Source organism: Vigna angularis, chromosome 4 (genome assembly GCF_016808095.1).
Source record: "Vigna angularis cultivar LongXiaoDou No.4 chromosome 4, ASM1680809v1, whole genome shotgun sequence".
Taxonomy (NCBI): Eukaryota; Viridiplantae; Streptophyta; class Magnoliopsida; order Fabales; family Fabaceae; genus Vigna; species Vigna angularis.
Window position 1 is genome coordinate 19,479,637 of NC_068973.1, and position 72,089 is coordinate 19,551,725.

Genomic DNA, 72,089 nt, shown 5'->3' on the forward strand with positions numbered 1-72,089 from the left:
TGAGGCATCTAGCATCAATTTAGTTTGTGAACCAAGACCTCCAAGGAAGAGAATGACTATTATTGCTTCGTCAAAGCCATGAGTGAGCGTCTTTTACAACAAGCTCTTGTATTTATCCCATGCTTGACCTAGTGTCTCCTCCATGCCTTGTCTAAAAGAAGAGATTTCTTGCTTTCCTTTATTGATTTTGGACTATGGGAAGTACTTGTTTAAAAACTTTGACACCACGGCTTCCCATTCAGTAAAGCTATCCTCTGGGAAAGAATTCAACCATGGCTTAGCATTGCCTCCCAATGAGAAAGGAAACAAACTAAGCTTTATTGCATCATCCGGCTCACCATTGATCTTCACAGTGTTGCAAATCTCATTGAATGTGGTTAGATGCTCATATGGAATTTCATGAGACAATCCATTAAATTGGTTGCTCTTTACCAATTGTATAAATGTCGGTTTCACCTCCATGTTTGCAGCATTGACCCTCGGCCTAATCCTATTAAAGTGATGAGGGCCAACAACATTGGTGTAATCTACCAAAGTACGTCTACCATTGTTCTCTCTGGCCATCTCTTCAGTACTTTGGTTAGATATTTGTAGTGAGGGTTGTAGAATTGTCTCCGGAGAAGGAAATAATTCTCTAGATGTTCGGATTCTCCTTCTCCGTCTACTCTCGTCCAATCCTTCAAGAAGAGGTTCCGTTGTTTTCGTGCTCCTAGTCCGAATTGTATCCTGCATACACAAGAAACTAAGACCCTAGAAACAATTGTTAGCACAAAAAGATAGAAAAGATAAACTAAAAGGATAAAAAAAAGATAAAACAAAAAGATAAAAAATCAAGTCAAAGCTAATTAATAATCACACAAATAGAACAGTTAAACCACGAGTCCCCAGCAACGGCGCCAAAAACTTGATAAACAAATTTTTAATCCCTGGCAACGGCGCCAAAAACTTGTTAACACTCGGCAAGTGTACTGAATCGTATCAAGTAATAATAAAATGGTAAGACCAAGTATCGTTTCCAAAAGGACTCACGGCCTAGACAGTTATGTGATTTCTTGATTAAATTAGACTTATAAGCAAAATCATTTTGTTTGAATTGCGGAAAATAAACATGAATGCAATTGAATAAGTTAAACCAAGCATGCATAGAGTATAGAGGAAAAACCCTAACAATTAGTGAAGTAAAGCATATATAACCAATAATCAATTCAATACATGAGAGTTTCAAAGGATTACATCGTTTCCCCAACAACAATGGAGGTTTAGTTCACCATAGACATGGTGAAACTAGATGAAAGTAATGAAAAGAATGAAAGATATAACCGTAAAAGTTGAAGATCGGAGCTTCCGCATCCAAAATCCGCCTCCAAGGGGTGAAAAGTGTGTAATTTCGCCTCTTTCTGTCCAAAGATATCAACCCTAGATCGATTAAAACCTTATATAGTTTATTAAAAATTATAGAAAATAGGCCCAAGCCCAATTAAATGGCCCTCAATGGCAGAATTGCGCTTTGCGGTAAGTGCGGTTCTTCAGAATGACGCTCAGCGACAATTTTAACCCTCAGTGGTGACTGTGGTGCTTCAGAATGCTGCTCAGCAATAAAAGTTACGCTCAACGGTGACTGCGGCTCTTCTTTTGTGCACTTTTACTTCCTTTCCTGAGTCCAACTCCTTACTACTTCAACTTCTTTCATCTAATTCATCTTAATTCCTGCCAAAACAAGGAAAACCAAGTATAAAACCCATCCAACTCTCTTATTTCCAAAACTTAAGCAAAAACATGATTCCAAGCTGGTTTCTAAGTCATAAAGATTGTTTTTAATATCAAAATTAAGTATAAAAATAACGGTTTTTCAACCGTTATCACTAGGCAATACTGCTTTTGGGATAGATTCCCCAGATCTAGATTTCCCCGTATGTGTCCATATCGACAAAATCAATTATCATGCTATGAATGAGTTAAACAAAGCAAGCATAGAGTATAGAGGAAAAACCCTAAAAATTAATGAACAAAGCATTTAAAATAAGAATCAATTCAATACATGAGAGTTTCAAAGGATTACATTGTTTTCCCAACAACAATTGAAGTTTAGTTCACTATAGACATGGTGAAGCTAGATGAATAATGGAAAAGAATGAGATAGAAAAACCCTAAAAGTTGAAGATAGGAGCTTCCGCCTCCCAATCCGCCTCCAAGAGAGTGTTTCTACGCCTCTTCTGTCAAAAGATACCAAGCCTAGGACGTCCAAATCCTTAAATAGAGCACAAAAAAAGTCCAAACCCACGAGACTGGCGCTCAGTGCCCCAACTTATGGCACCCAAGCGTGACTACGAAAGCATCTGCGCTCAGCGCCCCTAGAAGGGCGCCCAGGCGTGAGTTGCGGTACTAACTGGCGCTCAGTGGCACAAAAAAGGCGCTCAAGTGCTAAGGCGAGACTTCAGCCCTGAGGGCCTCCAAAAGGGTGCCTAAGCACCACCTACAATCCTTCTCCTAATGATTTTCCAGCTTTTCCTGAGTTCCAGCTCCTTGATACTTCAACTCTTCTTCCAAACCATCCTAATTCCAGTTAAAACAAGGAAAACCAAGCGTAAAACCAATAATTCCACCTTCAACTCTCTTATTCTCATAACTAAAGCAAAAGCATGATTTCAAGCTAATTTCTAAGTCATAAAGGGTGGTTTAGTATCAAAATTAAGTATCAAATAACGGTATTTTCAACCGTTATCACTAATAAATGGACGATTTTCATAGTCCATGCGAATCAAAAGCCCACGAAAATGTTATGCAGTACAGCTCAAGGTGGTGCCCTACGTTCCTTCTTGAAAGATCAATCATTTAGAGGTAGTTATGGTCGACCTAAATCCTAGGAGAAACATAGAGGAATGGATGGAACCGCAAGATAAGGTCAAACAATTGATTTTGGGATCACAGAAGGAGCAAGTCCCCAATGTAAGGAGGAGTCTTAATCCGTAGCAGGAACGATTGTTGACGAGAGTGTTCAAGGCCAACATTGACCTATTCGCTTGGACAACGGTGAACATGCTACGCATTCACCCTACGTGATGTCTCAGAAGCTCACCATGCTCAAAAAGCCCACCTAATGGCACAGAAGAAACGATGTTTGGGCAAGGAGAATAAGAAAGTTGTTGAGGTATAGGTGAAGAAGCTTTGAGAAGCATATTTCCTTCAGGAAATCACCTATGCCATGTGGTTGGCAAACGTGGTTATGGTCAAGAAGCTGAGTAGTCAATGAAGGATGTGCACTAGGGATGGCAACGGGTCGAGTCAGATACAAATAGTGCCTACCTGCAACCTAAACTGCAAAACGAAAATCCGTGGATACTCGCAAAAATTTTAAAAATAAAATTTAAATTTAAATACAAAATATATATGATATAAATCAAATTAAATTAAATATAAATTAAAATTCAATTTTTTAATTAAATTTAACCTAACTCCCAATTTGCAAGAACAAAATTGCAAGCATAGAACCCCAAGATCATAAACGCATAGAAAATCCATAAACACTACAAGACCAAGAATTCCAAAAAATCTCAAACTAGAAAAGAAGATCCGAAACTCTAAACTTGCTACAAAGTCAGCAAAAACCCTAATCGCAGGAACCCTAACCCTAAATCTCAAGAAACAACAACACTAAATTCCCAATTTTAAATCTCTCAATCCTGAATAAGAACCCTCAATATTTCTCCACCACCTACAGAGGAAAAATAAAGAAAACTCAATCCCAAAATCGTGAGCCAAACGTGAGAATCGGACCCCTGTACTGCAAAGTCGTTGCGATACGTAGAAGCCTCCTTGCTCTGCAAGACGAACAAGAAAAAGTTAAGGGAGAAGAAACTTCCCTCCTTGCACAGCAAACTAGCACAAAGGGAAGGAGAATAACAAGAAGGATCATGCGCCCTCGCGAGTCACACCATCGCTGCACCGCCCACTTTGCCTCCACGAGACCACCTCCTTTGCGCGAGCCACAAATGATTATCTCTAAGCTGAGTTGTGCGCGCGAGAACATACATAGAGAATAAGCTTGAAGCTTCTGAGTTTGCTCACTAGAAATGTAAAAGAGTAGAGATTGGGAAAAAAACTCTAAATACAGTTTTTAAGAGAAATCAACAATTAGGCAATTGAGATTTTTAATTAGGGTTACATAATTTTTAATTGAAAAACTTTCCTTTTTTTCAAGAGTAATAAAAAAAATTAATTTTAAGAAATAAAATAAAATTATTATTATTGTTTTTTGTAGGTAATGGATACTCGCGGGTCGAATACTATAAAACCTGCACCCAACAAGTTTAGAAGCGGGTATTAAAATATCCGCGGGAAATAACTACCCGTTGTTGATTTTATCCACGGGCGCGCATTTTTTTATCATCCCTAATGTGCACCAACTTCATTCACCTAAACAAGGCCTGCCCGAATGATGCTTACAAAATTTATCTGAGTGGAAGGCAACAAGGTTAGAAGGAAAAATCCCACATGAAAAAAACACTAAATTTGTCACCATGATGACACCCCAAAACCTCAAGAGAGCGTGATGCGACCAAGAGGACATGACACCACCACCTAATGAAAAATTGATTCTCTCCAAGGCTCACAAACTCACACAACAAAAGAATACAAAAATTGAATTTTCCCAAGTTTAAATAAACTTGGTGGCTCACATGATCCAAAGAAGGATTATTGAATCCTGGGAGAAAAACACTACCAATTTTAGTGAACTCTAGAAAAATCATAGAAGAAAATATTATGATGCATTTACATTCAATCAATCTTATTCATCCAATGGTCCACAACGCAACATATTCATCTAATCAATCACATTAAAATCTCTCTATCACTTCGAGTTCTTTGGACAATAAAAGCAATATTTTCTAAAGATTCTCGACCTCTCCTGAAGCCTAGGGGGCTAGTGTATATTGTATAACCGAGATGCTCTTGTGAGTGTGAACCAATACCACTTAGGATTACATATCGCTTAAGTATGGTTATCCTTAATTAATCAACAAAAAAAAGTAGTTAAGAATAATGAACTTGACTAATCTAGGCTCACTCAATTAGAAGGTCATTAAAATAATATAAATAAACATTGTTCACAACATAAAAGACTCTTAATTTATTATTACATTTACACTTCTGAAATTTGTTGACTTAAGGGTCAAAGTATTTTGCATACACCATCGTTATCTTCAAAGTAGGATTCATTTTACACTTACAATGTCAGTTCCTTATAAGTACATTATGAAAAAGAAAAATTAAATAATTAAATTAATAAAAATAATCTAAATTTGTTTATGAAAAAGAATTACAAATTATATTGTAAAATTGATTACAAATTTCGTATATATTTTATTTTCTTATCTTTAGGTGTTTTATTTTTTTATCTTTAAAACAAATTTTAATAGTTTTGTTATAAAAATTGTCAATAATTACAAATGTATATTGCAAGTTTTGTGAATTTGAAATATAAACATATATAAAGATATTTATATATTATGATTTTTAAATATAATATAACTCATTTCTTATAAACTTCCATTATATGAAATATAATGCAACTAGAATACTGGCTATATACATGTATATATTTCTTCACAATTGTTAACCTATATATTTTTTTCTCAACAATGATTACCTTTGGTTAAAGTGATAAATGTTTTTGGAGTATACACAGATTCCACAAAATCATCCTCAAACCTACTATTAACTATTGAAATCTGATCTTTTGAAAATCCATCACCAAATTTGAAGAGATATATGATTATTAAAAACAAAAGTAAACATTTATATTTGTGAAGAAAAAAAAAATGAAAGTTAAAATAATAGGTATAAGATGGGTGTAAAATTGAATAGGTGTAAAAACACTATAGGTGCTTCTCTTTTCTCCAATGATAAATCAGTAACGTAAAATCGAATCATGAGCTTTCTTAAAATAGAAACCTTCCCTTAAAAACAATACAAGCCGTAGAATTGAAGTAGAGTTCCCACTTGAAGTGGACAGCCACCAAAACCAAAGGAACCCCACTTCTTTTCTCTCTGCCTTCAATTCTTCTCTTATCCTTTTTATCAGACAAACCAAAACATAATTATCCTCCTTACATTATTTCCCAACTTTTTTGCTCCATCTTCGTAACCCTTTTGTACTTTCTAGTCAATTCATCTGCTCAACGCAACACGACTTCAACCACGTTCTTTTGCATGAAGCATTTGCATGCAAACTTCATCAGCTAACTATTTTCGAACATATATAGTATATGTATATATATGATGCATGTGGCTTACCAAGGTGATGCATGTTTGACGCATGAAAGAGTCATCATCTATAAGGGTTGCACGTAAGAGGAAGTGAAGGTTTTTGTAAGAAGAATGGAGATAAATATGAGAAAAATGGAAGAAGCAACCAATAAATCGGATGACTACATAGTATGTTATGCACCTACCATGATAACAACAAATGGGGTGTGGCAAGGAGACAACCCTTTGGATTATTCTCTCCCTCTTTTCATCTTGCAATTGACTTTAGTTGTGATTGCCACCCGCTTATTTGTGTTCATACTCAAACCTTTTCGCCAGCCACGCGTAATTGCTGAAGTCTTGGTTAGTTTTATTTCTTCAACATGATCGATAATTTCATTATATATCTGAGCAAATTTCATTCATGCAATCTTGTCTTTGTATGTGTTGCGTCACTTCAGACCTAAACTGTTTGGCTAAAAACATCTCCCAACTGTTTCTGTTATGGTTTTAAAAACATTTGTTTAGGAAAGTATTTTCAGAAGTTGAAATTGTTTTAAAGAACCATTTTTAAAACCAAGAGTGAGAAGGGCTAGAAGATTAACACACTCTGATTGGTTTTTTGCTGACAGATGTTATGATTTTGCATGGGTACAGGGTGGAGTAGTATTGGGTCCTTCGGTGCTTGGACAAAACGAAACATTTGCCAATGCAGTGTTTCCTCTAAGAAGTGTTATGGTGATTGAAACAATGGCAAATATTGGTCTCCTCTATTTTCTGTTCTTGGTAGGGGTGGAAATGGACATAACAGTGATGCGAAGCGTGGGTAGAAAAGCTGTGGCTTCGGCAATGGCTGGCATGATTTTACCTTTCCTCGTTGGAGTGGCCTTCTCCTACCTTTTGGCCAAAAAAACTGATACCCATATAAACCAAGGCACATACATCCTATTCCTTGGCGTTGCTCTCTCTGTCACTGCATTTCCTGTCCTTGCTAGGATCCTGGCTGAGCTTAAACTCGTTAACACAGAGTTGGGGAAGCTTGCTCTTTCAGCTGCACTCATCAATGACGTGTGTGCTTGGGTTCTGTTAGCTTTGGCCATTGCACTAGCTGAGAACAATGCAGCTTCATTGGCTTCTCTCTGGGTTCTACTCTCTGGTGCTGCATTTGTGGCATTTTGTGTTTTTGCTGTTCGACCAGCAGTTGAATGGCTGATTAGGAAAACCCCTGAAGGAGAAACTTTCAGTGAGTTTTATATATCTCTTATTCTAGCTGGGGTCATGGTCTCAGGCTTCATCACTGATGCAATTGGAACTCATTCTGTTTTTGGAGCTTTTGTGTTTGGTTTGGTAATCCCAAATGGACCACTCAGTTTTACTCTTGTGGAAAAGCTTGAGGACTTTGTTTCCGGACTTCTGCTACCTCTCTTTTTTGCCATAAGTGGGCTAAAAACCAACCTAGCACTCATTAATGGCTCATACACCTGGGCGATTCTTATTCTAGTCATTTTTCTGGCCTGCATTGGCAAAGTTCTTGGCACCCTATTGATTGCACTGCTTTATCAAATGCCAATACGTGAAGGAGCTGCCCTTGGTTTACTCATGAACACAAAAGGTCTCGTTGAAATGGTCGTGCTTAATGTTGGGAAGGACCAGAAGGTACTCACTAAAATGATAATGTTATACATACTTCCTTCAAATAATCCTCATATTTTATAAAAAAAATAAAATAAAATTGTTGCATGAATCACTTACAACTTTGTTTAACAAATAGGATAATTATACTTCTGGTTCCCTTAATTCCTCTCTTGATAAGTGATGCCGATCACTTACAACTGCATGCGTGCAGGTTTTTGATGAAGAATCATTTGCAGTTATGGTCGTTATAACAGTAATAATGACTGCCATTATTGTACCTGCCATATCAATCATTTATAGGCCCTCAAGAAGCAGCATATATTACAAAAGAAGAACAATTGAGATATCAAAATCAAATACTGAGTTCAGACTCCTAGTGTGCATCCATACCCCTCGAAACGTTCCAACAATGATAAACCTTCTTGAAGCCTCTAACCCATCAAAGAACTCCCCAATATGTGCCTATGTGCTCCATCTGGTGGAACTCAGTGGTCGAACATCAGCCATGCTCATTGTCCACAACACAGCAAAACAAGACCTCCCTGCCCTTAACAGAACCGAAGCTCAATCTGACCACATAATCAAAGCCTTTGAAAACTACGAGCAGCATGCTTCATTCATCGCAGTTCAGCCCTTGACAGCCATCTCTCCCTATTCCACCATGCATGAAGACATATGCAATTTGGCAGCAGACAAACGTGTGGCCCTCATCATTGTTCCTTTTCATAAACAACAAACAGTCGATGGTGGCATGGAAGCTACAAACATGGCCTATAGAGCCATCAACCAGAATGTACTAGCAAATGCACCTTGCTCAGTAGGAATTCTAGTAGATAGAGGCTTAAGTGGCTCTAATCGTTTGGCTGGAAATCAAGTATCTCATCACATAGCAGTATTGTTTTTCGGAGGCCCAGATGATAGAGAGGCATTGTGCTATGGATGGAGAATGATGGAACATCCAGGGATTAGCCTCACCATAATGCGTTTTCTCCCAGGTGAACAGGCAGAGCCGTCCTGCCCACAACAAGACAGCAATAATATGGATGGACCAAGGATGCTGACAGTGCAAACAGATAGGGATATACAGAAGAAACTTGATGAAAAACTTCTAGAAGAATTTAGGATGTCATGTGGGAGTGAAGATGCAGTTGATTATGTTGAGAAGGTAGTTAACAATGGGGAAGACACAGTGGCTGCAATAAGGAGCATGGATGATGTTCATGATCTTTTCGTTGTTGGGAGAGGTCAAGGGATGATATCACCTCTCACTGCAGGACTCACTGATTGGAGTGAATGTCCTGAAATGGGGGCCATTGGAGATTTGCTAGCATCTTCAGATTTTGCTGCCACTGCTTCAGTTTTGGTGGTGCAACAATATGTTGGGCAAGTATATCCAGGAACGGAAACACCTAATGGTGATGATTATATCGATTTTAGCCATTGTTCTACATCACCTGCAGCTAAAGTATACAGTTAGACCATTTTAAACCTAAACCATGCAAAGTACAGAACATTTATTCTCTTTTCTTTTTCATATGTTCCCTCCATTTTTGTATCATGTCTCCTGGAGTATAGTTATTTTTGTTTGTAATATAACTTCTTCAATACGACAAATGTACATATTAAAACTATATCAGCACAATCGGTTATCTTTTCATAACTCTTTGCCTTTCAATAGTCAATTCAAGTTAATTGACATCAGTATTAGGGGTTGGAAGGTATACGAGAGAGAAGAAGAAAGTATATGAGAGAAGAAGAAAGTATAGGAGAGAAGAAGGACACCAAACAGTGGAAGCACTAGTAAAAAATATGTTTTTTAACTCGTCCAATAGACTTCGGTCTAAGAAAAACCGAAGCCTATCAGAAAGCGGTGGCAATTTTGTAGTTTTGATGAATTTATATGTCTCGGTTCAGTGAGAACCGAAGCATATAGCACATATTATGGCCTATTAGCTCGGTTAAAGGTGGAACCGAGGCTTGTGTTTTGGCGTATTGACTCGATTAAAGGTGGAACCGAGGCCTATTACCTCGGTCAAATCTCGCACCTCACCTACTCTCATCTCCCCTTTTTCATTTTACACGAAGCGGTTTTCTTTTCTCTCGCAGAAGCAAAAACAAAGAGGGCAATCTCTCTTCTCCCACTTGACAGCCACGGCGCGAGAAGGTTCTTTCCTCCATTGCAGCAGCTTTTGCGCTCCGGCAAGGATGACGATGGTGGCCGGAGTTGAAAGCGGAGGGGAGGCGCGATGGTGGAGACGAGTACCGCGGCGGCGATGATGGGAGGCTCGCCGATCTAAGGCGTTTGGCGAGCAGAGAAGATGGTGCCTTGGAGATGATGGGAGGTTCGTCGATCTAAGAGTTGAACAAATCGCGGTGGTTTCTGTGGAGGCGAGGTGGCGGCGAGGTCACAGTGAGACCACAGCGAGGTCGCGGCGAGGCCATAGTGAGGTCGCGCGAGGTCGTGGCGAGGTGGCGGAGAGGTCGTGGCAAGGGCGTCCTACAGCGGTGGCATTGGCGAGGCACGAAGCGGTGGCGGCGAGGTCGTGGCGAAGTCGCGGTGAGGACGTCCTGTAGCGATGGCATTAGCGAGGCACGAAGAGGTAGCGGCAAGGTCGTGGCGTAGTCGCGGCGAGGACGTCCTGCAGCGGTGGCGTTTCTGCGAGAAGGGGAGGCATCAACCTTCATCTTTTATTCTCTCTGTTCTAGTTTGGCCATGCAGGAGTCTCCCTTCTTCCCCAAATCGTTCTCAGAGTTGGTGATGACAACCTCCGCAATGCTCATTGCATCAAAACCCATACTTTTTTTTCTGTATTATTTTGGGAGCGATTTTGTTAAGGCTAGTGTAATTGTTGTTGGAGTGCTTGCTTCTGAGATTTGGTTCTGTATCTTTTGAGATTTGGTTCTGTGAAAGGGAAGGAAAATTCAATAACCCTTTTACTTTGATTGTGGACTGTTTTGCTTGGACTGTGGACTGTGCAACGAAGAGGGAGAAGTGGATTGTGCATACCGAAAAAATAAAAAAAAACACGTTATTACCTTGGTTATCTAAGAACCGAGGCATAATCCTATCTCGTTTTAACCCAGTTCAGAACCGAGGCATAAAGCCACCCCCTTTTTACCTCGTCCATATATGCCTCGGTTGCAAAACCGATGCCTATAAGCAAAATTAACCGATGTCATTTCCCCTTACTGCACTAGTGAAGGTGGGGAGAGATTGAGCCGAAACGGTGGAAAACAGTGAGGGAGAAGAAGAAGGGCACCGAATAGTGGAAAGCGGGGAAATGTCAAGCCGAACGATGGAAGGCGGTGAGGAATCGAGTCGAACGGCTGAAGACGGTGAGGGCTCGAGCCGAACGATGGAAAGAGATGAAAAACCGAAGCCCGATCAGTTGAAGAGTTACTATCCTAACGGTTGTAGCAGTTAGGACGAGCGGGAAATAATTATAGTAAATAGAGTTATATCATAGGGAAATATTTGGTATAAGATAATTATAGTAAATAGAGCTATATTCTAGGGAAATATTCAGTATAAGATAATTATAATAAATGAGCTATATTCTAGGGAAATATTCAGTATAAGATATTTACAGTAAATAGAGCCATATTCTAGAAAAATATTTAATATAAATAGAGCTAGATTCTATTGTTAGGGTTATGTTTTTTATTATTGAGTTTGTTAACAGGCGGCTACAATCCTTTGAGGGAGGTTATGCTCCCAACAATCCTTGTTTAGATAATTCTATTACCATTAATAAGAGAAATTCATTCTTTCATTATCCTTTCTGCCTACTGTGATCGTGATTAATTAGGATTCCTACTCAGGAACCTAACAGTATGATTCTGATGTTGTATTTAATATTCTCTCTTTCTTTTCTGGCTACAATGGATAACAGCAACTACTGGGATCCTACAACTACAAAAGTGTTAAAATTGTTTCCACTTACCATTTTGGTTTGATGTTCTTGCCAAAACATTCACTTAATCTTGTTTAGTTCTTAGAACACTTGGTTATGCAGGAAAAACTCGTATAAATACCGTTGTTAATCTTCTTTTACATCTTTTTATCTAATTTTTAATTGGAGGAGGATTTAAACTGTGAAGTATTTCTTCTTTAAAGTTATGTCCTTTTTATCCTCTTACTCATCCTTTTCTAAAAGAATTTTTGAACAAAAATCTTTTGTTGTGTCCAATTGCTTTTAAAGATAACAAAACACAATGTATTCCCTCCAATGAGGACCTATTGCATTGTTATCATTTGAACTCCATATATATGTGCTTGTAGAACTTTATCTGTATCACTGCACAAGTTGTCATACACATAAGCATGTTGGAAAGAATCATATCCAACATCACATATCATTTCTTCTAATTGATCATCCATCTCTAAATCAACTTCTTTTGTTTTTACTTGAAACTCAGTTTGGCATGTCTATTAATTCATCATGACATGTTTACTTTGTGTAGCTCTTTAGGAATCCATCACAAAGAACATGTTTCCGAATAACTTCAGTTGGTAGTTTTCACTCATTCAAATAATTAACACGCAAAGCAATAGAATCTTTTGATATTGTCTAGAACATTCATTGCAAATTTAAGAAATTGTTATATATAATTTATCTAATTTCGATTCATTGTTATTGGTAAAAACCAACACCTCTATTTTTAGGTGGACTAAGAAACAATTAAACATGCAGTTTAATACGTGAACTCAGTCCTATTACCAAACCACAACATAAACCATTAATCAATAGATTTAGTTCACTACACTTCACCTCAAAGTATCTAAGAGACTAATATCTCATTCCTAAACAGTCCTACTAATTAAGACTCATTCCGATGTCCATTTTTCTTTAACCTAGAATTTATTTGGTGGTTTTAATCACCACCAAAACTCCACCACCTTTGGCATTAGATTCAACGAAACAAAAAACGAGATACATGGAGATTAAAATTGTCGGTTTTTGGTTATAGTGAGTAGACCGGCAGCTTCCAAACAAATTGGTGCCTCATTTGTAGCCTCACTATTTGCATGGATTCAGATCCATTGATTTCTATATCTCATTGTTTTCTCATCAATTCTAACACAAAAGGGTAATCAATCCAATTGAAGCAATAACACAAACACAGAAAGCTTCAAGAATTGGGGAAACTCATAATATAGAATTTTCCTCAACGTAAAAGTAAATAGCACGAAACACAATATCCTCCATAGTAACTACAAGTTTGAAAGAGCGTGACCCACCACACCACAAAAGAAAGCTTCAGCGTGACCTACCACAACACTACAAAAGCAACAACGACGACAACACTAACAACGTCATCACAACACGACCAAGCCTCTACAACAACGACAACCATCAAACTCCAGAACTAGCGACGACAACCATCGCAAGCAAAGAGGAACAACCACACACTGCAAGCAAAAAGGAATAACACAACAATGGATGAGAGCAAGTGAAGAGAAGATAAGAGAGAACAATGTAGTGGATGAAAGTGAAATGTGAAAGCAAGATGGAAAGGAATATTAAACATTTTATAGTAGTTATAGTGACTAACCGGTATAAAAAGTGTGTCCCAATATTACATTTTTTTCACTGCACCACTTTCTATACCAGTTTTAGGTATAACCGGTATAAAAAACGACTTCCTATACCAGTTCTAAGTGCAACTGATATATAAAATCTTTGTAATTTATTACAGTTAAAATATCGCATTACTTTCTATACCAATTCTTGGTTTAACCAATATAGAAAAAATTTCCATATATATTCGATAATGCCATTGGACCACTTTCTATACTTGATAGATTTCAATTGATATAAAATATTGCTATTAAAAACTTATTTTGCACCCGTGTTTGTTCAAATATATGGCTGCACCAGTGTCTTGGTGCTCCAAGAAACAAAATGTGTAGTAGCCCTCTTTTCGTGTGAGGTGGAATATATAACATATGTAGGGCAGCATGCCAACGTTTGTGACTGGAATATGTGTTAAAAGAATTAAAGATTGACTACGTGAAGCCTTGTAAACTACAAGAGAATAATAAGTCTGCCATAGACTTATCCAAGAACCCAATATGCCACGGGAAGAAGAGTAAACATATCGAGACGAAGTATTACTTCTTGAGAGATCAGGTTCTGAAGAACAAAATTGAGTTGATACATTGCAGCACAGAGGAGCAAGTTGCGGACATTTTTACAAAGCCTTTGAGGCAACAATGATTTCATAAGCTTAGAAGCATGCTGGGGTTGAAGCTTCTAGATAATTTGGATTAAGGAGAAGTATTGTTGTAAACCCAAATTATCTGTTATAAACTAACTGTCTATTACAATTAGTCTTACCTTTTGTTTCTGTATAAAAACTACATGTATACACCTTTACAAAGCTAATGAGAAATCTCTGCACTGCATAAACACACAGACCAACATTGTCATTGTCATTTCATAGCCCATTGTCCTACATCACCAATATTTGACCAATTAAACTATTTATTTCGTCTTATATTGGATAGTTATGATTGCAATCCCATAAATTGAATAGTCAAGATCTTTAAGTATTAATCGTAACGTGCTTCTATAAACAGAAGTTCAATTAAGAGAAAAAAAACACAACTTGTATAGTCTTATGTTGTAGTGAGTAATTCCAAGTACTATAGGAAGAGTTAGGAATGATGTAATGGAAAAAGGGTTTTCAACTTTGTAGACCGTAGAAGCTACCTAAATTTGAATATCCATGTATATGCGTCACAAAGAATCTTCATGGCAACGCATTCTTTACTTTACTATGCACTGAACTGACTTTTTTGTTTTCATATTTTGACTGGCCAAACTTTTCCTCCATAATCATCGTTGTCATTTTGTCAATGTTCCACTGCACTTCCTAATTTCACAAACTCTCAACTCATTGTTTTCACATTTCTATAACCTTCAGCACATGTACATTCCACATTCCAAAAAACGATTAAAATGTTCCATTTTATAAACATCTTTGTCAAAGTTAAATTAAGATGAAACTGCAAGTTGTAAAACAAATTATATGATGTTAAAAACTGTGATAGAACCTATTAAGAAGAATTCTTTCTCTAACTAAAACGAAAATGCTAGGATAAACAGTACACAATAAAAAAAAGTTTACAACTTCGTTATTTCAAAGTTTTTAGATGGAACGAATTCAAAAGTGCAAATTAGATATCCTCAGAGTAAAATGAACAATAAAATCAGTTATATATGGTAAAGTGGGTTTTGAAGGTATGTGAGTATGTTACAATTTTAATTTCATGATTGAGTCTATGCTTTTAAGTTGCTAATTTTTTAATTAAAAATAAAAATAAAAATTAATTTTAAAGATTAAGTTTTTATATTCTATCATTTTAAAAATATAAATATGAAAATTTTAAACAAAAATTAAATTTTAACTATTCAATATAAATAAATATTTTAAGAACTAAAGACAATCATTTTAATTTATCTTCTTGACATATTAAGTAATCTATCATTAAAAACTTAAAAATATGTATATAATTGAGTGTAATTTTAATGTATATATATATATATATATATATATATTCGTTCTTTTATAATTAAGTATGTACAAGTTAAACTAATTTTGTGATAGGTCAACTTCAAATAATTTCTTAAGAATATGAACGAAGTAAAACACATCAAATATGTTGGATTATTATATAAAAATATTAGGAGTCATTTAAAAAAAAAAGATAAAATATCGTGAATATAATTTTTTCTTCATGTTGAATTGTGATATTTGTCTCAACAACTTTATTTATCTTTTTTATTATCTTATCCTCATTCATTCCTTTCTTGAACAGGATTAGTTAAATTTGGAATCTGTCTAATTATAACATATCAACTTCTTCTAAAATGAATTAAGTCAGAATAATAATATATTGAAAAGGATAAAAATTTCATTTTTGTAATTTGCTGATTGTACTTGGTTTGGAATGATAGAATCTAAAACTGTATTCTCGTGAGCGTATTATACTATTCACATTAGAGTGATGATGATAGATTTAAGAGATTTATGATTTTGGTTTCAGTTGTAAGAAAGGGAGAGTGATGAATCGTGGGATGTATTACTTTTCTTTATCATCCGCTGAAATGTTTAGATATGAAGAGAATTGTGTCAAAATCTCATGTTTAGCCCTCTTTACTAGTTTTAGTTTTGTAATGACTATGTAAATTATAACCTTGTAATTTATTTTGAATTTCAAGAAATCGATTTAATTACATTTTGTGTAAGGACCTAAAAAATAAAGTATTAGAGTAGATCAGTGTATTAAAATAATGAGACGAACATTTTTATTTTACAATGATCTTATAATATAAATAGAAATTTTTAAAGTTCGATTCATTATCTAAATACATATCATCTCTCTAAAACACTGTTCCCTTTCCTTTTTATGCATTCTCTCTAACTTTTCTCACAATTGGAGTCTCTGATTAACGATCAGGTAGTGCCTAGATGATCCTGGCGTTAAGGGCAATAATCTAGACCGATCAATTTCTTATTCTGGGTCTGTAAGTCGTTTTCCCCTTTTTCCCGTACGTTCTTGAACCTTGATCATGCAGTTGTTTCTACTGCATGTGGATAGTAGTTTCTCTCTTCAATTCTCAGCTTAATTTAGGTTCTAAGAGCTATTTTCTATCACCAATAGGTGAATTGTAGGTTTCTATTGAGTTTCCTTGCGGTGCAAGTTTCAATCGGGGTTTTGTGAGCTGTGTACAGCTTGAGTGAGGTAAGGGAAACTGGATTTTCTTTATATTTATTGAATGATTTTCTGACATGTGTGAAGTTATGTAAGTATTAGAAGGATTGGGCTGAAACTTGGATGACTATGTTAGAATTCATGTATGCAATGTGGCTGTTTTGAATGTGCATGTTTGAACAATGAAAATGTACTAAATTGGATGATATTTAGACTGTTTTAGATGCATGAGAAGTGTTAAATCTGTGTTAGTAGTGAATGATTATGAAACAAAACCAGTGGTCTTAGTTTAAAGCTAATTTAGAGGAAGTGAGGTAGTGAAAATGAGAAATTGGAGTTGAGAGCTCAATTGGTCTGTTGGGACAGTTTGGGTAAGTCAAATGTGACTTGTTTGAGTCATCAAAATGGTCAAAAACATGTTCAAAGTGGTAGATTGTGATTTGGGTCCCTAAGTTGATAAATTTGATGTTCTAGAGTAGGAATTGATCCATAAACACTTTAGATTGATGTTAGGAAGGTTTAGAATCACTTAGTCAAGTCTAATTAGGTATATAACAAAATCTAGGAGTGTTAGAAGTTGGAAAATTGATAGAATTGGTAATTGGGGTCTGAGTTGCATAATTCTGCAGATTTTCGTTCTGCAGATTATGCATACTCGCTGAGCGAATAGATTCACACAGCGAGTCGCCCTGGCGAGATGCTCTTTACCAGGGCATTCGCACAGCGAACTGGTGCGTTGTGCGAATGGCTTGAGAGGTTTGCTCTCTTCCTGGGCATTCGCGTAGCGAGTTGGTGCGTTGTGAGAATGGTTGGAGAGGGTTGTTCTCTACCTAGTGATTCGCATAGCGAATCTGGGCGCTGAGCGCCTGGTGTTGGTCTGGGATTAATGCCAGGTTTATTTGAATAGCGAAAAGAGGCACACAACGAGTGTTTGGGGAGTTTGGTCTCTGTATGGGTTTTCGCATAATGACCTGAGGGCGCTATGCGAGGGGTTAAGGTCTGGTACCTCTGCAAGTTAATTCGCCAACGAGATAGGTCATTGTGCGAGAAACTCCTGGTTTCGCCCTACGAATAGGGTGCGCTGAGCGAAAGGTCTAAGTTAGTCTACTCTTTATTTCTTTGTCTTTAGTTGAATTAAGTTAAGTGTTGCATGTATTGTGAAGTGTGTTTGAGGGTGTATAATAATATATAATTGAGTATTATTATGAGTGAATTTACAAGTAAAAGTATGCGATTCAAAGTGGTGAATGTAAGCTTCAGTGTAGAATCTCAGTCTTGGGGGTTATCCTGAAACTCCAATGGTCTTTCATTCTCAAGTAGAGAGGATTGAACCATGTCGTGAGGAGTAGTAGGAAGTCTTAGTCTTAGGGGCTTCTAGTATGCCTCAAGGCTTGGAACAAACTAACCTCGTGAGTGTGGTAGGGTGAAACCCATTGACAATGGCTTTGCAAAGCAGTAGAGGCCACCACGAGTGCATGACCCGCCATAGCTCGACAATCATTCTAAGTCCGGACAAGTCAAGTCTAGAACATAACATGCTAGGAGGTTTGATTTGGTTACTTTGATTGATTTATCTGGTGTATGTTATGTGCTATTAAATTGTATGTTTTCTTGTATATTTAGCTTACCCTTCTGCTTGTGTTTGTATTTTGTATGTATGGTGCTTTTCTTTTGCAATGATCATCTGATGGATGTGAGCAGAGGGAGATGAGGTGCCTCTAGAGCAGGCTTTGAAGGGCAAGGATGTTGTTGTTTAGTTTAGTTAGGTTGTTTATTTTGGTGTATAGTTTTGGAATACTATTTTGTATCTAAAGTTTTAAATTATACGGTTATTTTAGATGACTGTAAAGTTTATACTTTATATCCCAGTCTATAATTGTTCTATTTTATTATTTTTGTAATTATTATTATATGATTTATTACTATATTTTGGGATGTTAGATTTTGCATTGTTAAGAAAATCTTCGATTCCAACATGCATGTATTAGATTCAACAATGAAATGTATTTGATTCCAGCTGTGTGTAATCGAATCTAGTTATCATCATATCCGATTCTTTTATCTTATGGCAAAAGTTGTTGCATTCAGTATATCAGTTTTCATTTATATCCATCAAGCAACCCAACATATCCACGTACAATTGTTTAATAAATTTGATTTTAAATAAAGAGATTGTGTGTTATTTTAAAGTGATTTAATCATGTGGTATTGTTTTTCTTTGGATGTTTTACAAAAGTTATTTCAATTTTCAATTTAACTTCAAAAACAAAAAAAAATATACTGATAGAAAATTATATTTATAAAAAATTAAATTTCAATCATAATTATTTAACTTTATTTAAATATAAATTTATTTTATTTTCAAAATCAATTTTGATTTTTTTCCTTCTTATAATATTTTTTAACAATAAATATATTATTGATAAATATCATTTTATATTAATTTTATTATTGTTAATTTTTATTGTTTATTTATTAAAATATTTTTTAATCGATCAAATTTTATATAAATTTTTGTAAACTATATTTTCAAATTCATTTTTATTCTTTAAAAATTAATTCTAAATTTATTTTCAAATTCTATCAAATTAATTACTCTAGTTTTTTTTTCTCCAATGTCCTGCGATAAAGATGTTATTAAACACAAATACGTTTTTACATTTTTCCAGTGAACAGTAGATTTTCAAACGAATACAGTGTAAATGAACTCTTCCATATTTGTATAGGAATGGTTGGTGGCATTTATTTTGGTTTTTTAACCTCTCTTTCTCACACTTGATTTGTACCCAACATCTCTGACAATTGAGTAGGCAAGAAAACAAATTTAATTAAATGTTCCCTTGAAACACAGGTAAGTTGGGGCAACCAAGGAAAGAGACCAAACAACAAATTCACACAAAGATTCCCACCAATAAAACTTCAAACAAATTTTACCCTTTCAACCCTATTTTCTCTCCCTTTCACTTTCAATGTAAAATCAAATTCTCAATGCAATAATTATAACTACCCAATCATTTTTTACTTTTAATTTAGATCATGTTTAACTAAAAACGTAATCTTGAATACTCCATGTACACAATTTTTACTTATAAATATTTTTCCTACGAACAAACAAGTATGTGTCTCAATTACTCATACGAATAACCCACCTACGTTATTAAACTAATAAGTTTTCATAGTTTATTGATAGTAGTACCCCCATCTAAAGAAAAGGTTTACTATAACTAGTTTTGTTCCATAAGGCCAAAATATATACAAATATTAAGCTTTCGAATAATTAGATGTTATTGATTACATAATATAAAATAGTTATTATAAATATTAACTAATTTATCTGATCTGTAGTTGCATGATAAACTTTATAAAAATAAATAGTAACAAAAGAACCAAACTTGTTTAAATTTTGAACAAGAAATTCGAAGGATTTCACTTCCATACTAGCAAGTACATGATTCATAAATGTCTTAACTCAAAATTCATGAAAATTAATTACATATATGCATACATTGTTTTCTTCATTTTATTTTTACCTCGTCTCATTTCTTCTTTTCTTCTCATCACATCACTTAATTATCAATTTTTTCTTTTCTTCCTATACCTATTTTTTTTTCTAACCCAATTCACCTCACCGTCCGTGGTTTAGTTGAATATCATAAATATATTATTAATATATCAACTTTTTTTTTTCATTATACTATATTTTATTAACTCGCCCAAAAGGCCACAATGTTTTGTAAATTGTATTTGTTGGATAAAGTGAGGGAACGTGAATGATAAGAAAGAGTGGGAAAGAAGATATTATAAGAAACACTCTAAATATCAATTTTCAACTTTTAAGAGTTGTGGTCTTTGAAGAGTTGTGGTCTTTGAAGAGTTGTAGAATTAGAATCTCAGAGAAGAAGAATTTCACAGAGCACATCTTCAAAAATTTGAATACCTGATAACGACAACATTCGTGAAGAACGAAAAAAAAGACATGAAATTTCCATGCAAATTTGGATAAAAACATCAAACATCACTAGTCCAACATTGGTAAGCCAAAATTGACATTTTGCAGCTTTATGGGCAAATGGTGAAATTAAGTAATTTATATAAAATTGTGATTTTAAGAAATTCAAGAATAACATTATGAATGTTTGGATATGATATCTTTGAGTTTTCAAGAAACTCAATCATTGCATGTCTGCAAGATTTTTGCTGTGCTCCTCAAGTTTTATTTATTATGGCCACCATCATTGCTTTTGGCAGTGGTTTCAGCCCCCGTGAATGCTCCACTTTTGTGGTGGTTTCTGAACTGTAATCATAAATCACGTGTTTAGGAACCATGAAATTTGTCCTTTAATAGTATTTTCCTTAAAAAAAATCTTAAAATTTGACAAAATCATATCTATATATATAGAGAAAGGATACTTTGAATTGTATTCTAAGTTATTTAACTAAACTTATTTTAATTGATATATACTTCGCTTTGTATTTTATCATTCAATTACTATCATTCTCTTACTTTTATCATCGAATTTTTTTCATTTTAATATTTTTTTAGTTTTTTAAATGTTTAATGATGTATCACTTTTCATAAAAGTAGTATGAAAAAGACGTAATAAATAAAGAATTCTTTTTCCACATTGTTGTTGCCTATTCGTTACGCAATGGTTTGATATCTTGGACAAACAAAATAATTATTATTAATATGGTAAAAAACTATCAATAATCTGTACGCAAGATATGGCTGTTTTACAATTGCGCGAAACAAAATAGAGGTTAATTTACGAAAATTTTAGCAACATTTACGGATATGGATAAAAACAGAAATAAGTAAATCGTGTTTAATGAACACGACTTCAAAGTAAAGGAGTACCGTTGTTTTTTACCACTTTAGAAATCCTATTTTAAATATATTCATTTTTTTATTATTATAAAATTTGTAGCTATCATTAACGATTTAAATTTTTACACAGTTATAACCATTTAATTTTATGAGATCATTACAAAATTGGTGTAATTCTTTCCAAAATTTATGGATATGAGCAGTTTTTTTTTTAAATTACAAAAATAATTGAATTGTCTTTTGAAAAATATTATTTAAAATAAAAATATTAAATATGATTTTAGTCTATTGAATTTTAGTTAAAATTGAAATTAGTCTCTTTTGAAAATTTTAGATTAGTTTAATCCCATTTACTCTTTTTAATTAAATTTTATTAAATTTATTTGAAGTTTTGAAAGTGTTTTTCCATTAACATTGAGAAAAAAATATTAAACAATGTAACAATTCAAATACTATGAGATGTATTTGAACTATCAAATAAATTTAACAAAATTTGGTTAAAAAGATTAAATTTACATATTTTTAAAATTGAAAAATTAAATTGGATAAAATTTCAAAAAAAGTTAATTTTATTTTTTATTAAAAATTAAGAAATAAAAAAATTTAATCTAAATAAAAAATAAAAAAATGGTGTTTAATCACTACAATTTTAAGTTAAAACTGTAATCGTGTTTCAAATTCATTACTTCAATTTTTTATTATTATTGAAATCGTACTTATTTTTAACAATTTCTTTTTCAAGTTTGGTATTAAAATATATTGATGAATTTTAATTTCATAATTAAGAATTAAAAATATATTGAAATATTTTTTATTTTATTTTATTTTAAAAGTAACGAAGTAATTCCACAACTTCATATGATTTTCAAAAATATTGATTTTACCTTTTTCTTTTTTAATTTTATTTTCCTAAAAAATATTTACACCAATTTCATCAATGGAATTTTTTTCAGTGTTTTTCCAAATATATATACAATTATCTTTTTAATTTTAAGATATTTATTTAAATAAATTAATTTATTTTTCATTTTTGTTTATTTTAAATTAATTCTTTAATAATTTGATTAATAAAGTTTTTAAAATAAGAATAAATAAGCATTAAATAAAATTAAGAACCATATTACTTAAAAATAAATAAAATAAAAATATTTGTATAAAAAAAGTTAAAAATTAAAAAGTAAAGAAGTAAAAAATAGTTTTACTTTTAATTTTTTAATTTATTAATAAAAATATTAAAAATATATATTAAAATAAAAAATATTTACACAAATTTAATAGATTTAAATATATTAATCAAATTATTCAAAAAATAATAATTAAAAACAAAATTAAAAAAATTAAATTATTTAAATAAATATCACAAAATTAGAAAAGCATGATTATATAAAATTTGAAAAGTGCTAAAAAGATAAATATTTTAATCAAATTAACATAAAAATTACAAAAAAAAGTATAAACCAAATTGAAAAAGTCGTGTAATAAATTCACAACTTCTAACTAACATAAAACATTTAAAATACGAAAATATAAATCTGAAATAAAATAGACTTAAATTAGGGTTAAATATGTTTTACTCCCTTAAGTATCACACGATTTTGGGTTTAGTCCCTACTCGAAACTTTGATTGTTTTTAGTCGTTATAGTTTTGAAACTGTTATAAATAGTCCCTAATTTTGGATGACGTTAACTTTTGTTTGACTTGGCTAAAGGCCAGCTCACGTTTGATGCTAAGTATGAGTTTATTCTCTGCCATGTTTTCTTTTCTTTTTATTCCAAATTTGCACACAAGCCCCTAATTTCTTCAATGTTTACACTTCAGAAGGAATACTGCAATTAGGGTTCAGAAGGAACACCGCAATGAGATTAAGTCATTGGCAGCCATCTCGCAACGTATAGAAACACAGAAGGCGAAACCCAAATCGTCGTTGAACCTCCAACGCAAGGTCGCCACCACCTAGCATTCATGCCGCCACAAAAACCCTAAGCCAACCACCTGCAAACCCCGAGCAGAAGCGCTATCGTCATCTCCTTCAAATCGCGGCGTCATCGTCGAGAGAGAAACCCAGAGCCACCAGATGGCGGTTTCATCTTCACCGGACCACCTCGTGCAAGCTAGCGCGTCAACCTCCACAAACCTGCAGGAATCAAACCAAGAAGCCAAAGACACACAAAACCCATCACAAAGCCACTATCCCTATTCTCATAAGTCATCAACCTCCAGACCTAAGGGAGATTTGCGCAACAACTCGCGCCATCTAACCGCCTCCATATCAATTCTGCTCCGCAGTGAAGCAAGTCGGGCTCCATCAGAGAGCAACCCACTCTTGTGTTCTTGCCATGACGGCGTAGGCGCAACTTCTTTCCTGGTGCTCAATTCAAAACCCTAATTTTGGGTAAAGAGTGAACTGGCATGTGGCATGGTTTCACTAGACAGACTCACCTGAGTCAACTCTGCACCTAACTGGTCAAACAGGGGCTATTATGAAATTTTGAAAAGAAGTTAGGGGTTGAAGTGTAAACATTGAAGAAATTAAGGTCTTGTGTGCAAATTTGGAATAAAAAGAAAAGAAAACACGACAGAGAATAAACTCATACCTGACATCAGACGTGGGCTGATCGTTAGCCACGTCAAACAAAAGTTAACGCCATCCAAAATTAGGGACTATTTATAATAGTTTCAAAACTATGAGGACTAAAAGCAATCAAAGTTTCGAGTAGGGACGAAACCCAAAATCGTGTGATACTTAAGGGACTAAAAACATATTTAACCCATTAAATTATTATGATTGTGTAACAATTGGATATCGGATCTATGTTACAACAATTGAAGATTTATCAGTAGGACAATAATTTTATGAATTTTGTCATTTATTGAGGTCTAGTAGAGGTCATGATACAATATAAATAATAATTTATCAACGTAAGAAGTGTGTTTTTTCTTTCGATTATTTAGAAGATATCAATGGCTAAGATGGTTCATCAGTATATAAGGGAGAATGTAAGACTTCACGAATAGTTGGTAAATATTATACCTAATTTTATCTACAAAGATTAATCTTATACCTAATTTTATATATTATGTTATGGAAGCTTTTGAATTACTAATTTACTCATTTTGTGATTTGTGTTAACTTATCCATTTTGTGATTTGTGTTGCCACCTATATGTCATAATCATATTCTTTGGAATAAATTGTAATTGAATCTTTGATACTAGTTTATTAGGTATCCAATCAATAAGATCACATAAAAATGTGTGAACAACACTAAACACTTTGACGAACATAGAATAAAAACATTTAAGAAAGATATATATTTATAAAATTGTTCTTTATGAACACATACAATAATAGAATACAATGATTAGATAGTTTACATATTTGTGCATATATGAAAAAAAGAACTACATAGATAATTAATATGCATGATACAAACACATATAAATCAAATTCACTAACTGTTAGTCAAGCTAGAGGGTTTCAGGTAAGGCGTTCAGGTCCTCTACTCAAAGCACTTCAAGCTGTCCTAAAGACTGGATGGACTTTCTGATGATCCTCCATCATCCAAATTATGTTGTACGTTCTATCTCTCCTTATTGTCCAATTTGTGTGAGAGGTACTTATCAAAGACACTTTGACGCTTAAGTCACTGACTTTACATAATAGTATTGTAATAAAGATGAGTAATCATAATGAATTCTCTCACCTCCTCTGTTAGACATATATTTATAAATATTAGAATGAGATTACCATTAGGTCTGACCCATTAATTACCAATAAATGACTTTCATTATTCTGATTAATTTATAATATATGACTATTATTCTCATTAACTACCCATTAATAGTTGTTATTGCTCAAATTAATTATCAATTATTGACTATTTCGGATAGGTTGGTCATTTGTTATATGGTCGATCGCTTGGTCCTTAGCTAACCGGGTGTTCAGACATTACATAAGCCCCCCAAGCCCGAGCACGATATAATGTGCGAAGGGGTTTTAGGTAGTCTGCTTCCAATGCAGATTAATTTTACCTTCGATCCTTGTCTTTATATGTTGTTGTACGTTTGACCAAGATTCTGAGCTTCATTGACCACTCATTGCAAGTAAGGCAGAAGTTGAAAAACGTTCCCTGCCGGCTGGTTGAAGGTAAGTCAGGAGTTGAAAAACGTTCCATGACCACCTGTGAAGGGCTCGACTAGAGTTCAAAAATGTTCGCTGCCGATTGGTTAAAGGTAAGTTAGGAGTTGAAAAACGTTTCCTGACCACTTGTGAAGTGCTCAATAGGAGTTAAAAAAATGTTCCCTGTTGGTTGGTTGAAGGTAGGTCAGGAGTTGAAAAACATTCCTGACCACATGTGAAGGGTTCAACAGGAGTTGAAAAACATTCCCTACCTGCTAGTTGAAGGTAAGTCAGGAGTTCAAAAATGTTCCCTAACCACCTGTGAAGGGCTCAATAGGAGTTGAAAAATGTTCCGTATCGGTTGGTTGCTCAAAGTTGGTCAAGTGGCTTGTATGCAGGGTCATGTCATCTGCACATAAGAAAAATAACAATTCAAAATTGAACGGTCAAAACAAGTGTAGTCAATCAAACCAATGCATTTACAAATTTAGATAGTTAATATCAAACTAGTTTAGGATAAGGCCGGATGGCCAAGAAGGCGAGACCGATCGGTCTTCGATTGAACGTTTGAAGACCAAAATTAGGAATCCATATTAGGATGTGTTATGGCCAAGATATTAGTGTTTAATGCATTGTGACCTGCAGAAGAAATGAAGACGTTAACCATGACAATAGAAATAGGCACCGCTCGGGATACGCTAAATAAAGGTTGAGGTGCCTAGTTAAGCTCAAACGAGAGCCAAACCGTTGGAGCCTAACAAGGCTAAACATATTCGATCCAACTGACCGAGCGGGAGAGAGACCAAGGTTTGCTTGACTATACCCTTGTTGTACAAATCTGACCATTAGTAGATCCTCAACAGACACTCCCCTCGAGTGATTGTTTGGGAGAAGAAACTTTTGTGGTAGACTGGGGATCTTCATTTGGTTCCATTTCCACAAGCTCCAAACCATTTCTAGTTTCACAATTTTTATTCTCGTCATCCGATTCAATCACTTCTTGGTCCATAGAGTTTCCTAATTCTTCTTTAGAATGATCATCTAAATCTAAGGGCTCCTAGGGAGCAGATAGAGATCGTTCTTTACCACCGGTCACATTTTACTAGAAATAGTAGGTGTCAACCACATGAGTTTCAAATTATGTTCATTCCAACATTTACCATTAATAAATGCCCTCTCAGCTGCCCAACGAGTAGTGAAAGTTATATGAGCCTCTTGTTGGCTATTATCATTTATTTGCACGTCTTCTAGCTCTACGAAGGAAAGTTCGCCAAAAGGTGAGAAATGCTTCTTCAAAACTACAACAATAGTTAGACCAACTAGCAAAGGTGGGATGATTCGAAATGCATCCATTTTGTATCTATTTATAGGCACTAATGATTGAATCGAGTGCTTCAAGCCTATAGGTTCTTGTAGTCTTGTTGTTGTACTTGTTTTAGGACTTTGGGGTACAATATTGACCAGTTGTTTATTCTTATCACCTGCTGCCTCTATGTGTGGGGGACGTCATACCATCTTTAGTATCCCATGATTGAGGAGGAGAAGCCAGTATAGCAACATCAGACATTGTACCAAATTTGAGTCTCTTGGCAGCTTGCTCATTAGATAATTCATCCTTGAGTCTAGAATCTTCAGCGGACTGAATACCCGTGTAATCACCGCCACCAATGATTTTGGATGGCAAGAAACGATTTTTATTCTACTAACAATTGCTTCAAAGGAAGCTCCAAGTAGATTATTCATTAGGTTCTCAATAGGGACGAGTTTGTCGCCGACAAGCATGCCCATGCGCTTGGAGCTGGACTCTTGGAAAAGTCGCCCAACAGATTCGAATGCAACCCTAGCGACGACATCGGTGCAATCGAGTATGTTGGCGACAACGCGGGCCCACCAAGCGAAGACGTTGTTGAGGAGGTTGATGTCGCATATTCTAACAAGATCGTCGTGTGTAAGGACGCCCCCAAGTTTCCGTGACAGAGAAGCAGAGGTTATCGTTGGGGGAGTCGAAGCACTCAAGAGTTTGGGGCTTGACCGAAGTAGCGATGCTGAGACCGAACACTCATCTGGTTCCTTGTTGTTACAGGGGATGCCACTCAGCCCCACGGTAGACGCCAAAATGTTTCGGGTAAGGTGTTGAGGTTCTTTACTCAAAGCAATCCAAGTTGTCCTAAAGACCGGATGGATTTCCTGATGGTCCTCCATCATCCAAGTTACGTTGTGCGCTCTCTCCTTCTTGTTCAATCCATGTGAGAAGGTAGTTGTCAAAGACACTTCGACGCTCAAGTTAGTGACTTTGCATAATAATATTGTAATAAAGATGAGTAATTACAATTAATTCCCTCACCTCCTCCGTGAGACATATATTTATAATTAGAAGTCTGATTTATTAATTACTAATAAATGACTTTCATTATTCCTATTAATTTTCAATCAATATTAACTATTATTCTCATTAATTGTCAATTAATAACTGTTATCGCTTCGATTAATTATCAATTATTAACTGTTCTGAACCGGTCGATCATTTGTTAGATGATCGACCGCCTAATCCTTGACTAACTGGATGATCATATATTACATAGAATATATATATATAAACTAGTTATAATGTAACTAATTATATAACAAAAACTAAAAGCCTAACTAACTAAAGAGAAGTAACCACCTAATAACATAAACCATTAGACTTTTTTTTGGCTTGCTTCAACTAGATACTTGTTATTAGATGTTCAACAAAGTAAGACAACACAAAATAATACAACATTTTCAACATGAAAATGGTGTCATTTAAGACAGGGGTGACTCCATCTAATTAAGAGGATAAGATATTTAAAAGTAGTATGAAAGAGCACAAGACACTAGAAAAGATAAATAAAGTTGTTATAAAATTGTCGAGACAAATATGACAATCCAATAGGAAAAATATATATTATATTTTGGATATCTTACCACTCTTTAAAAAGTGACTTGTTAACACTCCGACAAGTATACCGAATCGTATCAAGTAATAATAAATGGTAAGACCAAATATCGTTTCCCAAGAGACTCAAGGCCTAGACATTCATGTGGTTTCTTGATTAATTAAGACTTGTAAGCAAAATCATGGTGTTTATCATGTAGAAAATAAATATGAATGCAAGAATTGATCAATTGACTTGAAGAACGCACAGGTGATTGGTGTATAAAATATGGAATGACTATATTGTCGGGGTTTCTGACTTATCCTATCCACTCTCATGTATTTATGAATTCGTCTTCTTCATTAATGTTAATGCCACTTTCTAATTTACCTTAAACCCGATGTCTCGGTGAAGAAAGCCTACTCTTAATTACTAGATCACAATGTCTTGTATCCCTAGCAATTAATTATGCATTACATTCGCATAGAAGCTTAAAGGCATCCAACTCTCCTATCCCTATGTCTAGGTAATATTGCTTTTGGGAGAATTTCCCCAGTTCTAGATTTCCCCATATGTGTCCATATTGACAAAATCAATAATCATGCAATTGAATGAGTTAAACAAAGCATGCATAGAGCGTAGAGGAAAAACCCTAACAATTAATGAAGTAAAACATTTATAATATAAATCAATTCAAAACATGAGAGTTTCAAAGGATTACATCGTTTCTCCAACAACAATGGAGGTTTAGTTCACCATAGACATGGTGAATATAGATGAAAATATGGAAAAGAATGGAAGATAAAACCCTAAAAGTTGAAGATCGGAGCTTCCGCATCCAAAATCCGCCTTCGAGGGATGAAAAGAGTGTTTCTGCGCCTCTTTCTGTCAAAAGATGTGAACCCTAGAACATCCAAGTCCTTAAATAGAACATAAAAATAACAGAAAACAGGTCCAAGCCCACGTCGTCGGCGCTCAGCGCCCCAAAAGGGCGCCCAGCGGTAGTTGCAGCACTAAACTGACGCTCAGCGGTGGTGCTCAGGTGTGAGACAGAAGAAATTGGCGCTCAATGCCCTTTTTCTGCGCCCAACGTCCTTTTTCTGCACTCTGGTTGACTTTTCTACGCTTTGGTTGACTTTTCTGCATTCCAACTATTTGGTACTTTAACTCTTTTTTCAAATCATTCCAATAACTTACAAAATCAAGGGAATTTAGTGATAAAATCATTAAGTATAACCTCAACTCTCTTATTCACACAACTAAAACAAAAACATGAGTTCAAGATAGTTTTTAAATCACAAAGGGTGTTTTTAATATCAAAATTAAGTATAAAAATAACGGTAACCATTATCATGACTCCTAGTATTCTTACATAATAATCCAATAATGTGTTTCACTCACGTCCACATTCCTAAAAGAAATTATTTATAAGTTAACCTATCACAAAAATTAGTTTAACTTATACATGCTTAATTATAAAAAGAATATATATATATATATATATATATATATATATATATATATATATATTTATATTTGTTTGATATTAAATTATTTTAACTTATTTTATTTTATATACTTACATGTAACCCTCTTATTTTAGTGTGCTCAAATTATTCAAGCAACCCTTTTACTATTACATAAACATTTCCTTGTCAATTATAAAAAATTACTGTGATTACAAAACAATCGTATAAGACTACTACAATTATAAAGAAATACCGCCATATTTATAAAAAAAAAATACAGAAAAAAAAAGAAAAAAGATATTGCCTTATAAAAATTAGTGATCAATTGTATTATAATATAAAGTCAAAATCCACCTAATTAACATTTAATTACTTAATTGATAAATCTGATCATAAGATAAATACATTACAATCACCTTAATTATATATTTTAAAAAATTAATAAAAATATAAAAATGCAATGACATCTTAGTGAAAAATAAAGAATTAATTTAATGTTGTCATGTGATATTTATTCATAGAATTATGTAGTTAAAACTTTTTATAATAACTTTGATGATAGATCATATCTTACTATTTTATTAATATGTTTGAATTGATTTTAAAAAAAATATTTGAATAAAACTAATCATAAACTACTACTTGTAAAAAAATTATAAAAAAAAATTATTAAAAAAATATTTTCCCTACTCACGTGATAAAAAATGTTTTACAATGATATAATTGATTTCATTATGTGGAGTTTTTCTTTTTTTTTTTTTAAATAAATAGATGTAGACATATATAACTGTTGTGCAAAACTATAATTTAGTTTGGAGAAAACTCTTTTGACTATTTTATTAAAAGTGAAAACTTTTTGAATCTCCACTGAGAAGAGAAATAAAAAGAAAAAGGAAATGATTCTATGAGAAGCTACCTCTTTAACCTTTTTTCCATCTTTTTGAAAATTTGCAATGAAGTATAAGGGGTAAGGGGGACAACAACTTGGGGTGAGTTGAAAGTGTGATTTGAGTTCATAATTTGAGAACGTGCAATAACCCTTAATCGAAGATCTATTAGGGAATTATGATAGGAGGGTCCACCAACATACCATGCCACTCACTATATTGTATTTCTATCCCTCTCAAATTGACGGTTCACCTGCTTCCATTTTTCACAGCGCTGTGAAATGGAAGGCTGATGGAAGATGGAATATTCCTTTCATTCATGCGATTTGATTTGAGGTTGTAATAAATTTCATACGCTGTCTGCTCATCCACTGGTTTTGCTTATTATTGCTCCTCTCATGACCCTTATGACTAGCATTAAACACAGTCCTTCCCACTGTTAAACACAGTGAAAAGCAAAACAAAAATGCACCTAAATCAATAAAAACCAAACTCAAATTATTAATGGGATAATTGCTTAAATTTGTGAAAAAAATCTTATGAAAATAAAAAAGTTGTAATTTATTCATTTTTTTTTCTTACATCCAAATATGAAAAAAGTATTGTTGATAGTGGAGAGTTGGCTCCTATGGCATGGTCCTAACAAGTGATTCAAACTTGAAAAACATTAACAATAATTTATCCTTTTGGTGGGTGAGTTTGACTGAATTGGTAGGAGCAAGGTGGGGACCATTACCACAATTATTCTATATTATTAGATGTGATAAGGTCTGTTTCTTGGACCTGTGTTTGTGGTGTTCTTTCCTGTTTTTTCCAAGTAAGATTGCACTTTTGCTCTTTCTCTTTCTCCACTGTCTATTCTGTCAGGCACACACTGCAGGGCTTAAATAAACTCTCTCACACTCAGCTTCTTCTTTCTGTTCTGACTCCAGTTTGGAATGTAAGTAAGTACCCACCTTTTTTTAATTTTTCTTTACCCTCATCACTTGCTGTTAGTAATGCTCCATTTTTCTCACTCCTCTCCACACCACTTTCTAGTTTCAAGTTTGAAGTTTGAAGTTTCTTCCTCTTGTCAGTAACTTGTGCTGTCTCTAGGCTTTTTCAGTAGACAAAGCAGAAAAAAAAGTATCCTACTTTCTGACACCGTCTTTATGGCATTAGTGTTCTAGTTAGTGCCTCCAAATGCTTCTCTTGTATTGGCCACACCTAAAGCCTCAAACTTTAAGCTGCCCCCAACATCATATTTCCAGAACAACCAAACCACTTTAATTTTCTGTCACTTTCTTGAGTATAGGATTCATTTGGTAATTGCAAGTGTTTGCTTCTTTCTTTGGTCTTGGGAACAATATTCAGCTTCTTTCCATGAACGAAGCCCAAACTGAAATTACCATTCCTCACCTGTTCAGATGCCCCATCAGTTTGGACTTGTTCGAAGATCCAGTAACTTTGTCCACAGGCCAAACCTATGACAGATCAAGCATAGAGAAATGGTTCTCTGCTGGAAATCTCACATGCCCTGTAACAATGCAGAAGCTTCGTGATCCATCCATTGTTCCCAACCACACTCTTCGCCACTTGATCGATCAGTGGCTCCAATTGGGTCCCCAATTTGGTAACTCTGCTACTATTGATTATTTAGCCGCACTGAAGCACACCCTTGAATCCCCCCAATTGGAAAACAAGCTCCAAGCACTTGAGAAAATTACAGTTCTCTCTGATGAGTATTGCTCCTTCAGAAAATCTTGTTTCCATCAACTGAGTTTCTTGCCCCTACTTTTGGAACTTGTTTTTGGCATCGAGTTCACAAACTGTCACATGAAGTTCACGGAGCTAGCACTTTCTTGCATTATAAAGTTGTTACCTCTTGTGAGTATGGAGCCTCTAAATATGATCAAAGATGAGTCTAAGTTGACAACGTTCCTGCTACTATTTGAAAAGGGAACCAGCTCGGTTAAGACTAGTCTTTGTCATCTTATAGATTCAACGGCATCACCACAAACAGAAGAGGTATGTCACATGCTTGGACACTCTCAAAAACTAGTGCGTGAAATTGTGGTACTTGTTCGTCAAGGTTGTGAGGTTTCTAAGGTTGCAATTAAGGCCATGTTAGCATTATGTTCCTTGCAATCTAACCGTGACAATTTGGTGAGGGCAGGAGCAATTGATGGGGTCATAATATACATTTCAGGTTGTGAAACAAGGCAGAAGAACTTGGCCCCATTTGCGATGGCAATAATAAAGAACCTTCTGGTGCTAGAGAGTGCTAAAGAGGCACTAGTGAATCACCCTTATGGGGTTGCAACTTTGGTGAAGATGGTTTTCAGGGTGTGTAATCAAGAGTGTAGTGAGAGTGCTGTTGGGATACTTGCAATTGTTTGCCGAGATTTTGGTCGTGCAAGAGATGAAGCAATCGGTGCTGGAGTTTTGACTCAGTTGCTGTTTCTTCTCCAGAGTCAGTGTGGCCCCAAAACTAAAACAAAAGCAAGAATGCTGCTCAAGTTGCTAAGATCAAAGTGGATTGAGGAACCAAAACAGCTGTAGATTGTGAAACGTGAATCATAAATGTTAATAATAATAATAATAATAATAATAATGATAATCAGTATTTCATTGCTCTTGGAGATCTTGTTTTCTATATGTGCAGTATTTGTACCCATATACTTTGTAATCTTTGAGTTTCATCAGCAAAATTAAAACTAAGTTTTGGCCTCAATATTATCTCTGATATTCACCACTGAAAATATCTTATTGGTACGTTTGATTGCAACCTATCAACCTTACATTTGATGGAACAGATGAAAGAATTTCAGCTGAGGTACTAATCAACAGCTTATTCTTCGATGTTCTCTTGTTAACATAGACTTAGATTTGAAGAACTTTTCTCATCATGAACAACTAAAGCTGCAATATGTAAGATATAACACCTAAACAATAAACACAATCCAGGCTAGAGAGAGAGAGAGAGAGAGAGAGAGAGAGAGAGAGAGTGAACATCAAACACATGATTAGCATTTCAGTGAAAAATCCTGCAAGTGGATGCAATTGTGTACCATATACGACTCCATTCTCAATGATGCGATGTTTGGCCTAGTTTGGTGGAATTGATTCTGCAAACTCCACCATGGTGAAAACTACACTTACCACAGTGATTTTTCCTTTGGATATCTTTTTCTATCTACCAGTGCAAGTGTTTTTTGCTACTATAACTTTATTGGAATAAAGAGTATCTATCATATAAAAATATTAGTTGCAATGTAATTTTTTGGTCGAAAGGTGTCTGTCCTTGATGTAACATGTCATGCAAATTTGAGTTTCTTTTTGTTTTCTCAATTTCACAATTGCAACAAACATTACGAATACAAAAAAATATTCTTATTATTACATATATATTTTGTTCAGATATAATGAAAAAATCATTATTTTAGATAGCCACTTGCAGCAATGACCAAATTAAAATGCAAAACATATAACTATTAACATTCACCGTCCCTGAGTTTTTCTGATATCATATATGACATCGACAGTATTAGGTAAAATTAAAATAACAACGAAACATACGACTATATGATTAAAATACACTAGATTCAAAGTAGTTGCAATACAAACTATCTAGACTACATAATCAAGGAAAATGTCATGATAATCAAGTTAAAAATTGCGTTTGATTTGACAAGAATAGAGTAACTTTTTGACTATATTGGTGCATATAATGATTTTATATATACTGAAAAAGGACATAGGAGATTTGTTTGATCAATCCATTGTGACAAGAGCCCACTTTCAAATTATTTGACAAATTGAATAATATAATCAGGTAGCAGGTTAATTAATCACACAAGTTACTACTTACACTGTACATTCATAAATATAAAGGTTAAATATATTTTTTATGAATTATTATAAAAAAATATATTTCCTTTTTAAATTAAATTACACCATATTTAGTCTTTATATTTTATAAAGTGATATAAAATATTTTTTATGTGATAAAGAAAGTTTCAAAATAAACTATGATATAATTTTCACAATTTATTTATTAAAGAAATAAGAGTTTGATAATAAATGATATTGATGATAATGAAAATGGTTGATACAGTAGCTAGGAGAGTTTAGATACATGATAGGAAATCTGTTTGGGCGATGATGTATTGAGACCTAGGGCTCTTAACCTAACACTGTTGAAGACACTTTAATGATCTGAGAAACAAAATGAAGTCACATCCCCATGATACGAAGCACGTAGAGGGTGATGATGCACCTTTTGAATATGGGTTGAACGAATAGGAGGCACCAACTAAAATGATTTCAAAAGACAAATTCTCTTTCCACCTTTTATTTTGCCTTTGGTTTGTGATCTTTTGGCTTCTTTTTCTTATTTTTTTCACCCATCAAAATTGGATTCCATGTTCCACCCTCGTGTTGATTGAACCCAACATGAGAACCACTTTTTTCCAAGGAGGCAGGTAAGATATAAATATAGGTGCATATTGACCAAAGAAAGAGGCAAAAGGAAAATAAAAAATAGAAATGCATGAGAGTGGTGGTGATTGGGCACCTAGTGAAGAGTGTGGTGCATCTTTTAGAGAAAGAATGAGAAGCACATGTGCTTGACCGAACCAAATGAAAATGTTATGTGGAAATTGACAAAACAGGGTTGTGTGAATATAACTGTAAAACAATGCATATGGGCAACAGCATCTATGTCTAGTTGATGGGACTTAGGTTGTGTGGAATCTCCTTCTCCCCTTGTCCTGTCCCTTGTAAAAGGCCCAAAGACTTAGGAGATATTGATTGTACTTACTCCCAACTTTATCCCATTCCTAAATAATTCTTTCTCTATATTATATATCCTTGGGACACTCAACTGCACAAAATCATGCACTTTTCCATCCAATGGGATTATATTGCTGATTTTTTAAAATGTTATACAAGTTGTTTGATTTACATTAGAGAACAAGTTTTTTTAAAAATAAAAAGTCTAAATTAATCACGTTCTAAAATAATATTTCTAATAAAAAATATTTTTAAATATTATATTTTTTAATATTAGAAATCATCTTCCAAAGTACCATTTACTCAAAACATAAATAAATTTTTCAAGACGTGGCTTTTGCATCCAGGTTGCAAAGGTCTTCTTTAGGAGTCATGATTAAAGAGTCATGGTAGGATTCAGTAACTGGTTGCCCAATGTTTCTTTTGTAGAAAAAGTTGTAGAGATTAAAATTGTGTCTTAAAGACCGGAGTAAAACTGTTTTTTTGGTAATGTTTACCATTTGGTCTTTAAGAAGAAGTCTTTGAGTGATTTTCAGTGTCAGCTTCAAATACTAACATCTTCTAAGTTGAATTCTTTACTCTTTTAAAAGAAAAGCATGCTATGAAAGAACTTGATTTTGCTATTGAATGTGAAGCTTTTTTTTTTTTTGGAAAATGAATTGGTTTATTTATGGAGACAAGAACACTACATTTATCCATTCTATTAATTTTTTTTAGGTATTCATCGTTTACTTGATAATGGTTGGGTTAATCAGATTGAGAGGTATATATTGATTTTTATCAAAATCTATATTTTGAATATTACTTTCTACTTTAGGAGGATCGATGAAGGATTTAGTTTCTTTGTATTCCTAAGCTCGTTACTAAAAAAATTTAGATGAGAACAATAATTTGATCCAATAATAATAAATAAGGAAGGCGATTTTTTACTTGAATGAGAATAGTGCATTAAGTTTTAACGATTTGGTGGATCTTTTTATTATGGATGTTGAGACATTATTGAAATAGATATTTGTAAAGTTGTTGATGGATGACCATCTAGAGAAAATATTGGACCTCTCATTAGAGCAATGACAACAAAGAGGAATAAAGAGGAAGATTGACCTAAAAAAACTTTACTTTTGTGGAATATTACTTATTAATCTCTTCCTTTCTCTTAAAAACCTATGTAAAGACTTGTATATCTCTTTCTTTTAGGCCTTGTATTTAGGCCAAGAACTTTGCTTTGGTGTTAATTACGTTACAAAGTAGATTAGTATTAGAAGGATTGGCGCCACATTTGGGCCTTGGAGCTTGATTAACGCTTCATTTAGGCTTGTTTTGGAACTTAGATAGTCACTTGGACTTGTATGAAGGAACATCCCCCTTAGGTGGTCATTTAAGGGAGAGGCTCTCATGCATCCCCTTGGACGATTGGTGAAGGAAAAGACTCACATTCACTCCCTTTGGACAAAGGAAGCTTCTAGGACCTTTTGAAGTTCAAAGTACCTCTTGTTGATGCATGTATTACTTTCATCTCTCAAGGGTTATCCTTCTCCTATAAAAGGAGAGCTCCTCCCCGTGAAAACACATCTTGGAATGAATGATAGTGAAACTTAGCCAAAATGCATTCTCACTTTCTCTAAGATCAAGTAGGTTATCTTCTTCTAAGACTCTTCATAGCTTTCTCTTATAATTGAGTAATTAGCACCATTCTTGGTTACACCTAGTCACTCCTGGTAACACCAATTACGTTGACTAAAACTAAGTATTAGCATTACTCCTAGTTACACCTAGTAATTCTGGTAACACTTGTTATGCTGACTAGTTGAGTTTAACACATTCATGGTTTCCACTAGACAATCTTGGTATCAACTTGATAAACTGCCTAGTTGAGTTTCACCCACTCCTGGTTTCAGCTATACAATCTTAATACCTATCTGATATGTTGCTTAGTTGAGTTTCACCCACTTCTAGTTTCCATTAGACAATCCTGGTAACTCCTAGTCTTAGACGATAACTCTCACAAAGAGGATGTGTTTACAATACAACTCAATCTAGTAGACATTGTATGATTTTGTATCTTCTTACGAATGTAAGCTTATGACTTTATGAGGCTTGAAAATATATTCTCAACGTTTTTGTTCTTATACAAGTATGTGTTGGGTCTATCGAGGAGGAGGTTCCCTATGGGTTACACAAACACCAATAACATTTGAGCCAGCTATATAAGGGATCGATGCCACTCTTTACCTAAAACCTTAGGCAATGGGTTAATGGGTCTTTCATCTTTATAAGGTGCTCTACTTTCTCATTTCTATTCAATTTGGGACTTAAACTCACACTTGGATTCTCAACAATCTCCCCCTCAAGGGTGAGTCCCTTCCACATAGGTACACTCCCCCTCCAGCGGAAGCATTCCCAACCAACCACAATCACGAGTAACTCTTTCCAACCGTCGTTCATCTTAACGGAACTCGCTTACCTGAATACCCTTTGCCAGGAAGACTTTTGGTATAAGGATCATTATACTCGTCTGAGTCGGTCACCAAGACAAACCATCGGCTCTGACACCACTGTTGGGTCTATCGAGGAGGAGGTTCTCCATGGGTTACACAAACACCAATAACATCTGAGCCAGCTATATAAGGGATCGACACCACTCTTTACCCAAAACCTTAAGGCAATGGGTTAATAAGTCTTTCATCTTTATAAGGTGCTCTACTTTCTCATTTCTAATCAATGTGAGACTTAGACTCACACTTGGATTCCCAATAGTATGAGCTTTTCTTTTATCTTTCACATTGTTTGTGTGTTTATCCTTCTTGTTCTTCTTTTCAAGGATTCTTCTATTTATAGGCTTCATGGAAAAAGATCCGTTAGACAATGTTTGTCTTTGAACTTCAGATCTTCATAGCCTTTTTGTAGGTAGTAGACATAGGTAAACATCAACGTGCTAGAGTAGGCATGCTTTTTGCAGTACTAAATTCATCCAAAGTAAGTTGTACGATCTCCTCAGCACGACTTTTGATAGAGAGAACATTCCATGAATGTCTCCTTTGTTTTTAATGTCCACTTCTGACTTGTTCATGATAGAGCAAGTGGATACTTGTAATAAGCTTCTGTACAAAATAGAGTAAAAATGCATGCTGGCAGTTATGTCCTTTTTCTCATAACTTTTGTTGTTTGAAATGTTGTGCATTTAGTGCTTTACATTACATGTTCAAAACAAATTTGTAAATCATTTAAGTACTTTTAACAAGATACCCAATATGATTTATAAGGATTTCCTCATTGGATGAAAATAACATCTTGTATCAAAGTATCATTTAGCCTTTATTAGATGTTTACTTACTAGCGCTTCATTTAGTGATCTATTTTTAGTGTGAGAGTGTGTTTAGGAAAGTGTTTTTCAACATATTATTTTTGAAGCATTATTTATAGTTTTAGCGCGTTTACCAAAAACATTATGTAGCACATGTAAGAACCTAGAAAATATAGTATTAGAGTTGGTATGTGTTTTAAAATAATGAGACCGATTATTTTATTTTAAAATAATTGAATAATATAAATAGAATTTTTTAAACTCGTCTCATTACTTAAAATATTGTTTATCTCTCTAAAACTCTTTCTCTTTGCTTCCTCTCACATCTCTCTAAGAGTTCTTACTTCTAAGTCATCTATTTGATGATTTGGAGGTGTTTGGACGATCACAACGTCAAGGTCTAATATTCTAGCTGATCAATTGTCATAGAGCAAGTAAGTTTTTACTCCTTTTTCCTCTCTCGTTCCTAATCTGTTTTTTTAGAAGAAAGAATGGACATTGAATCTGAGATCATGCTTCTCTTAGTCATTATTGGTTAATCTAGAGTTCTAAGGACTTTGTCCGCTTCCAATTTGGTGTTTCGTATGTTCGTTTAGAGATTTCTTGCGTTCCTAACAATTGACCCTCCTCTAGCCACCCTTCCTTAGCTAGGATTGTGTGCTTGCACTGAATCCACTCACCACACATCAAACACCTTAGTTCGAACCATATTTTCCTTCACACTTTGCTTCTTCCGCTACAACTCTTTACTTTTGCTCGTTCGAACTAGAGTAGAACTTCAAATCCACCGTGGAGAGGAGTTATCAAACGACTACCAAGTTTGTGGCTTCTCTAACTTTGGCATCGCCCAACAATGTAGTTTCTCACACAACGAGTCTGTATAATTCTATAGAACGTAATTCTACATATTTATGTTATCTAATCCTACCAATTCAGTCCAACAAGAGTTATAAAGATCAATAGATACAAATTTTGAATTAGTGAACCTACATGAACTGAATTCATCCCAATTGTGATACAATTCTAACAACACTCTCTCATTTCATCATATAACCAATTCATTCAAATTTAGGAATCTATCCCCAACTACAAAGGTCATATTCATCAACCAACTCAATCATTTAGACAAATCACAATGCAATCATACAATTAGAAATTTAAACATATCCACAACTTAAAACCAATGCAATTAGCTTCCCTTAACTGTGAGACAACTTTAACTGGTCAAACACTACTAAATCCTCTTCAAGCTAACAGGATGATCTATCTATACCTATGAACAACGCAAACACGATCAGGACATGCCATTAGGACCACTGATCAGTAAGGAATCGAATAAAAGACTGCAACGATATATGCAAGCTAAAGAAACTCACATGCAACAAAAAGAGTCAACAGACCAAACAAAGGAAACTAATTGGTTAGAACTAAAGATCTGGTTGCGAGGGTCATTTTAGCTATCTCCAATCTTCCAATAAAGAGTAAGGAGTCAGAAACTCCAAAGCGAAGTGAGAGAGCTCTAGAAAAGTTATTTCCAAAGAGATTATGTGTTTTTAAATAATAAAATTCGTTTATAAAAATTTTATTTATATTTTAGTTTTTTAATATTAAAATAATCCAGTATCATCATTTTAAACACATTATCAATTCTAAAATACCATTTTCTAGACCTTTACACTAATATTGTATTTAGATAGGAAATTTCACAATTTCTAAGATAGTTAAATATCGTGAATTTGATTTGATTTCATTTTAAATTCGTTCATTCTTCAATTGTTTTGTTTGGATAAGACAATACAAAATGAATGAATTTTAATTTTTTTTTATTTGGATAAAGTATTCCAATTACCACCAAATTCAAAAAAAATTATTTAAATATCAAATAATTGTAAGGAATTAAAAAAAATATCAATATTGTGATCTTTCATAACTGATCTTCATTGATGTTATTTTGTTGTCAAAGTTCTTCAAGATTATTTCATTTTATATGTGCAAAAAATTTTCTCAATTTATGTTAAACGAGACTATTTTCATTATAAAGTGATAGCTAAAGTCAAACATAAGAAAGATAACATCAGGTCCATCTTATGTATGGTCGAGTCGAGTCAACCCAAGTTGAGTCGGGAAAAAATCATGTTTATTCAAGTTGAGCTAGGTCATTGTCGAGTTGGGTTAGATCCATGTTAAGTCAAGTTCGGTAGATTCCAACTTGAGCCAAAATGTAAGTTGAATTGGACCTAAGTTATTAAAATGAGAAGTTGACATATTCACAACCAAGAGGGGAGTGAATTGATTGTTTTTAAGAAAAAAAATGTTTTTCTATATAAGAAATATTTTCTTGATAGTTATTTATAGAGATTTTATATTACTACTTTTTAAAGGCCATAGTTGAATAAAAAAATTTATTAAAAGAGAGAGTAAGAAAATGATATACAACATTTTATATTGGTTCAATTCTTTAAGAATCTACATCTAATTTATCCAACAACCTTATTTAGAATTTCACTAAGATCAATCAATGTTAGTTTACAAGAAACTTTATGCAAACAACACAAAGAAAATACAAGACTTCTCTTGAAAACACTTCAAGATACACAAAGAACCACATGATACTCACAATTACCTAACTACACATCAATAATAGGGGCAATAATATAATCACAAGAACACTAAAGAATTAAAAGGAAGAATATCACTTGAAGTGTGATTTTACAATGAATAACACCTATGACCTTTAAGAACACAATCCCCCTTTCATGATGAAAGATAAAATCTAGTTTTTCATATTTCGGTTCACTTTCCTGTTTTCCTTCACGTCTTAGAACTCATCTCAAAAGAAAGTCTTTGTATCCTTTAAAAAGCCAATGATTAGTTTCAAAATTTGTTATAACTGGATGAATTAATCGAATATGTTAAAAACCTAATCGATTATTTGTTTCAATGTCATTTTCATAAACTAGCTTTTAACTAATTAATCCATTAGAAACTAAACCTAAGTATTAAATGTAGATAGATGAGTTTCACAAAAAAAAAACATTTATCTAATCTATTAGACTAAAAACATCAATGTAAAAGGGTTCTTAACAAAGGTTTTTAGAGTTTAGACCAAAAACACTTTTTGGTCATCATAAAAAACAAATAACTTCTTCTTTTGATCTTATGTGTTCTAACACAAGTGAGACTGATTCAAATTTGGTCAGATTTAGCCAAGTTAAGTTAGGCCTAGTTGGAACGATACATTAAGTGGATGCTATGTCAAACTAAGTTGGATCATTCCATGTGAGATCAAGTTGAGTTAACCCATATGAGATCAAGTTGAGTCTATATAAATCAGAATGAATCAAATTAATCAAACTCAAATCGTCAAAACTACAAATACAAAAATATAAATTTAAGAATATGAATAGTTTCAAATTCTTATTTTTTAAGTAAAATTTAAAATTCTTTAATTTTTAAATAATCTAATTACTCTAATAAAATGTTAGAATTTTAATTTCTTTCCAAATTCAACACTCAACAACTTTTACCATAAGATATTTCAAATTTTCTAAAAAAATATTTACCCTTTTAAAATATCCTTTTAAAAGCCACTACAAAAAGTTAAATACCAAATAAAAAAAGACACTACAAAAGTTAAATACCAAATAAAAAAGACACTACAAAAGTTAAATACCAAATCAAATAGCTCATAATTGAATTATTATTATTATAATATATAAATTCATAATAAATTAAAAGATATTATTGAATAAATTTAAATATTTGGTTTAAACCCTCGGATGGTCCTCGTATTTATATGGGAATCTCAAATGGGTCATCGCTTTTTTTTCGGTCTCAATTGGGTCCATAAACTTGTAAATTTGAGCCGATTAAGCCATCTCCGTTAACTTTTCACTGACGCCATTTAACTCTGCTGAGGTGTATTTTTTTTTACATGAAGTGACATTCTATATTAAATTGAATGGGTGATCTGTTGTACAATCAACAATTCGATGTGGCGGCTTCTTCTCCTACTTCTTCTACGTCCACCGGAAACCTTCCCAAAATCGCCCCACCGGCCGCGGCGGCCAGCCACTGCTACCCGCCGACCTCGACTGCAGAAAAGATTTCAATAGGGGTAGTGTGAAACAGGGGTTTGAGATGTTGGAGGAGATGGTTGGGCAGGGTTGGAAGCCAAATGTGTACACGCACACGGCTTTGATTAATGGCCTGTGCAAGAAAGGTTGGACTGAGAAGGCGTTTAAACTCTTTCTCAAGCTTGTTCGAAGCGAGAATCCCAAGCCTAATGTAGCGACAATAATGGCCTGTATGTCACACCTTCATCTCTTCTCTGTCACGATATCGTTTTGGGGAAAAAGACTAATGCTTTCTTTGTTGGGGGTGCAGGAATTGAAGGTGAGGTGGAGAGTTGCGTTGGCCACGATTATTGGGTTTCTTGGATAAGCTTTTGGGACCGTTGGAGGGGTAGGTGGGGGTGGCATTTTCGTTCCCATGCTCACTCTTATTGTGGGTTTTGATACCAAGTCTGTTGCTGCTCTCTCTAAATGTAATAAGGCTCTATGCTAAAATTGATTAAATGATAAAATTGAGGAATTCTCTACTAAAATTTTCGTTCGACTCCACTGTAGGTTTTCCAATTCAGAGACAATTCTCTGGTAAAATTGATTAAATGATAGAAAAAAAAAACTACTGTAACATTTACAACAGCTAAAAGATGGAGAAATTGTGGAGGTCATTGGATGAGATAAGTTTAGTGTTGCTTCCGTGCAGTGTCTCGCGGTGGTGTTTAATGGCGGAGGCATGACGCCCTGATAAGGAGAAACACGATTAGGTTTCTATGCTTTGATGGAGGTGCGGAGCGTTCTAGTTGTGGTCATGGAAGCACGACTTAGAATTTTTTAGTGGCGCGATTCAACCGTGGTAGCGTCTTCGCGGAGGCTTTCCGGGACTAGAGTTTTGCAAAGGAGATGACGACGAGGATGATGAGGGCAGTGGCGAGGGTTCAATGGGTTTTTCAAATTGGGTCTATGTGATTTTTCTGAATGCAGACAATTTTCTCCCTTTTTTCTGCTTGCATAATTTTTCTACTTTTTTTTAATTTATTAAATTCCATGTCATCACTGTCAGCATATTTTTTTAAATAAAATATCCACCTCAGTATATCCATCTCAACATATTTTAACACCGTTTGTGACAACTTAACGGTTATGGCAAAATTGGCTCAATTTTACAAGTATGTGAATCCAATTGAGATATTTTGCAAATATATGAAACCAATTGAGACAGTTGAAAATATGATGACCCATTTGAAATTCCCATATAAATACGAGAAACATCCGAGGGTTTAAACCTAAATATTTAAATTTTCTATTTATTGATTAATTATAAAAACATGTGAGAAACGTACCCACCCACAGTCTATATAATAATAGCAAGATTGATGTACAACTATGGACGAAGACTCTCCTTCTAAGATCTTTATTAAGATTTCTCTCCATTAATTTTAATCTTTAACAGCTTGTTTATGTCTTTTATTACTTAGTAATTATATGATCATGTAATGAGTAAACTGATTGGAAATTTGAAAGACTACGAAAATACTTAACAAAATTAGTTGAAACTAAAAAGTTAGCAGAATTAAATTAAAATTGTATGCTTAAAACTACATATATTAAACGGACAATTACAACTCTTTTATTATTAGCCAATATTATAAAAGAAAAGAATAAATTTGATACTTCCTATAGTCCAATTAAAATTTAAAATTGTTAATAAATTTTAATAGAAAGTATGGGAAAGTGTGGCTATTTTTTGTATTTTTTACAAAAAATTACGGGATAAATTTAATTATATTGTGTGAAGATAACACTAGAAAAATTAAAGTAAAAGGAATAATCCTATGGCATCATATATTAAAGGTCATTTTCTTACTCGTCACTTTCTTCTCCACCAACAACATCTGAGCAGAGTTTGCTGCAATCTGCTGTTCCACAGGTTAGCCTTGCATGCATGATTTCTCTTCAGTTCTTTTTCTGTGTGTTGTGCAAACAAAGCCATTTCCATTCTTCTCTTTTCTTTGTTCTTTATCATCACAAACTCACCCCAAATAAAATAAAAAATGAACTTTTTTGGTGATAAAAGAGAAGTTTCATTCGGACCATGTATTATTAAACTAAGTATTGTAAATTCTTCAGTTCAGAAGCATTTGAGCAACGGAATTGTACCTACTCCAAAGAAGCGAAAGGCATTTGCACTGCAGATGCTACCGAGAAACAGAACCTGGGACTGTGAATATGACATATATAGCCACTTGCAAGAGAAGAATAGGGTCCTTAAATGTGGAACTAAAAAGTTCGACTATTTCAATACCCTTTTGGAGTGTTTCGTTGTGGAGGATCATAAGAAGGCTGACTTAGAATTGGTACAGTTCATGGATGGTTTACACAGCATTGCAAAGTCTCAGATGCTTCATCATCTTGAGCACTCTAACATAGAGAACACTGCTGAGGAAAAGGGCACAGATAACGGTGTGATAGTGGATCCCCAGCATAAGTATTTCATGGATCATGTGAGGCCTAATGGAAAATCTTATGTACTAGAGATCCCTGAGGATGGTGTCTGTGTAAAGTATGAGCCTAAATCATCAAGTCCTGAGAGTGCAGATACCTACACAACAGATTATGATAAGGTCAATGTGTGCTTAGACATAGTCATGCATGGGAGTTCTCTTGCAAACTCTAAGAGTCCTAATGTTATTAGCAATCTTGTGAAGCATAGGGGTAGGAAGCCAAAAGGTGCAAAACTCAGTGCTGCTATGGATGGCAATGTTAAGAGAAGTGATGTGACTTCTGAGACAGAGAAGCATGTAAGTAAGATGAAGGATAAACACAGGACTGAGATGATGAAAAAACAATATATATCAAAAGTATTGGTAATTAAAGATAGTGATGATGCAGCAGGTCAGATTGTATGTATCAAAAATCATGAGTTTTTTCCTTTTTCCTTATGCTTTTGCTTATGATGATACTGTTAACTTAGTTTTTCTTAGCTGTATATGTTATCTGTTGCTTCCCTGTTGAAGGTGGAACATTGTTGGCAAGAGTATCATAAAGGCAAGGCAACTACATTTTTCGAAGAAAAACTCATGGCAGAACTTAAGGCTCCTTTCTGTGAGGAAGAGTACAAGAGGCTTTTACACATCATTACTGTTCGAAAGCCAGTCCAACGCCACAGAGACCTGCGTGGAGGTATCATAATCTATGATGAACCTCGCCTTGGAAAGTCTTATCTTGATTGTAATGTTGGTAAGTAAGATATGGCTCTTCTCTTTTACATTCCACTTTCTGTGTTTGCATCATGTTATGGAAATTTTGTGGTTATATCTCAAGTCCTTTATGATAGACTCTAATTCATGACTCTTATACTATGTTATCTCATGACTCTAATTCATGACTATGATTATATGTTATGCAATGAATTTTAAGCCTAAATTTATCCCACAAAATCAAGTTGTAAAATAGATTTGCAACTTTTATAATGTAAACCTGTCTTAGTCAATTAAGAACTTCCAATAGTTGTATTAGTGTTCATTTTGTCACTTATGCATATTTAGATTTTAGAAGCAGAGCATGTTGAGAAAGTACTTTAGCAAGCAGTGAATTAGTTGCTTTCTTGGGTAAGGAAAATCTGCAGGAAGCTGCATACATATTATGTTTTATTCACTTTGAGAAAGTCTTAATTATTTGCAACATTATATGTAATTATTTTACCAAACTAGCAGAATTCTTCTTACACACGGTTATGGGTGGATATCATATGACAGAATGCAGACACAGATTTTGTACACTGTTGATGTTAAGATTTTTACGATGTTAATAAATTAGAAACCATCTCAAATATGAAATTCAAAGTAATTATTATAGAAGTCAATAATTTTACTATATAGATATATATACATAACACAAAATAGCAAAGTTAAAACCATTTACATTTCCAGTGCATTCTAATTAATTTCTTAATGTTGTGTTACAAGACTTACATGTGTGTTTGTTCTGCAGATCTTGCTAAGAGAATAAAAGCAGCTCATGGTGACCATCCCAGAATTCTGAATCTCATGCGTGGATTTTTCTATTGGTTGAAAGTAAGTATCTTATGATATTTCAGCATCTCAATACACATTTTTTTTTTTCATAGTATTTCATCTATATCCGTCAAATATTTCAATGTAGTTATGAAATATTGAGAATTCAAGTCGAAGTCTAAATTCTGTATTGAATTATAAAATAGTTAAAAATATATAGAAAAGATCGAATTATAAACTTTTTATTTTAAAATAGTGTTAATTTTTTTATGTAAATTGGATTTACTTCTATACTTACTAGTAAATCCCTTCAAATAATCTTCATTAATCTTGCATTAGTCCATAAAAGTGGAACCTCTTCATAAAATTATGTACTGTTTTTGTGTGTGGATTGTATCAGAAAATCAAAGTTAGCCTAAAAATGTTACATCCCCTTCATTGTGATTTATATATTTTTGTGGTGGCAGAATTTGTCACATGATGGAGCATTCATGCCATGGAAATATTCATCGTGGTTGGATGTACTGCCACAACAGTTGGAAGGATAATTTACTTTTTCATTTATTTGTTTAACTATTTTTTGGTTTGAGTGATGCAATTAATTCAAACTTCACAGAACAGAGAGGCCAAGAAGGAAGCTACTTAGTTTGTGTTTTTGAACTTTATTTTGTCATTATGTACATAATGATATAGCATTTGAAGATGTAGTATTCTTGTCTAATGTTGGGTTCTTAATAGAGTGATTTTAAGATTATTTTGTTCTATTGTTAGGCTCCTTCTTCCAATATCTCACAAAAATCTTTCTAAATTTTTTTTTCTTATTTTGAAAATTTTAATTCCAGATTTATACCCACATGTCTCTATTTTTTATATTCTGGAATGTGTTTTGTGAAATATACTTTTTATATTTGAAAGGATTGTTCTTATGCAATTAGTGTGATTTCAGCATTGCCTTTTAAAAAAAAAAACTACAAATGGAATGCATCAAGGAATTCCTTCATTCTGAAAAAGTTTCATATTATTCCAAATTATATTTTGAATTTGATAATTTAGAAACATGAACAAATAGATAAATAAACAAAAATAGCAAAAGGAAAATATTGATCTGTTTGTTTAGAAAACGAAAATAAATGTGGATGCTGGGATTCGAGCCCAGGTCTCCACGGCCACAACGTGGAATTCTTACCACTAAACTACAGCCACTTCCTTATTGATAAGCATTTGATTATAAAATATTACAACAATAATCTCTCCCTTTTAGTTTAACTTTTAGATCATAAAAGCTGTTGTTAGCTTTTGAGAACATAATGTTATTCGCTAGATCGAAAGCTAACTGATAATCACGAAAAGAAAAACATCTTTATTTAATATTTTCAACTTATTTAATCAGATAGAAAAATTAATTAAGAGAAAACTATATACTTTTTATGTAAAATTCAATCTGTAGTAAGTTTTTAACTTAAATAACCACTTTAAAAGTGATAACAAAATTTACTTATAATTTAATTATGTAACTATCAAACTCACTCTGTTTGAATTTAAAAAACTAAATTCGAGTAAATTTGAAAGAAAAAAAGAGAGAAATATGAGGTATTTATTCCCTTTAGTATTACATATCCATTCCAATGCATTACTGCCAACCAAGACCTCACCGCCAATAACAAACCCTCAACAAAAGGGTAATAATGCTATTACTCGTGCAATCGTTTAAAATAAGGTCAAAGTGATGCATTATTAGTTCCTTCTTTGTATTGACAAAATTCATATTCATATTAAGCCCAATTTAGTAAATTCGGAAAGAAAATCTGTCCTACACCTCCAAAGTTACTTATATACCCCTTCTTAAGTAATGGGCCACTAGAATATAAGCCCCGATTATAATATGTCACATGTACACAAATTGCCACATGTCATCATCTTTTCTCAAATATATCCAATCAAAATTTGTCACGTGTCATCATCCTACTACACCCATCTACATCATTCATTGTCTGCCACGAGTGTATCTTCATCATCCATCTTCAAATTGTGAGACCAAGGTGAATTTTTTTCAAATTCAGAGAGATACAGAAGATTGGTTAGAAAAATCATCTAATTAAACTTGATTTTTCTTATCCAATGGAAGTTGTGTTAGTTTATGCAAAATCTTCACATTTATAATTGGAATATTGTGATTTACATCCTCGATATATAAAAGAGATCTGGAATAAGAAATGTTGTATGAGAATAAGGAAAGTATTTAAGTTGAAGGTATTGTGATGTAACTTAGGTTGATTGTCTAATTGATAAAAGATCTACCACAGTATATTGTGTATTTCTTGGAGAGAACCTTGTATCTTGGAAAAATAAGAAACAAAGTGTTATTGTTCGATCTAGTGCAAAAACATAATATCGATTTATCGCTCTAGCTACATGTGAACTTGTGTGGATGAAACAACTCCTTCAGTAGTTGAAATTTTGTGAAAATGATCAGATGAAGTTTTATTGTGACAACCAGATAGCCCTTCCCATTGCCTCCAATTCAGTGTTTCATAAGAGAACAAAACATATAGAATTGTATTATCATTTTGTTAAAGAGAAGCTATAGTGTAAGGACCTTATTATTGAGTTTTTCAACTCTAATGAACGGCTTGCAAACATTATGACTAAATCTATATGGGGGACTTAAAACTCAATTTATATGTTTGAAGCTTGGTACATGTGGTCTATATCATTAATGGAAAAAGGGCTTTAATGTATGTTAGACTTTGGCAAGTGTACTGAATCGTATCAAGTAATAATAAATGGTAAGACCAAGTATCGTTTTCCAAGAGGCTCACGACACTAAATAGTCATGTAATAATTTAACTAATTAAAACTTTCAAGAACAATTTTAGGGTTTTGAATGCAAAAACAAGAAAGTAAATATGAATGCATTTTTTATCAATTGAAGAAAACACAAAGATGAATGGATGATATTGAAAATATAAGATGAATATGTTGTTGGGGGCTTAAATTTCACCTAGTTTACTCTCATGCATATATGAATTCATCTTCTTCATTAATGTTAATATCACTTTCTAAATTACTTAAAACCCGATGTCTCAGCGAAGAAAGTCTATCCTTAATTACAAGATCACAATGTCTTGTATCACTAGTAATTAATTCTGCATTACGATTAGAAGCTTAAGATAACCAAAACTCATATCCCTATGTTTAGGCAATACTACTTTTGGGAGAAAATTCTTCAGATCTAGGTTTCCCCGTATGTGTCCATATCACGAAAACCAATGATCATGTCATGAATGAGTTAAACATAACAAGCATAGAGAAAAAAGAATAACCCTAACAATTAATGAAAGAAGCATAAATAAATTGGAATAAATTCAAATACATGAGAGTTCACAAGGTTACATCATCCCCCAACAACAAACTGAATTTAGTTCCCCCTTGTCATGGGAAACTAAATGAACAATGGAATGAGAATGAAAGATAAACCCTAAGAACTGAAGAGGAGAGTTTGAGAAATATGAATTTGTGTCAATTCTATCAAAAGATACCCCCTCTAGGTTGTGCAAATCCTTAAATAGGGCTGAATTGGATTATGGGCCAACGTTGACACCGCTCAGTGCCCCTACTTAGGGTGCCCAAGCGAGCTTGCGAGAGGATGGCGCTCAGTGCCCCAGGAAGGGCGCCCAAGCGTGAAACGTTACTTGAAGACTGGCGCTCAGCGTCCTTGAAAGGACGCTCAGGCGTGAATGCGAGACTTCTGCGCTGAGGGCCTAGAGGAGGGCGCCCAAGCGTCCTGTGACCTTTAGCAGCCTTCTCTTCTAGTGCTATTTCTGTCCTTTCTGAGTTCCAACTTCTTGACATTTAACTCATCTTCCAATTCATCCCAGTTTCCTACAAAATCAAGGGAATTTAGTGATAAAATCTTCAAGTATAACCTCAACTCTCTTATTCACCGAAATAAGCTAAAAACAAGAGAACAAGTAAGCTTCTAAGTCAAAAAGGGTTCATTTGTTATCAAAATTTACTCTCAAATAATAGTGAAATCAATCGTTATCAATGTCTATTATTTTCGACCTTTAACATATGTAAAAACACTAACGTCATAGTAGGAGACGTTGTTTAACACTAGTGCATAATTGGGCTTTAACGTCATCCCCTAGACGTCAGACCACAAAATAACTAACGAAAATTATTGACCGGTGGCATTTTCTTAAATAAGTTGGACATATAGACGTCTGTTAAGGCGGGCCTCGACGTCTAAAATATTATAGATGTTGGGCCCCCCCTTAACAGACGTTTATATGTCTGACAAGTAGGTGAAAAGTGATTTTTTTCTGCCATATAAACGTCTGATTCCGCCACCCCGACGTCTATAATCGTATATAGACGTCGGCCCCCTTGTAACAGACGTCTATATGGCTGTTAGGGTAGGTGAAAGGTTAACCTAGACGTCGGGCACCCTCCTAACAAACGTCTATATGCACCGCGAATATTAATTTTTAAATCAAAAAGACGTCATATTAGTGAGGGCCCCGACGTCTAGACTATTATAGACGTCGGTTCCTCCCAGCGCTCAACGTCTATAGCCTATTATGCAAGAAAACGCAAACCCGCGGGGAGTTACGCTCACTGTTCATCGTCTTCCTCTCGCGTTTTCTCTCTGGCATTGCATTTCCAGGTGCATTTTCTCTGTTTTGAACTGTTTAAATTTACTTTTACTCCGATAAAATTACTCTTTGATGAAATATCTTCCATTTTAAAATGTGTTTTCGTTGCGTTTTGGTGTAGTTTCTGGCGTGTTCTTAGGCGGCGTTTTTGACCCTTTTTGGCCTGCGTTTTTGGGCGTGCACTCCTACATTTCCCTCCATTGAGTTTTTAATTTGCTAAGAAGGTTAGTTTACTTGTTGAAAACGTTTTGTGTATGGTGTTATTGGCTTTTGTGTATGCATGTTATTGGCTTTTGTATGCATATTATTGGCTTTTGTGTTTGCATCTTATTGGTTTTAGGTATGCATGTTATTGGCTTTTAGGTATGCATGTGTTATTGGCTTTTGAATATGCATGTGATTAAGTTTTGTTGTGTTAGATTGTTATGTTAGATTATAAGTATCAAATCATTGAGTGAAACTTAGTTCCCGTTTGAAATTTAACACAAACGGCTAATCTTTTAATCGTTTGTATTAAATTTTGAATTGTCCGATTGGGCAATTTGGGAAAATTATTTTTCATAATTTGCTATAACATGTACGTTGGAGTTTATGGATAAGATTGATAAAATTTTGGTTCAGATTATTTGTGTTGTTCTCCGGATGCATATTTGATTGTTGTCATCCGTGACTACTCTCATTTCGTGTATTTTGGAGACCAATGCGAAATGTTGTCAAAATTTTATCAAATTTATCATGTTAGACTTCTTTGCACGTGACTTAGCAAATTATGAAAAATAATTTTTCTGAATGGGTAGGGCCTACCCTTGTGAGAGTTAAAAAATTGAAACTGATGAAGTATGTTACGAACATAGTATGGATCGAAGCTGGATGAATGAACGTCGCATCAGTGAAGAATATGAGAAGGGTTTTTCGGTGTTCTTGCAATATGTTCAACAAAATGCAAAGTCTGTGAACGAGACATATTTGTGTTATTGTGTTCGTTGTCTTAATCAAATACGGCAAGACTTAGGTAATGTGTGTGACCATCTATTCATGTTCGGCATAATGAGAACTTATACCGTTTGGACTTGGCATGGAGAAGTACTGGAGCAGCCTACCACGTCACGAGGAACGAATTATGTGGAAGAATGGATGAGTGATCGTTTAGAGGACATGATACGTGATGTTGGTGAAGATAATTTTGGAAGAGTTAATTTGTATGATTCTCTTATAAATGATTCAAAGCAACCGCTGTTCGCAGATGCTCGAACTTTACACGTCTGTCTGCAACTTTGAATTTGTTTAGTTTAAAACCAAGGAATGGATGGACCGTTAAAAGTTTCACAGAGTTGTTGGAGTTGTTGAAGGAGATGCTTCCAGAAAATAATACTTTATCTATTCGTAATTATGAGACAAATTTTTTTTTATGTCCAATGGGTCTTGAATATCAAAAGATACATGGTTGTCTTAATGATTGTGTTTTGTACATAAAGGAGTTTGCTTCGCTAAAGTATTGTCCAACATGTGATTTATCCCGTTTTAAAAAGAAATCTGACAGAAACACTAGTGATGAAGGTAATGATGGTGCACCTGCTAAGGGGATGTGGTATTTGCCTATAATACCTAGGTTCAAACGTATGTTCTCTGTCAAAGAAGATGCAAAGAACATTAAATGGCACGCTGTCGGAAGAAAGTGCGATAATCTTCTTCAACACCCAGCTGATTCACCACAATGGAAGAAGATCGATGAAACATTTCCAGAATTTGGTGCAGATCCAAGAAACTTAAGACTTGCACTTGCAACTGATGGTATGAATCCTTATGGGAACTTAAGTAGCAAACATAGTTCATGGCCAGTTATGTTGATGATATATAATCTTTCTCCTTTGTTGTGCATGACGAGAAAATATGTGATGTTGTCCATGATGAAATCGGGTCCTAGACATCCTGGAAATGACATTGATATTAACTTGAAACCTTTAATTGATGATTTGAAATTGTTGTGGGAAGAAGGGGTCGAAGTGTTCGATTCACATGTTGAAGAAAATTTCTGTTTGCGTGTAATGTTGTTTTGCACTATAAATGATTTCCCAGCCTATGGAAACTTGAGCGGTTATAGTGTTAAAGGTCATTTTACATGTCCCATTTGTGAAGAAAAAACTAGTTACCTTCAATTGAAGCATAGTTAGAAGACGGTATATACAAGACATCGGAAATTCCTTCCTCGTAATCATCCTTATCGTAGATTGAAAAAAGCATTTAATGGAAGTGCTGAGGACGAGGTTGTGTCCAGACCCCGGAATGGTGAAGAGGTGTACAAAGAAGTCAAAAACATTGACAATATTACCTAGGTTGAAGAGAGGACCATTAGAAATATACTGGGATTTGAGAGTATTTGGTCTCCCCCCCTATGTGCCATTATATATCACATTCAATGATGCGTTGGAGATCATTGGGGGAGATAGGATGTTGAATATTTCCATTCTTCAACTATGGTGCATGTAAGATAGTTAATTTTGTCTTCCATATTAGTTTTATTTAGATTCCAATTTTCTAACAACTTAACTTTGTTGTTTTAGGTACATGGACACAATTGTTGTAGACCAAGGTCGGTCTTCCATGTACAAATTTGTTGAACCTCAGACCATTCAATCTTCTGGTAACACACTTGAAAGCAAACAATATTATTTGCAACCATGGATGGCTGAGTCAAATAGAGACGTATACTTTGTTTCATACATTGATGGGTATGTTTTGTTTTATGTAAAAGTTCATTAAAGTTTACTTAATTAGTTTACTAACTATTTATGATTCATGATAGGTCTCACTGGCAGCTGATGGTCATCATTCCCAAACAAGGTAAAATTATATGGTTTTGTTCGCTGCACAGGAAGATGAAAAATGACTTGAGAAGCATGCTTCAAGGGTAAGTGTTTCTCCAAAAATGACTTTGAATTTCATGTTGACCTTAAATTTTTATCATAAATATAGTTATATTAATTTTACTTTGTGTTTTCAATCTAAATAGAGTTATGGGTAAATCTCGAGGTCAACTAGTTCAAGTTTTGTATCCATAGGTTGTAAGTCATTTATAGTTCTGATTCATTTTCTATGTTATTGAATGATCTAAATTCTTGACTATTTAGTTTGTCATTTTAGTGTAAGAAGCAGCTAGATTCATGGGAATGTGGCTTCTATGTCATGTCTTGGATTAAGACCATCATTCGAGCTGTCATTACAGATGACTAGAATGAGGTAATGATGCATACCTTCAATACATTATAAATCAAATTCATCTTTGAACATATATGAAATTATATTGAATCTTTCTTCATTTTGCAACGCTTCAAAAGTATATCTCCTATACCAGAGGACACAATTAGGCAGATAAGGCAGGAGTGGACAGCTTATCTTTTGCAAAGATGGAGCTAGGAACACTTATATTTGCTGTTGAACATTAATTAGGTTTAGTTTAAGTTTATATTTTGATAGTTTTGGTATTAGATTATTTTTTAGATTAATTAGAACTTTCTTTAGTTGAAACGCATATATATATATATATATATATATATATATATATATATATATATATATATATATATATATATATATATATATATATTATAATATACTGTTCTGACAATTTTCTGTTTTTCAGGTGTGGTTTTATTGTAAAAATAAATTAATTTTTTTTAAAAAAAAAAACAGTAGACGTCTGTTAATGCCATGTCCGACGTCTATAGACGTCTGTCAGTGCACAAACAGACATCGAATGAGTTACAGTGGACATAACGTTCCAAGTCTATAGACGTCAGATATGTTAACGGTTGAAAATACCGTTATTGGTGATGTAATTTTGATATTAAATACACCCTTTTTCACTTAGAAATCTTCTTGGACTCATGTTTTTTCATTAAGTTATGTGAATAAGAGAGTTGAGGTTGAATTTGATGATTTTATGACTAATTGCCCTTGTTTTGATAGGTAATGAGAGAATGCGGAAAGCAGAAATGAAGTGCTAAGGAGTTAGAGCTCAGAAAGGCCTGGAAAAGCACCAAAAGGAGGAACCGCACGAAGCTTGGGCGCCCTATCTAGAGGCTTGAGCCTCGGAAAATCGACGTCCACCGCCGGGCGCCCTCCTAGGCCGCCCGAGCAGCGGCCCCCGAAGCCTAGGCAACCAATTGAAGGCTCAATCCCTACATGAGGATCGTCCACCACTTGGGTGCCCTAAATGGGGCGCCCAAGCGTCGTGCGTCGCAAATCCGGCCTAGTTTTTGCTCTGTTTCGACTCTTTTGGACCAGGCCTTGTTTCTACTCTTTTCCGACTTTATTTAAAGGACCCAGGCGCTCTAGGTTTGGTATCTCTGGCTGGAGCAACACAACAGCACACTCTTCTACTCTCTAAAGGCGGATCTGGAGGCCAGAGCTTCCTCTTCTACTCTTAGGGTTTCACTATCTCATGATTTTCCATTATTCATCTAGTTTCTCCATGTCTATGGGGAAGTAAACTCTATTTGTTGTTGGGGGATGATGTAACCTTGTGAACTCTCATGTATTTGAATTGATTCTTAATTTATATGCTTTTTCATTAATTATTAGGGAATTCATCTGTTTCAATGCTTGCTCTATTTAACTCATTTAGTAGTATGATTTATGAATTACATGAGTGTCGGGAGGTTCCTTACAATTCAGGTTCTTGTTGAATTCTCCCAAGGGTAATATTTCTCAGGGATGAGGGTATGAGTACTTGGTCATCTTAAGCTCTTGATCTTTAGACTTAATTTTTTAGGAACGCTAGGAATTTTACGAACTAGGAATTAAGGCAGGCTTATTGCGCTGAGGGATCGGGTTCTAAATAATTTAGTGAGTGACGTTAACATTAATGTAAAAAGAAGAATTCTTATATACATGAGAGTAAACTTGGTGAAATCAAACCCTAACAACATAATCATCTCATTTTATAAACAACCTCTGTTCATCTTTGTGTTACTCTATTATTGATCAATTTGCATTCATATTTAATTTTCAGTCTTTGCATCTTAAGCCAATGATTTCGTTTTATTTAAGTCTTAATTAATTGAGTTATCACACAACTATCTAGTGCCGAGAGTCTTCAGGGATACGATACTTGATCTTACCATTTTATATTACTTGTGTGATCTGGTAAACTTGCCAATCCATCAACAAGTTTTTGACGCCGCTATCGGGGACTCACGGTTTAAGCTATTCTTTTTGTGTGATTCTTAATTAATTTTGGCTTTATTTTATTTTATTTTATTTTATTTTATTTTATTTTATTTTATTTTATTTTCGTATCTTTTATTTTTATTTTTTACTTTTATGCTAACAATATTTTCTAGGGTTTTGTTTTTAGTTTATGCAGGATATAATTAGAACAAGGAGCAACAAAAGTTTTGAACCTCTGCTTGAAGGACTTGAGACTAATAGAAGGCCATTGAGAAAGAGACTATCTAGAGTACCTTCTCTAGAAAGAATTTCACAGGTCTTACAATCAGATCAAGAAAACATGGACAACAATGGTGGCAGACGTACTTTGACAGATTATGCAACCGTGGTTGGCCCTCATCATTTTAGCAGCATTGCAAAGCTGAGGGTCAATGCCGCAAATATGGAGGTGAAGCCTACGTTGATCCATCTTGTGAAGAGCAATCAGTTCAATGAGCTGTCTAATGAAAGTCCATATGAGCATTTGACCACCTTTAATGAGATTTGCAACACTGTGAAGCTGAATGGAGTACCTAATGATGCTATTAGATTAAGCTTGTTTCCTTTCTCATTGGGAGGCAATGCTAAATTGTGGTTAAATTCTTTCCCTGAAAACAGTTTCACTGAATGGGAAGATATGGTTGCTAAGTTCTTAAATAAATACTTCCCACAATCAAAGATCAATAAAGGAAAGCAGGAAATCTCTTCTTTCAGACAAGGCATGGAGAAGACATTAGGGCATGCATGGGATAGATACAAAGGCTTGCTGAGAAAGACACCCACTCATGGTTTTGATGAAGCAACGGTAGTTATTCTTTTTCTTGGAGGTCTTGGCTCACAGACCAAATTGATGTTGGATGCCTCAGCTGGAGGCAATATCAGGTGCAAGACTCTAGAGGAAGCCTATGAATTAATTGAAAACATGGCTACCAATGACAATGAGATACACAATGAAAGAGGAACTTCATCGCAACCTAAGGGAGTGTTACAGTTACAATCTTATGATGCCTTGCTTGCTCAAAATAAGATTATCACTTAACAATTAGACGTGTTGACAAAAAAACTCTCTCAGCCACCAAAGGAGTGTGGGAATGTCTCACAAGTTCAACAACAACTTTGTGAACAATGTGGTGGGGATCATATCAATGGTCAATGTGTTGTGCCTGAGAATATTAATGAAGAAGTTAGTTACGTGGGCAACCAGTTTCGTCCCAACAATTATAATTAAGGGTGGAAATCTCATCCTAGCAATGGACAAAGCCGGTTTGGGCAAACTGGTGGGCAATTCAATAAACCACCATAGCAGCAACAACAACAATGACAACAACAACCCTCTCTATCTAACAGAACTACAAAGCTTGAGGAGACCCTCCAACAATTCATACAGGCCAGTCTTTCCACTCAAAAAAGCACTGAAGTTGTTATAAGGAATCTGGAGATGCAGGTTGGTCAATTGGCCAAAAAGTTGGAAGAGACACCTAAAGAAGTTTTGGGGCTAATACGGAAGTTAACCCCAAGGAAGACTACAAAGCTATTGTAAGCATGAGTGAAGGAAGAGAAAAAGAGAGAAAAGAAAAAGTTGAGATGAAAAGAAGAGAGAAAAAGTGAGATTGAGAGAAAAGAAAAAGAGAGGATTGTGGAAGAGAGAGAAAAGAGAAAAAAGAGACTGAGAGAAAAAAATAAGAAAATTCTTCCTTACCATGAGGAGTGTTCAAAAAAGAAAAAAGAGATGCAATCAGGGTGTTTTGATGAAATATTCAATAAATTGGGGATAAAAATTCCAAATATGCTAAGTTTTTGAAGAAAGTCCTTGAAAGAAAGAAATATTTAGAGGAGGACTCTATTGAGATACAAGGTGATTACAGTGTGATCTTGCAGAAGACACTTCCTCCAAAGGATAAAGATCGAGGAAGTATCACTATTCCTTGCACTATTGGGAGGCACAAAATAGGGAAAGCCCTAATTGATTTAGGGTCTAGTATCAATTTGATGCCCTTGTCTATACTTGAAAAGATTGGTGGTCTTGAAGTCAAGCCTGCAAGAATGACTTTATGCATGACAGATGGATCCACCAAAAGGTCCTATGGTGTGGTGGAAGATGTGATAGTTCAAATTGACAACCTTAAATTCCTGGTGGACTTTGTTGTTATGGAGATGAGGGAAGATTTGGAGATCCCTATTATTCTTGGAAGGCCATTCATGAAGACGGCCAAGGTAATCATCAATGTTGATGATGGAACTATAGCCCTTAAAGACCAAGAATTGACTTTCAATGTCTTCAATGCTGAGCAACCGATTCGAATAAAGAAGACTAGTCTTAAAGCTGCATGTGAGGATGCACACGGGACTAACAAAAGCTGTTAAACCAGGTAAAAAAGGTAAAAAGTGTTTTCTGTCACAGGTTAAGGAAGAAGAAAAAGACAGCAAAGGAGCAGGTGTTCATCTAGACTCACTAGAAGAGCATGAAGGACTGAGACCAGGGATACCGGTTAGATTCAACAAAAAGCTTTGGGTTGTGAAAGAACTCAGAGCTGATGGGGTAATAGAGATTGAATCTCCAATTTCAAGGAGAACTAAAAAGGTGAACATGAAGCTGCTAAAGATGAATTGGTGTGGAGAAGGAAAAGATGACACCAAGATCAAAGATGTGACATGAGCTTATTGGGTCAAGCTAGTGACGTTAAAGAAGCACTTGTTGGGAGGCAACCCAGTGTTCTAAAAACTTCTATTTTGTTTATTATTTCTTTAAGTTTGCAATTTTTCTGTTTATTTGATGTGTGCTTTATTGGATCAAGCTAGTGACGTTAAAGAAGCGCTTACTGGGAGGCAACCCAGCTTTCTAAACCTTTCTTTTTAATCTTTTGTTTTGTTATTTGTTTTCTTTTTAATCAATTGTTTTGTTATTGTACTTTGCTTGAATGAACTACACTGCTTTGATTCAACTATGATGTGTTTTGTGATGAGTATTGCTTGTGATATTCTAGTGTATTGATTAATGTTGAGTTGATGCATGATGTGATGATGTACAGGTGATAGCTCAAAAAGTATGAAACATGTGCTTAAGGTAAAATTTGATTGAGATATTGAGCAGGATGTTTTTCTGAATTCTAGGACTTAAGAGTTTACCTGTGTGAGTTTTGGGCTTCAGAGTTGTTGTAAATTATGGCTATTACTTTGGAAATATGAATGATTTTGCCCAAATTTTCTGTGATTGAACTACTTGCTTGCATGTTTCATATGATCAAGGTCATCTTTTGTTATCCCTTATTTTTTTTAACCTTCACATGATCTCTGTCCAATAAAAAGAAAACAAATTGTTTTACCCTTTGAACCTTGAGCCTTATGCATGCTTTGAAAACCCTTTTTGAAAATATTAACCTTGAATTGAGTTGAGAATATTTGTGAGGTATTGAAAAAGGTTCAAGTTTGGGAAAGATCTTCTTGGAAAGAGAACCTGTGTATAATTTTTAATCTCATAAATATCTCTCTTAACTCAACGATTTTGCAGTCCTGAAAAACCATGTTTCTTCTTAGCCCAGCCAAGTTACAAGCCAAGAAAAGCTCTTGTGATGAAAACCTGCTTGTGAGTATGTTTGATTTTGTTTAATTGAAAGGCAAAATTAATTTGTGTGACATTGTGATAAGAGAGTGAAAAAAACACCAACACTTCACTATACACGTGTGAGTTGAGTGATACACTTTTGAGTGCTTGAGTGAAACACTTTCTTTGGTGAGGAGTAGTTCTCTGAATTTCTGATTGCATCTCTGCTTGGTTGACTGATCATTCTTAAGGATAGCATTTGTTGAAACATATGAGCAACACATTGATTTTAATTGAATTAAGGCATCTGCACACTTTGACTGATATTTGTATGCTGAATTGATAAAAGTGATTGCTTATCTAAAAGAAAAAGTTTTTGAAAAAGGTTGAGTCATTGTAGTGATTGTTATGAAAAGCTAAGTTACAATCTGTTTTGCTTGAGGACAAGCAAAGTTCTAAGTTTGGGGTTTTGTTAACGGTTGAAAATACTGTTATTTGTGATGTAATTTTGATATTAAATACACCCTTTTTCACTTAGAAACTTGCTTGAACTCATGCTTTTTCTTTAAGTTGTGTGAATAAGAGCGTTGAGGTTGAATTTGATGAGTTTATGACTAATTTCCCTTGTTTTGATAGGTAATGAGAGAATGCGGAAAACAGAGATGAAGTGCTGATACGCTGTCGTTGAAACTATAAAATTAATACTACTTTTCAAGACAACTACAATATTGCCAAGTAGTATTCAAGAAAGTAGATAGGGTTAAAGTAACCCTGAGTCGTGTCCCAAGGAATACGGAATTGCCTTTCAATATTTCAATCTTAAGAGTGCAATGCAATGTTCAAGAATAAAAGTAGTGTTTGGAGAATGTTTAAAGAACAAATAAGAAACTTAAAAACAGTTATGATGAAATAGGCTAATTCCACTGCTTTTCCAACATAGATTCATCATCGGTTATTCACAGATAATTGTTCAATTGATTATTTTCTAAATTTCAAATTAATTAAAGTACATTCTTAATTAATTTGAGGGCGATCATGCAATTAACCAAAGTAAATTCTCAATCAAATGCAAAATCTTTCTAGATTATTCACAATAAATTCAACCAAAGTACATTCTCAATCAAATTCTATTGTGTTTAATCATGTCTATTCTTAAATCTCCTAACCAAGTTAAAAGCTAATTAATCAAAGTAAATTCTCAATTGATTATAGTTGAAATTATTACTACCAATCAAAGTACATTCTCAATTGATAGTAAAAACCATTTAATCATATGAAAGTTCCTAAATTAAATCAAATTAAATTCTCAATTAAACCTAGAAACCCTAGAACTCATATAATCAATATGCATGTAGATTCAAACACATTATGATGTAAAAATCTTTTTTAATTTGATAGAGAGATGAAAGACATAGAAAGAGAACAACTTAAATCAATAATCAAAATAAACAATTGCATTAACTCAACCTAACCTCATAATCCATCATGGAATTACAGCAGAATAGCGCTAGATGCTTAGCTCTCCATGAATGGAGTTAAATACAAGATGAAATAAGAGATAGAGAAGTGGTGAATGAATGAATGAAGTCCCTTTTCTGCCTCCCCTAGGTCTCTTTATATAGGGCTTGATTGGGATTGGACTCTGAATATTCAGTTGACAAAATCTTTTATCTTATATCTTCCAAATAACTAAAAGATTTAGATATTTTATCTTAATTCAACAACTGAATTTTATCTTTTATCTTTTATCTTAATATTCAACAACTGAATTTTATCTTTTAGCTTTTCTAACTTTCCAAAATTGCACAAATGCCCTAAAATTTCCTCTATCTACACTTTAGCCCCTTTAGAATTCTCCAAAATTGCACCAGAAGCCCATGTTGACCAGCTTTGACTAGAGAGGTCGCGCCCAATGAGGGACTGACATGTGTCAGCCCCTTTCCCACCTAAAATTAGGGTGTCAGCAAATTGCGGAAAGGAAGCTCCTGTGTCGCGAAAGAGAGAACGCATTATTCTCTGTGCGAGACGATGAAGGCTTCGGCCTATGGTGGTTCTGCGAGATGGATTTCCCGATTGGGTTCTTAGGGTTATGTTCTGAGTTTGATCTGGAGTTCTGGTTTGTGGTTGCAGGTGGTGGCGGAGCTCCCGGTTTTGATGGAGGTGAGAGATGGCGGACACGACTGCTTGGGTTTTTGGTGATTCTCGCGAGTTGTGTTTCGAAATCTCTGGAGGAGGAATTGCGTTTCGGGAGCTTGCAAAGAAAGATGAACTCGCGCAATTGCCTTCGCGATGGTGATGGGGCGCAAAGGGAGATGATTGAAGTCACGAGGAAAGATTGTTGACGGCGGTGGCTGTGGATTGTGCGTTTGAAGGTTAAGGTTTTTCTAGTGGTTGCGACAATGGTGATCGTCGATGAGGATGATGGTGGTCGTGCAAGATGGTCGCAGCGTGGCAGCGGGAACTTGCAAGAAAGGAGAAGTTGGTCGGCGGTGAGGATAAGTTGGCTGGCGGTGAGGATGGTTGCGGCGGCTTGACGGTTGACGGTGGTCTCGCGGCGGCTTCATGGCGGCATGGTTGAGGCGCTATGGTGGCGGGAGTGGTGGTCCGATGATGGTGACACAGATTTTGCCGAAACGGTAGCGGCGGCACATGGTGGCGGCTAGGGTTCTGCTGGATTAGGGTTTCTCTGTTAGAGAAGACAATGCTGACTTGGCAAGAGGCATGAGGTGGCATGTTTTGGTTTGGTCTGTTAGTGAAGGATTTGGACACGTGGCAACATCTGATAAAATTTGGCTTAATCAGTGGTAGGAGGGGTATTGGGTAGGAAAATTTAGGAGTGTAGGAGAAAAGGCTTAGTGTTTGGGCTTGGTTAAGAAAAGAGGGGTGTATGTAGGGAAATTTAGGAGGTGCAAGGGTAAAATCTGACTGTGTGGCCCATTTGTATATTAATTTCGAAACAAAATCTGATTTGGGCCTTAATTTGTAATTTGGACCAATAAACTTGTAATTTCAGCTGCACAAATAAACGTAAGAATTTCCAAGAATAATTCATGCAATTAAAATCACTTTTTAAGTCCCTTTCATTTCCAAACATAATAAATCCAATCATCACAAATCCTCTTTAAATCAATCTTTCAAGCACATGAATTTCTTAAAAAAATTTAATTTTAAAGCATAAATGTGGGCATAAATATTCACTCATCACACCCCCACACTTATCCTTTTGCACTCCTGGGCAAAATTGATTAATTTCAAAACTTTGTTTTGAGTCATCTTATTCCATATTTGCATTTGGATCAAAAGAATGAACAATACCGGACATAGATCAATCATATAATCATCACTTTGTCATCCAAATGAAATCACCATATTCTTCACACATGAGTTAACCATTTTGAACTCCCAAGAAAATTAAATATGAAAGATAACACTCAAGTCAACATGTATCTATTTCTCTCCAATTCTTTCAAGTGTTTTTGGCTTGTGATTACACTTAAAATACCCATGTAAGTAGGAACCCTTGCTATTTAGCAAGACTCTATCATTCACATACTTTAGAAAACATGTAATTATTAATCATGAGGGCTTTTTAAAGGTTGTACTGAGGCCAAGGCAAAGGTAGGAAATTTTCTTGGAATTTTTGAGCTTTTGAAATTGATATAGAAAGTGTAATGATACTTGATTTCAAAAACATATATATTTCTTGCTCTTTTAAGGAAGATTTACTTTTCTTTCTTCTTTTTTCTTCCTTTTTAAAACTCCAACTTTTCATCTTCCTTTTTGCCCTTTTTATTATTTTGTGGGTGAGTCACCCACACACTTATTCATCACTTATTTTTAACCAAATTCATTACTCCTTCTTTTCTCATTTGACAATGGCTAAAAACAAGAAAAATAGTTTTAAGGCTCAAAGGGGTTTTCAATGGATTAATGTTAGGACAGGTTTATTTGGTCAAGTAGCTAAAACAAGAAATGCCTCAATCACATCAAATCATGCATATTCACCTTAGATGCACAACACATAATCAAGCTAACTATTAGAGTATCAAGCACTACAAAAAAAAAGGGCATTACCGAAGGCCAGAAGCCCTCAGAAACAACAAAAAATCGTCGGTACAAGATAATTACAGACGGCTTATCGACGGCCAAAGAGCCTTGTCGCTAAGATTTACCGAGGGCTTTTGCCCTTCGGTAATTACCGAAGGGTACAAGCCTTTGATAATTACCGAAGGGCGCATGCCTTCGGTAATTACCCAAGGGCACAAGCCTTCGGTAATTACCGAAGGGCGTAAGCCCTCGTTAATTACCGAAGGGCGAAAGCCTTCGGTAATTACCTAACGTGGGTAATTACCGAAGGGCCTAAGCCTTCGGTAAGTTCGAGGAAGATCCATGGCACAATTGTATTTCTTATAAAACCCTACAAACCTGTATAAATTGTTCACAACACAAACAGACCTGCATAACATTTTCGAATAACATACAGACTTGCATAATGTGCATCTCAATGATGCAATCATATATCAGAATGACAATATAACATCTGAATCATCCAATCATCCATAGAACATGTATTTATAAATAAAACATTATACAATGTAACATAATGATGTTCTAACATCCAAATCATCCAATTGATCTAACATCCAAATGATATATCTAAACTCCAAATGTTCTAATATCCAAATGTTTCTTTAACAACTAAAAACAAAATAAAACTAATAATGTACATAGTTATCATCAGAATGATCTTCATCATCCTGCTCCTCTGTAGATGGCTGGACTGGTGTGGGTTGGACTGATGTCGGGTGGACTGTTGTGGGCTGTTGAGGGACAACAGGTGACAGGGAGGGTCGTGGCTGGGTCGGAGGGATATTTAATTGATCCTGTGAAGTCTCAGGCAACACTCTCATGATTAGGGCCTTAAAGTTTCTAAATTTTGCTCTCAAATCAGTGATTTCATGGTCACGTTGCTCTAGTGCCTGCGTGAGGCGGACAACGGCCTCGTCAGCAGTAGTGGTGGAAGAAGAAGGTTGGTGCTTTAGAGTACCTCTTCTTGATGTTGTATAGTTTGCAGCAAGTTGTCCTGCACCGTACACTCGTCCCTTTTTCTTCCCACCAACGATGTCGACCCAGCATTGTGCCCTACGGATGTCGTCTTCTTCATTACTCACATCATCCGGTGTAGGAGCTGACCCATGTTCAGATCTAACCTGTGAAAGTCTCGTAGAAAATTCTTCCTGTTCAAACATTAAAAGCAATGTTAGGGAATGATAGAATAACATAAATGAAAAATTACTAATAGTTCAAGTGTTATTTGGTTACATGAGTCTTCCGAGATCTTTCATCAACAAATTCATTAGTGCCCTTCCGAACATGAGTTTGTGCAAAGACCTCATCAACATGGACCGCTCGTCCCAAAGTTTATGCCTGTAACATAATTTATAGTTACAAGTGTACATATGAAATAGAAAATACATAACTTATATATGAAAGAAACAGAAAAGTAATGAAAGTTTACCATACGAATGGCATGCTCATGAATCGTGATCGACCCACCAGTATGCAGGGTGCCACCCTTTTCAGAAGCTGTGATCCTCTAGGCTTTGGCACACTTATTGCGAAACTCTACTGAATTCCAATGAGCCAGTAAAGAGTTCCAAATTTGCTCACCCAATCAGTAAGGGCGCTCTCTTGCATTACGGGCATCCCTAAACATCTCTGACAGCCGATGAGATTCTTTCATGTGGAAATTTCTTTGTATCTGTTTTTCATGTTCAAGTTTCCACTGCACCTTCATCTATAACATGAAATAGAACAAACATTGATTAATGAACATACTAAAAGAAGAATGACAATTAGTTTAATGGATTGTTCACCTGAAAACGCTCCCAGAATGACTTTTTGTCGTCATCAGGTAATTCTCCCCAAGTAGGCTATGGACTTAAAAATTGTTGCTTAATTGAACGTGTGATGGCCTGGGAAGCAACCCTGGATGGAATAAACCTGCATAATAAAAGTCATTTGAAGTAATAGAAACTTTAAACATCATAATGGTTAATCAAGGTATTAAAATCTTACCCTTTACCATACGACTCAATCCATGGTCGATCATGGAGGGCGGGGTCAAGACCTTCACCATCGCCAGTTGAATCTAGATCAGCAGATGGTGTGACAGTCTCAGAAGACGGTATACAAGATGAGGAAGGTATAGAAGTAGGGTCAGGAGGAGGAGTGGGGGTAATAAGCATAGGGGGAGGAGTGGGGGTTATAATCACAGGAGGAGGAAGAGGGTCTGTTGCAGGGGTAGGAGAAGGGTGTGTTGTAGGGGTAGGATAAGGGTGTATTGCAGAGGTAGGAGTAGGGTTCTACTGCAGGGTATTTTAGTGAATGTAAAATAATTGCATACACAGTCTTAAAAGATGGTATTTTAGATAACTCTATTGAAATGATAGTTCAATTTGCTAGAATAGATGTCCAACATTCAATCGTCGTTATCATGATCTTCATCTTCATCTTCTTCTTTCAAATCATCGTCATCATCATCATCATCTTCTTCTTCTTCTTCTTCTTCATCATCATCATCATGATCTTCTTCTTCTTCTTCTTCTTCATCATCATCATCATGATCTTCTTCTTCTTCTTCTTCTTCTTCTTCTTGTTTTTCTTCTTGTTGTTGTTCTTCTTGTTCTTCATCACCTTGTATTGCTGCTTCTAATTCATCTCCATCACCATCAGGGTCGACCAATGCGGTTATACGTTCAACTTCAATAATTTCTTGTGGTTGTGACATTTGGTCAAGCTGGTAGGAAACATCTTCCTCAACCTCATTTGAGTCAATGCGACCTCTAGGCTTGGTTTGTATTGCTACGACCCAACCACGCTTGTCAATATTGCAGAATGGTGGATAAGCCATATAATAAACCTATCTAACATTAGTTGGTAGAATGAAAGGATCAAACGGTCCATATCTTAATCTCTGGTTGAGTTCGACAATATTAAAGCGTGGATCCACTCTAGTACCAGCTCTAGAAGGATCAAACCATTCACAATGAAAAAGTACTACTCTGTTTGGAGAAGTAGTGGTGTTGTACTCTGGCTCATATATTTTATGAATGATGGCGTAGAAATCATCATAGAAACCTTCTGTAAGGCCCTTGACGTACACACCACAATTTGTTGTTTTCTTTCCTTTAAACCACCCATGTGTATGGAATTTGTAACCATTGGTCAAGTAAGTGTGCCATTCTTTCACACTTCTCATTGGCCAATTGGATAGATGTCTTAACTCTTGAACCGTGGGAGTTAATGCCTGATTAAAAACCTACAAAGATAATAAAAAAAATTTAAAAGCAAGAGTCAAATTAACCTTGCTCTAAACATAAGAATAAGTAAGGACCTGATTTCTGAACCAATGGGGAAACTCTGAGTGTATTCTAGCAGAAGCATTTCCTTCTGCGACTTGCTTAGTCACAAGAAATGAGCTGGTACAAATGATGTGTATTAGTGTATAACAATTGTACCATTGCAAAGATAAGAGATGGATGATGACATACTCAAGGTACTGCTTAACTTCACTGCAATTGATTAAGACATGGACATGAGCAGAGTTAAATTCAGCATCAGTTAACCAGTGAGTGAATTCTTTCCCTGCGTGACGGCCTAATTGTCGGAAAACTGATAATGCACCTTGACGTGGTTGAACTTGCCATTGCATTTCATTTCTGACATGAGTGGGGGACAACATGAAGTTTTTGAAATAATGTGAACAAAAATACGTTGTCTCTCTGTGCAAGTAAGTTGCACAAATTGAGCCTTCTACTCTAGCTTTATTTTTGACTGAACGTTTGGATTCTCCCATAAACCTTTCAAATGGATACATCCACTTGTATTGCACAGGTCCCCCAAGCCAAGCTTCATATGGAAGATGAATCGGAATATGCTCCATTGAATCAAAGAATGCAGGAGGGAATATTCTTTCTAACTTGTAGAGAATAATTGGGATATTTTCTTCCATCTTTCTAAGGGAATTTTCCTTTAGTGTCGTGGAGTACAAATCTTTAAAGAAGTTACTGATTTCTATCAGTGGATTTAACACGTGCATTGGCAAACAACTGAACGCAAGAGGGGTAAAAGTCTCCATGAATACATGACAATCATGACTCTTTAACCCTTGAATAGTACCGTTCTGAACATTGGCACATCTGGACAAGTTAGAAGCATATCCATCTGGCATTCTAAGCTCCTTGATCCATCCACACATTATTCTTGCCTCGTCTTTTGACATGGTGTAATTTGCTTTTGGTTTAAATAATCGGCCGTTACCTTGCGCCTTCAACTCTAAGTCTTTTCGTCCACAATACAAAGGTAAATCTTTTCTTGCTTTGTCATTATCTTTTGTCTTACCAATAACATTCATAACCATGTTGAAGACATTGTCAAAGAAATATTTTCTGTGTGCATGACATCGAGGTTGTGTCTTAGCAAGTTGTCTTTCCAATAGGGAAGATCCCAGAATATGCTTCTTTTAGTCCAATTATGTCATTCTCCAAACCCTTATATCCTATTCTGACCAGATTCAGTGACTTTTGGATAGTCTTTCACTCTTCTCCAAACGTGTGATTCAGTCAACTTCGGCGGGGGCATATCCGTTTCAACTTGCCCTTTGCGAAATGCCTTTTTGTTTCTTCTAAAGGGGTGATCAATGGGAAATAACCGTCGATGGCAGTCAAACCAACTACTTTTCCGACCATAACTTAATTGGAATGACTTTGTATGTTCCATGCAATGTGGACAAGCTAATCGACCATGCGTGCTCCAACCAGATAACATGCCATACGCTAGGAAGTCATTAATAGTCCACATCAAGGCTGCCCTCATAAGGAAATTTTGCTTCCTTAACACATCATACGTCTAAACACCATTCCATAGCTTCTTCAAATCATTAATCAAAGGCTCCAAATAAACATCAATCGATGATTTGGGGTTAGATGGACCTGGTATTATACACGATAAGAACATGTAAGGCTTTGTCATACACATCTCAGGTGGTAGATTGTATGAGGTAACTATCACGGGCCAGCATGAATATGGTGATGCAGACGCCTGAATGTACGGGGTAAACCCATCAGAGCATAGACCAAGTCTGACATTACACGGTTCACTAGCAAATGATGGATGTTTACGATTGAAGTGCTTCCAAGCTTCACCATCAGAAGGATGACGCAAAAATCCTTCAGTTTTGTTACTATCATGCCATGTCATGTGTTCTGCTGTTTGCATTGAAGTAAACATTCTTTGTAATCTTGGAATTATAGGCAAGTAGAACATGGACTTTAAGGGAATTGGTTTTTTTTTGCCTCCGTCCAGCATGCATCGTATAATATTGAGGTGAGCAACAAAACTTGCATTTAACCAACAATGCATCATTTCCCCCACTGTCATTGTCATAGAATAACATACATTCATTAACACAACCGTCAATCTTCTTGACTTCCAATCCCAACTTTGAAACACACTTTTTGGCTTGGTAATAATTCTTCGGCATAAGATTGTTTGGTGGTGTCAAATCTAACATCAATTTTGTATAGAAGTCCACCGCTTGAATGAGAACGTTCCAATTAGATTTGGCAGCCATGAGTCTAATGCACACTGACAATTTTGACTTAGACGAACCTTCAAATATAGGTAGATTTGCCTCTGTCAGTAAATTTTAAAACCTCTAAGTGGTTTCATTTGGAGACTCTTCATCCTGACTATCGTTTGCTTCTTGTTCAGCATGGCGACGAAGAGCATTGTCGACCATCTCTTGCATATAGGCAAATTGATCTATCTCAGATGTATGTACAATAATATTCGAACCTGATGCAAGCCGCTTTTCAGGTCGAAGGAATTTGTTCACCATGAAATGTCAAAACCGTGAAATTAGGCATGAACCCTTTTTGGTAAAGGTGAAGTTTGACGACTTCATATTTCAAAATCCTTGTACATTCGCACTTGATGCATGGACATCGAATCCCTCCATTAAGAGCATAATATTGATATTGTCGGGCCGTCTCCGCAAACTCTTCAACTCCGATGACAAGAGATTCCTTCAAACCTCTTATTCCACTATAACAACGGTCGTACATCCATCCATGATGGTTGGGAAAATGGGCCATGTTCTGTGACAAGCCAAACAAATAAAAACTTAGCCAAAACAGCAACACTCCATGCGACATAAGTAATAAACCTATTACTACTCAAGTCGAACATGGAAGGCAATTTCAACACTATTGTCAAAGGCATTCAATAAGGGCATGCAAAGAGAAGTCCTCAGTATTGAAATGCCTTTGACATCCTAAGTGGTTGTGTATTAAATTTGGGGGAGTCAATTTTCTGACATTACTAAAGTTCTCTTTTATAGAGTACTTCCACATATTTTGTACAATGTAAGTATTTAAGGTACTTTTACCCTTCTCATTCCATTGAGAATGTGTGTAGTACCATAAATAGTTTAAGGTACTTTTACCCTTCTACATCAATAGTTTCAACAACTTGCTTAATCTAACACTTTGCTAATCATTTCAAACTATAGATATCTTAAAATGATATTAAAGTAGTAAGATTAACGCTAAATCAATCCTAAGTTGAGTAATGTGAGATTTCACCCACACTTATTTCTAACCATTATGGGATCACTCATAGTATGACAAAAAGGTAATGAATTTGGTAAAGAACTTTACTTTAGCATGTCAAGAACAAGATGGAATTTTCTAAGACTAGCTAGTAAAACACAACTTACAAAAACATTGATTCAGTTTAGCCATTACCTTGAGATCAGAGAGACCAATCACACAAGTACACTCCACTACTTTAGCACCAGCAAGTTCTACAATTGAAAGCAAACTTAACCATTTTAGGAACAACAACAAAAAATGGAGGTTAATTTATAAAGCTTTTTATATATATATATATATATATATTTAAACATGCTTTTTATTTCTAGTAGTTACCTACGAGTGTGACAAGACAGTTACATGTATGAACCCTTAATTTAAAGTGAATCATGGTCTACAATCATGAGAAATCAAAGCTGAATGCATCTTTACTTACTCACCACAGAAATACATTCACTTTATAAGACATTTTTTCTTGCAAAAGAGAATATAGAACAAAAGAATTATTTCAATCATAAAAGGCTGCAAGAGAAAATCACCTAGAAGTCTAATTGTTGCTGATAGAGTTCCACCTGTGGCCACCAAATCATCAATAATTATGACACGTTCGCTGGACTAAACAGCCCCAACATGCAAATTCAAACAATCATTTCATTTCTAGAACATATTTTTCAGAAATTACTTCCCCTAAACATGAACCAAGTCAAAGATTAGGCATCACTTTGCAGACCAAATCAATGCACTGGAACAAGTACCAGTTTAAATTGACAAACACAGCTGAAAGATTCTAAGAATCTTGTTCATGTGAGTATTACTTTCAACTTACAAGAAAATGAATTGTTTCAAAGTGAGCAACATGTTTAATTTAGTATCTTGTTTTGCTAACCAGAATGAATTGTGTTATGTCAACATGGTTGATTCTTTTATTTTTAGATAATAATTTTGGTTGTATGTAAACATAAAGAGAACTCTTTTTTCTTGACTGACTTCTTTAATCTATTATAACTATATCATGATTTTATATATAAATTAGGTATGTCTTATGATATGGATTATGAATATA

At 34.8% G+C, this 72,089-nt stretch overlaps 3 protein-coding genes across 3 annotated transcripts; all 3 read left to right on the plus strand.

Moving 5' to 3' along the window:
- The first annotated feature begins 6,399 nt into the window (after positions 1-6,399).
- On the plus strand, positions 6,400-9,358 carry LOC108330365 (cation/H(+) antiporter 15). Its single transcript, XM_017564849.1, has 3 exons — positions 6,400-6,609; positions 6,904-7,902; positions 8,093-9,358. The coding sequence occupies exons 1-3, from the start codon at positions 6,400-6,402 to the stop codon at positions 9,356-9,358; spliced, it is 2,475 nt and encodes an 824-aa protein (XP_017420338.1).
- A 22,242-nt stretch (positions 9,359-31,600) lies between these two features.
- LOC108330986 (U-box domain-containing protein 26) lies at positions 31,601-33,507 on the plus strand. Its single transcript, XM_017565589.2, has one exon. The coding sequence runs from the start codon at positions 32,170-32,172 to the stop codon at positions 33,346-33,348; it is 1,179 nt and encodes a 392-aa protein (XP_017421078.1). The 5' UTR covers positions 31,601-32,169; the 3' UTR covers positions 33,349-33,507.
- Positions 33,508-44,837: 11,330 nt separating this feature from the next.
- On the plus strand, positions 44,838-47,600 carry LOC108330364 (uncharacterized). The gene is made up of 5 exons (XM_052876859.1): positions 44,838-44,878; positions 45,079-45,851; positions 45,966-46,188; positions 46,942-47,024; positions 47,432-47,600. Exons 2-5 carry the CDS (start codon positions 45,144-45,146, stop codon positions 47,510-47,512), a joined length of 1,095 nt encoding a protein of 364 aa, XP_052732819.1. The 5' UTR covers positions 44,838-44,878; positions 45,079-45,143; the 3' UTR covers positions 47,513-47,600.
- The last annotated feature ends 24,489 nt before the right edge of the window (positions 47,601-72,089 follow it).

Excerpts from the sequence above, each read along its gene's own strand:
- LOC108330365 (XM_017564849.1), top strand. The coding sequence starts at position 6,400 with ATGGAAGAAGCAACCAATAAATCGGATGACTACATAGTATGTTATGCA. Across the intron at positions 6,610-6,903 it reads GCGTAATTGCTGAAGTCTTG|GGTGGAGTAGTATTGGGTCC; the intron begins GTTAGTTTTATT and ends GCATGGGTACAG. Across the intron at positions 7,903-8,092 it reads ATGTTGGGAAGGACCAGAAG|GTTTTTGATGAAGAATCATT; the intron begins GTACTCACTAAA and ends GCATGCGTGCAG.
- LOC108330986 (XM_017565589.2), top strand. The coding sequence starts at position 32,170 with ATGAACGAAGCCCAAACTGAAATTACCATTCCTCACCTGTTCAGATGC.
- LOC108330364 (XM_052876859.1), top strand. The coding sequence starts at position 45,144 with ATGCTACCGAGAAACAGAACCTGGGACTGTGAATATGACATATATAGC. Across the intron at positions 45,852-45,965 it reads ATGATGCAGCAGGTCAGATT|GTGGAACATTGTTGGCAAGA; the intron begins GTATGTATCAAA and ends TCCCTGTTGAAG. Across the intron at positions 46,189-46,941 it reads TTATCTTGATTGTAATGTTG|ATCTTGCTAAGAGAATAAAA; the intron begins GTAAGTAAGATA and ends TTTGTTCTGCAG.